General features: G+C 39.0%; 6 protein-coding genes, 1 long non-coding RNA gene and 2 pseudogenes across 9 annotated transcripts in view; 4 read left to right on the top strand and 5 right to left on the bottom strand.

Moving 5' to 3' along the window:
• LOC146472335 (uncharacterized) overlaps positions 1–1,226 on the top strand; it is a 15,498-nt pseudogene extending 14,272 nt beyond the window's left edge. Inside the window, exon 7 of the transcript XR_014866616.1 lies at positions 1–1,226. This exon is cut by the window's left edge and continues 1,120 nt beyond it. The product of XR_014866616.1 is annotated as an uncharacterized LOC146472335 (transcript).
• A 1,290-nt stretch (positions 1,227–2,516) lies between these two features.
• Positions 2,517–18,878, bottom strand: LOC146472334 (uncharacterized). Its single transcript, XM_085119829.1, has 7 exons — positions 18,688–18,878; positions 12,156–12,240; positions 9,805–9,889; positions 8,504–9,084; positions 7,686–7,881; positions 6,478–7,247; positions 2,517–4,120 (listed from the first exon to the last, which is right to left on the bottom strand). Exons 1-7 carry the CDS (start codon positions 18,709–18,711, stop codon positions 3,420–3,422), a joined length of 2,442 nt encoding a protein of 813 aa, XP_084975955.1. The 5' UTR covers positions 18,712–18,878; the 3' UTR covers positions 2,517–3,419.
• Positions 18,879–21,513: 2,635 nt separating this feature from the next.
• Positions 21,514–23,441, bottom strand: LOC146472333 (trace amine-associated receptor 8a-like; annotated as a pseudogene).
• A 4,246-nt stretch (positions 23,442–27,687) lies between these two features.
• On the top strand, positions 27,688–29,407 carry LOC146472332 (trace amine-associated receptor 9-like). Its single transcript, XM_085119828.1, has one exon. It carries the CDS (start codon positions 28,015–28,017, stop codon positions 28,942–28,944), a length of 930 nt encoding a protein of 309 aa, XP_084975954.1. The 5' UTR covers positions 27,688–28,014; the 3' UTR covers positions 28,945–29,407.
• Positions 29,408–30,272: 865 nt separating this feature from the next.
• On the top strand, positions 30,273–30,820 carry LOC146472331 (uncharacterized). Its single transcript, XR_014866614.1, has 2 exons — positions 30,273–30,485; positions 30,517–30,820. It is a non-coding gene; the product is annotated as an uncharacterized LOC146472331 (long non-coding RNA).
• On the bottom strand, positions 30,379–36,389 carry LOC146472330 (cyclic GMP-AMP synthase-like). Its single transcript, XM_085119682.1, has 3 exons — positions 36,316–36,389; positions 33,451–33,529; positions 30,379–32,478 (listed from the first exon to the last, which is right to left on the bottom strand). The coding sequence occupies exons 2-3, from the start codon at positions 33,480–33,482 to the stop codon at positions 31,323–31,325; spliced, it is 1,188 nt and encodes a 395-aa protein (XP_084975808.1). The 5' UTR covers positions 33,483–33,529; positions 36,316–36,389; the 3' UTR covers positions 30,379–31,322.
• Positions 36,390–38,825: 2,436 nt separating this feature from the next.
• On the bottom strand, positions 38,826–48,260 carry LOC146472329 (large ribosomal subunit protein uL10m-like). Its single transcript, XM_085119683.1, has 2 exons — positions 48,087–48,260; positions 38,826–39,928 (listed from the first exon to the last, which is right to left on the bottom strand). The coding sequence occupies exons 1-2, from the start codon at positions 48,228–48,230 to the stop codon at positions 39,416–39,418; spliced, it is 657 nt and encodes a 218-aa protein (XP_084975809.1). The 5' UTR covers positions 48,231–48,260; the 3' UTR covers positions 38,826–39,415.
• Positions 48,261–48,315: 55 nt separating this feature from the next.
• Positions 48,316–63,409, top strand: LOC146472328 (hyccin-like). The gene is made up of 11 exons (XM_085119681.1): positions 48,316–48,623; positions 49,599–49,703; positions 50,522–50,656; positions 51,917–51,961; positions 52,085–52,159; positions 52,852–52,985; positions 54,254–54,349; positions 55,184–55,342; positions 56,645–56,732; positions 57,365–57,476; positions 61,937–63,409. The coding sequence occupies exons 1-11, from the start codon at positions 48,591–48,593 to the stop codon at positions 62,308–62,310; spliced, it is 1,356 nt and encodes a 451-aa protein (XP_084975807.1). The 5' UTR covers positions 48,316–48,590; the 3' UTR covers positions 62,311–63,409.
• Positions 63,410–65,871: 2,462 nt separating this feature from the next.
• Positions 65,872–70,723, bottom strand: part of LOC146472327 (uncharacterized) — a 31,292-nt gene continuing 26,440 nt past the window's right edge. For both annotated transcript variants that reach the window (XM_085119680.1, XM_085119679.1), the window contains 6 exons: positions 70,526–70,613; positions 70,062–70,161; positions 69,058–69,151; positions 68,204–68,270; positions 67,910–67,976; positions 65,872–66,889 (listed from right to left, as the gene is read on the bottom strand). In XM_085119680.1, coding sequence (XP_084975806.1) covers positions 65,997–66,889; positions 67,910–67,976; positions 68,204–68,270; positions 69,058–69,151; positions 70,062–70,161; positions 70,526–70,613 — 1,309 coding nt within the window. In that variant the 3' untranslated portion in view covers positions 65,872–65,996. The remainder of the gene's footprint in view (positions 66,890–67,909; positions 67,977–68,203; positions 68,271–69,057; positions 69,152–70,061; positions 70,162–70,525; positions 70,614–70,723) is intronic.

Below are 70,723 nucleotides of genomic sequence, written 5' to 3'. Positions count from 1 at the left end.
GGGACTTGAACCTCGCAGACAGTGGTATCATTTCCAAACTTCCATGTTACTAAATGAAATTTCCTGACCCTCCTCTTAGGCTTCACCTAAAGTACCATGACCCTGCCCCTGCACAAACGATACCTCCAATAATGTTTTTACACTAGTTAGAGCTTTTCATATTGAAGCAAAATTGAAACAAAACCTGTCCTGGAACATATATAATTCACATCATGGTATAGTGCCCACCGGCCCCCTCAGAACTCCATTACGAAGGAAAAAAGGGGTCTGCCAAGGAAACAGATGCCATACATCCGTCTAGCCTTTGACAAGAGACTGTTTACCATGGCAGCGCCGGACAACAAAGTAATATGTCCCCTTTATTATGAATGAGAATGGTGATAATGATGATGAAGACGAAAATGATGCTGATGATGATGCGGCATTAGCAGTGTCGATGTTGATGCTGAGGATAGTGACGAAAATGAGAGTGCATCTGAGTGTTTTAAGGACGGTGCCTACTAATACCGAAATAATTTTTGGGCACTTTATGACTATGCGGGAAAAGCAGATCGTAGCAAGGGCTATTGGAATTCAAAAAGAAAATTGGAGGTAACCACGCATTTTTTAGAGATAATTAAGTAACAATTATTCTAAAAAGCCGTAAAATACAATGCAATGTATGGCGTTTTTCCAAATTGAAGTTTTATGTTCTCTGAAAAATGCATGGTTACCCCCAATTATCATTTTAAATACCAAGAGCACGTGCTGAGTTATACTTTCTCCTCTTAGTTTTAAACCGCGCAATAATATCCCTGCATTAGTAAGCACCACCCATAGGAAACCCGAGTATCTCCAGATACGCACAACGTATACCCAGTAGCAAAAGTAGGCGCCATCCTTAAAAAAGCCATACAGTTTTACGTGCTTTACTGCTTTTTCTAATTATTGTTCCCCAATTATCTCTGATTATAACATAGCGCGCGTTCTTCCCTATCTAATTCCTATTGGAGTCATCATGGTACATTATTTTCTGAACATGCGCACGGCCGTGCGTCCGTGAGATGACGTGACGCAAATCAGACAAGTTCGGGTTTCCGTTGCTTAGTATTTACAAAGTTAAAACTAATTCAAAGAAGCATTTGTGGCTTCTTAATGTAACCAGCCAATACAAACCTTTGTTTTTCTGTACAGCTCAAAGAGGGAATTTCGTAATCAATCACAAATAAAACCTATTTTCCGCGTACTACTTTGTTTAGCTATGTTATAGAAGAATTGGTTCATGCTTCTAGCTGTGCGTATATCGAGTTATAGATGCACTTGGGAAGTTTGGAGAGCACTCAAGAAACTCTTACGCTTCTCACGTGCACTCCAAACTTCCCGCGTACATCCACAACGCGATATACGCACGCTAAGCATTAAACTATTCTCTAATATGTGTGGTTACCCCCAATTTTCTTTTTGACTTCCAATAGCCCTTGCTAAGATCTGCTTTTCCCGCCTATTCAAAGTGCACAAAATTCCTCGCTATTAGGAGCAACGTCCTTAACCCTTTAGCCCCTAATATCAAAGAACAAATTCTCCTATCTTGTCCCCATACTTTTGTTATAAATTTACTCAGGGAGAAGTAATTAAAATATCAAGAAAATTCACCATGGGTGATCATATCATTAATTCTCATGACCTCAGGGTTTGAATAAGCATTGAAATTGCAAGGAGAAATTTTATTCTGATCACTGTTAGGGCTTAAAGTGTTAAAGGTATAACCATGGGCAGGGCAAAACACAAGAGCCGTCTACTCGAACAGAGTTGTCTTGAGTGAAATCCGAATTTTGTGGACACTTTAATAACATTGTCATCTTGCCGTCTGATCTGTACCCTGCAGTCTTTAATTTCCACTTCTTCTCCTTCATACCGTCCTTGCCCCCTTCCGACGCGACGGGTTAAGACCTATTTCCATGTCTCAAACGGCCCTTTCTTCCTTGAAAATTCAAACACGAAGTATAAATCGGCACACTTTGCTATTTTTTTAAATTAGAAAAAGAACTGACGTAAAGAAGAGTCGGACACGGGTCGTCGGATCCTAGAGAACCTCCAGCGAAGAGCAACTGACAAAATTTGTCCTGAACTATTCCCCGAACATGGCTTATAATGAAACTTTATTAAACTTGATTTACTACCTCTAGAACACTGCAGGGAAATTTCAGATCTAGTACTCTTTCTCTTGTCCAGAAACGGCCTTTTATCTACTAACATAAGGAAATTTCTGCGCACCTTTGAGCCACGTCAGTCGAACACGGAATAGGACATTTTCACTACAGCGTCATTTGACTACAACTACCAGAATCCTGCATTTTTTTGTTTTCTCATGCTAATTAGAGCTATTGTTCTTTGCACTCCACTGGGATTACAAAATTTGAATTTGAAAAGGAAAACGAAATGAATTCTGGTAGTTGTAGTCAAATGACGCCATCATGAAAATGGCTTTTTATGACCCCAATAATTATATCTTAATTCATCAGTGGACACAATCAGTATTACAATAGAAAATTATATTTTAGTAGGTCTTCCGAACTATTGAACTCTTTTTCATTGGAGATTAAATCAACCTAAATAATTCGTTAGCTATGTATAAAACTAGACTTCTCCAATTTTACTGTTTAAGCGACAAACTTTCAGTCTTCCGTTTCGATAATAGGACATTTTCACTATGGCGTCATTTGACTACAACTACCAGAATCCTTCAGTTTTTTGTTTTCTCATGCTAATTAGAGCTATTGTTTTTAGCTCTCCTCTGGGATTACAAAATTTGAATTTGAAAAGGAAAACAAAATGAATTCTGGTAGTTGTAGTCAAATGACGCAATCATGAAAATGGCCTATTGTAATTGTTTTTTATTGTCTATTGTAAAGTATGTTCCCGAATACCCATCTACTGTTTGTTATTTTCGATTATCTTGCCTTGAGCGAGTTAGGTTGCAACTGGGACGAAAGTCCTGTTCCTATCTCCTGCCACTCCCCAATTTACGTTTGGTTTATTTGCTGTTATTTGATATGTTGAACTTTGTTATTATCTCTCTCCACTGTATTATTCTAATTGTTATGGCGAATGCATTAAACTACACTTAAACTAAATTGAGGTCGCAATAAACCGCAACTTACTCAGCTCGTTTGACTTCCAATACTACGTTCATTACGATATAAATATGTTCGCAATACTCCTTTATAAAAGCTTGCACTCGCCCAAATTTACAAAATCTACTGAATGGCGGTTCTTCACTTGTATAGAGGATGTTAGAAAGTAAAATGTTTTGGGTAAAAATTCCACACCAATAGGAGGTTTTTTTTAGGAAAAAGCATTTCTTGTTCCCCACCGTCCATTTTAAATTTGCATAGATGCGATTTAAGTAGTTAAAATTCCCTGAAACTCGCAATCCTCCGTCATAAAACATCGCGTTCCCCTAAATTTACAAAATGTAATGAAGTGCCGTTCTTCACTTGAATACTTGCTGTAAAATGTAATTCAGCAGTGGATTCAGGGTCGTGTTTCATAGTAGATGTTAAAAAGTAAAATGTTTTGGGTGATAATTCCACATCAATGGGAAGTTTTTTAGAATATAGTATATCTTTTCCCCCGCCGTCCATTTTAAACTTGTAGGTGCGATTTTCACACACATTTGTCACTTCTACAGCTAACGCAGTTGACCCATAACTCCTTTTCAGAAATAGGAGGCAGCCAGAGTCGAGGTCTTTGGAAACAGTGTCTGCCCCAAACATTTTACGTGGAACACTATTTTGAGCCGTGTCATCTCTCTTTTCAGCTTCAGCAGTTTGTCCTTTTGCGCATGCGCATAGCCTGGCATCAACTGATTTGTCTGCGCATGACTCAAACTTGCTATATCTAGATTGACGTGTATAACTTGTCAACCGAACATTGCCTTCTGGTTTATCATAATGTTGAAGAGAGACTTTAAAAACTTCATCTTCCTTATATCCGCTTGGAGGGACCACGTGTAGGTCCATGGTCGTCTTGATGTAGCCTCCTTGGGAACGCTCCAAGATGTTGGTAAACGACTTCCCGACTAAACGTTGACAGTTTCCATAGCCATATCTTTGAGCTGAGGAGATGTTTTTACCAATACCTTAAAAATGATAAAATAGAACATCTTCAGCAATGGGTGGTAATAAAATAACAAAAAATATGTCACTGGCGGTTTTCACGTACGATTAGCACAGGCACGTACATACCCCCACCCAAACCCCCCTCCTCCCCCCCCCGTCTCCCTCACCAAAATATCCCAGCATACGCATAGAGTTCTAAAGTGTGTCGTCACAAATATTTGCATTTTTGAAATTATGGGATTTGTTAGTATGTTCGGAAAGAGCATGATGAAAAACGCCTACTTGCCAAAAATCAGCATCTTATTGCAATTTGGGAGCGAGATATTAGTAAGGGTTATTGATAACGAGAAAACCACAAAACTGTGTTTCTACACCAACAACAAAGACAAAGTGCCACTTTTAAGCAAATCGCACGTCGTGTACAAATTTAGTTGTCCCGGCTGCCAGTCATCATACATAAGCAAAACTGACAGAACTCTTTTCACCCGAACGCGTGAACACGCTGTAACTGTTGCGAACTAAATAACACCAGAATACAGTTTATGAAGTAGAATCCATATGAAAATTAGCCATGTGGGATTTTTTGTGTTGAGCCAATGACGTCACTTCCTTTAATTTGAGCCTTAATTTCCGGAACAAGGCCAAGTAATGGCGGCCGTGAAATCTCGAATAAAAAGCTAAAAAAAACAAATACTTCCAATCGCCGTAAAGGATTGAAATTTGGCAACATGAGTAAGAAGGTCATATTCTACACGAAAATGCAAAAAGATGGAAAATGAAATTTTCGTCCCAGGGGCACTTTAAATTTTGGAAACAGTGAGCAGTCGGCTATCGTTCTTTGGAAACAACGATGAGCGATCGTGAAGATGAAGTCTTTTTAACCGAAAACTTCTTACTTCTTTCTTCTTTCTTTTTTCTGAAAGGATAAGTGACCGTAAATGTAAAGAAAGCTACCAGTGGGGCAGTACGAGTATAGAATAAGTGGGTAGGATGAAAGAACCTCCCTTCCAACTAGTAGTCGACAAGAAGATCAGTTTGAGTTTGTTGTTGCGCCTTTTATTGAATTAGTAGTAGTAGTAGTAGTAGTAGTAGTAGTAGTAGTAGTAGTAGTAGTAGTAGTAGTAGTAGTAGAAGTAGTAGTAGTAGTAGTAGTAGTAGTAGTAGTAGTAGTAGTAGTAGTAGTAGTAGCAGTAGTAAAATGTTATGTTGTTAATTTTTTCTTTAATAATAAACGATTAAGAACTCGTTGAAATTTTTGAGAATACTAAAGAAGGGGAATAAGTCGAGCGGTATATGACGAGGACGGGGGGGAATATAAATCCCCCCCCCCCCGCCTCGTCATAATCTCCTCGACTTATTTCCCCTCCATATGCTGTAATCCATTATTTTCCGTTGTCATCAGCTATTGTTTTCAGCCCCGATCTCCCCTTTTACAACCAAAGCCGCACCCAGCTTTTCAGACAGTTAGTAACTGACAGAAGCTATTGAATATATTCAACCGAAAAGAACAAAGGAAACCAAGCCAACCGAAAAATAATCTCTGTTATGCCGTGATGACTCCATACAAATCCTTCTAATTTTGTCTCATTTCTTAATGTTTGGAAATGAGACAAAATTGGAAGGATTTGTATGGAATCACCAGGGCATAACAGAGCTAATATCTCGCTCCCAAATTGCAATAAGATGCTGTTTTTTGGCAAGTAGGGCATTTTTCATCATGCTCTTTCTGAATAAGCTAACAAATCCCATAATGTCATAAATTTAGTTTTTGTGACGTCATCACTTTAGAACTCTATTCATTGTGCCACTTTGTGCTACACAGGCACAAAACAGTGGCAACATGAGTGCGCATGCTCGGCTTTTTTTTGTGATAAAACCGACACAGCGGCAAAATGAGTGCGCATGCTCGTCACGCGTGAGCAATCTTACTCGGCAAAATGGCGGCATTTTTAAAATTCCCATTGCTTGTTCTCATTTCGCGTGGATAAGCCCAAATCAAAATAGATAAGGTTGTCGCTTTCAGGAAAGGTTCCTTCGAACTTCCTCCGTCACATACTTTTTCAACAAAAAAAAAAAGATATTCTGGTGACAGGTGTGAATTTGGCGATTAAAGTGGAGCATTCGTAATCGATTCATTTTGCCACTGTGTTGATAAAACCAAATAATTATTCGTTCCACACAAAAACTATTCAGTTGAAAGAGGCCTAACTTTGTGAAAATAGAAAAGAAAAAATTCACAGTGGAAAATGTCGACAAAACTGAACTTTGCTCATAAAATTAGTGCCCTCCAGCTTCTCTTCAATCACTCATAATAAATGTATTTCTTCCATAGAATCAAAAGTGAGAGGTTGGATTAAGACAATTCACGAGATCTTACCTCCCATGTGTTGTGTTTGTATAGCATCGTTTAAGGTTCCAAGCGCAAATTCCGCCAGCCATTTGTGATTCTCCGAGTTATCCTCAGCCTGATTGTAGTCATCAAATCCTTCACATTTACACTTGGTTAGCGGCAACAGTCTCACGTCTTCGCATGTGCGACTTTCTGGTAAAACCGCAAATATACCGGCCTCCGTAAAATTCTGGGGGTTTATCTTTTGAGGGTCATTCAAGGACATGAGCGCTTTATGTACTTCCAATAAGGTAAAAAGACGCTTTTGGTTTTCAACTAGGGCGGCCATTCTCTGCTGGCCAAGTTTTTCAGCCACGCCATCAGGAATTAGCATGAACAATATTGGATCAAACGTCTCTCTTCTCCCTTCTTCAGTGTAACTGTATTTTGTATTTCTGTTACCGTGGTCAGAATATATCAAAGTAAAAGTGTCGGGACTCTGAGCCATTTCCATTACAAACTTCGCCAACATGGCGTCCATGTTGATCATTCGCACACCAGTATATTCATGCCCAGTATTGAAATGCATGTATGAAAGTAACGATTTCGCTGTCTTGTTGGCTCGTAAGGAAGTGTACACTTTACTTAGGTAATCTAAGAAGTATTGACTGTAGAACTCTCCATTTAAGCACACCTGATGTGGGGTCTCGTAGTGATTTGTCATTTTATATTTGCTAGTCAACACCATGCAGCCAAAATGTGACAGACCAAGGTCATCGATGTGTTTCGTGCGTAGTTCGCTCTGAAATTCGGTCCACCTGAAGTAAAATGCAAGAATAAGTGCAAAAAAACTTTTACTATCACCTGTGAAGCCGACTAGGGACAGCCTACGTGATGGGTGACAATCTCCACAAAGATTGACGGGTGTTGGTATAATACTCTCCACCACGTCGAGTATAGTTTGCTTAGATTAAAGGACTACAATCACTAATTGTGTTTTTAACAAAAAGATATCGCTGACACTTGTGTATACCAAGAGGTACAAAACTTACTATTATAAAGTTTCTTCCGTTGGGTTGAGGGCCTCCTTTTCTTTATCTTAGTAATCTCTACAACGAATACTCAAGTTATTCAACCTAAATCCTAACATCTCCAACAACCGATTCAACGTGCTTTTGAACAAACTGAGTGTTTTGGGCACATCTTAATTTATTCAAAAAGTTCAATTAAATAATCAATTAATCTTGCAGATGTACCTTGCTTTAAACTGTTCGTCCTCAACAGGGCTTGCCCTTATGTGAAGGTCCGTTAATCCAATGCCCCAGTTGTCATACCAACATAGGTCTTCTTGGAAGAGGGTCTGGTAGCCCCATTTCTTGAAGGTCCCAAACAACACATCTACTCCTAAAGGAGCCTTTGCGGTCTTTGGTGTGTCACTGATTTCATCATCATCTGAAAAAAAAAAAATCAAAAAGTCATGTCAAACACATGTTTGAGAATATCAAATGATGAGATACCTTGGAAATGGCATTATATCCCTGTGTTATCAATCGCCATGTCCTTCTCATTTCTGTCGCATCCTGCTCCGGGAGCGATTGTTTCTGCAATGCCCTGCCAAAACCATGTCATGTCAAGTACATTACTTGAAATTGTAAGATCGACTCGTGTCATTTCCCTGTTTTTATGAGTTTAGTTACCTGTCGCGCCATTGAAGTTTTAGACCGTTTTTGCATTGTCATGCCAAGAAAGCTCAGGAAATTGTTCAATGTCATACATCATGAAACTAATACTATGGCATATCAGTTGCTTGGTAGCTGCCGTTGATGCTTTATATCATGTCATGTCATGTTTGTGCACGACCGTGTTATGTCCTTTGACGTTACCCACTGGTCTTCTATAGATATAATTTCATTAGTGTTGCCACAAGTGACACCAAATCATGCCACATTGTCAAGTTGCGTTTGATTACATGCCATATTACCTCACTTATTTCTTTATGGATTGTACCAACTCAAGGTATGATATTGTCCCGTTATCGAATTTTAACGTTAGTAGCACCTCCTAGAACGCTCACCTTTGATAACACCAGAGAAGAAAGGCCTGATGTTGTCAAACGTGTGTTCTCCAACACTCTGTAAAAGCTCAAAGTCCAGTGCGGTGACCTTGATTTCCGGGTCTTGAGCTATCTTGCGAAGAGCCGCAACAGATCTTGGAAGAATGCGATAGAAATGTGGTCTTGCGATAGAGTCCAACACAATCACATTTACGTTAATGTTGCTTCTCTCGGTACCATCTTTGACTTTCTTCAAGATTGGTGGGAAGATGAGCGATTGAAGGATGTTTCCACATCTAATGTACAGAAAGCCGAATCCATTATTCCTGGTTTTCTCTACAGCCACTTGCACATTCACAGTGAAATTTTTCTTTAACAAAGGTAACCAATCAGTTACTTTTCCCAGGTCTGGATCAACAGAACCTATTTCAGCCACTGAAGAGCCACAAACCTCAGCATTACAAAATAGTTTATGATATCCCGGTTTTGTTTCCTCGAATGAGCAGATGTCTGGATAGCGAGTTTCTTTACATTTTCGGTCTTCAACACGTCCCGGACGTCCGTAATATCTGTATCCTTGCGCACAACCATATCTGTCTGGCCTGAAAAGAGAAGAAACATATTTAACAGAAGCACGCAACTAAAGCATTTGCGAAGAGGAGGCCTGAAAAAAGTTGAGGCTTGAACGGGTTCGAACCATGACTTTTGCGATACCGGTGTAGTCCTCTATCCCAACTAAACTATCAAGCCGACTGGTAACTTTTAAATCTGTCATAGTTTCCATATATCACTGGCATTCTAGATGTTTCACATTCATTTATTCATCCTCCATAGACTTATTGCTAATTTACAAACCAACCATCTCCCAGTTGGCTTGACAGCTTAGTTGGTAGATTACTGCACCGGTATGGCAGAGGTCCAGTTCGTACGGACCCCGTTGGTTTCTCGTTCGTTCGTTCTCGCCGGCGAGCGGTCGGTGGACTGTCTGATCGTTAACTTGGTCATTCGGCTATCCGTTCGCTCGCTCGGTTGTACATTCACACGTGCTTCCGCTTGATCGTTTGTTTGTGATTCTGGTTTGTTCAGTTGTTCCTCCGTTTGCCCAGTTCTTCTTGCTATTCATGGTCATAAACATATTATAAGCAATAAAATTTAACCAATTAAAAGCTGTATGAAGTTCATGTTTTAATACTTTTGGCTGTCACTCCTACATAGAAAGATTTCTTCTTTCTCCGCTGATCTGACACACAAAGAACTTACTAGCGCTTTTGTTGATAGAATAAAGGACAATACACCCTAGTTAGGTTAACAAAAATTCTTACCTGTGAGGCTTGCATTTTATTGCAGATGACCACGTGTTATCGCCTTCTGAAATATTTTGAAGACCAAGCTTAGGGCACACGTGTTCTGTGAAACAAGTAGAGTTAGATAATTAAGTCTGAAAATTTAGAAACATTCCTAACCTGGAATTTAAAATAGATAACTAAAGGAAACTTTATTCCAAGAGATTCGTCATGTTCATAGAAAGCAAAAACAATACTATATTTACTGGGTCCGGTTGTTCGAAAGCCGATTAGCGCTAATCCCCGATTAAAAGTTAACCGAGGTTTTGATCTCGCGCGTTACAAATGTTTTTATAAGTTAATTTCAAGCTAATGGTAAAGAGAAGCCTAAGTTTAAACTGAGGACCAAAAATATTTTTAAGGAATCTTTATTGATTAGTAATTAAACTCGAATCAAAGTTCACATTAACCCAGGATTACCTTAATCTGACAACTGGGCCCGGATGTTCACACTACTGCTACTTAAATAATCAAGACACACTTACAATAAAGATGATGACGTTGATGATAAGCCTCGGTTAGTGTTTCTAACACAAGATGCCAAGCCATTAAACTTCACAAACAAATTATTCATTGCGATCAAAACACGATTAAAATCCCAACTGGGAGAAGACGGACAAGCCGGCTATTTCAAAACGTAATAGAGTAGTTGAACCAGTGTTGAACTAGGGATTATCGTGGAAAAAATCAAGTTCGTATGCAAAGCGGGCCTAAACCGGGACAAACGGAAGTCCCGCGACCTAACTGCTCGGCTCAGTAAACTTCCTCCTTTTGTTAGTAACAAGAAAATAATCTCAATACAACTGGCCGCTTTGAAAATTGGGCTAATATATATTTCATATATTGCTCAGTGACTTGGCTTATTTCTAGGTGTCAGTTTGTCCAAAGACCGCACCAACATCTCGTTCGGAGAAGTGTAGTAATTATTGATACAAAGAACCGGAACGTAGCGGTTGGAAAATTCGTTGTAGTTTTCCTCCAATGTTTACGGAAGTACAGATAGCTGAGTTCTGGTTTTTGTAACAATTGCGGCAGCACTTGATACAACAAGTTTTCCGGGTCTTACGTTGAGGAACATGCCTCTATACTGAACTTCTCTGGAACGGCCCCAAAGCACGTTTCTTAAACGTTGGGATATAAGTAGCGCAAAACATTTTCTTAGTACTGTGAAACGGCCATTGCAAGACAATGGCCATTTGCCTTGCCGCAATCATCGCCAAAAGTAGAACTGATTTCTACCTTTCTCAACAACCGTGGCAAGGCTGAAACAAGTTTATGGAAGCACAAAACCATTTTTACAATATTCAGAATTGAATCAGAAATAGTATTTTCAATAGTTAAGAAAAGTATTGGGCCGGTTGGAATGTAAAACTATCACCGGCGAAAGTAAACGGATTTGTAAAATACTTATAGGGTCCGACAACTCTTGTCAAGGTTTGAGAAAAGGCCGTGTGCATTTAAGTGTCAGAGAAAACGGGGGAAGGAGGGGGGGGGGGGAGGGTAACTGCATGTCAAATGTACTATCGCAACTAATTCGAGGCCTTCTGATCTACGTCGCCATAGACCTTGCCATGGTAGATGGGCTGGCAAGAAATTGGAGACCGATCCTGGTTACCAATTCCATAAATTTCCTTACAAACTTTTAGTAACGGAAGTCTTTATCTGCATATTTATGTTGATACACTGTCATGCAATACGGGAGCTAAGCGGTGGGGTCGCACACGTTTGCCGAAGATGATACGGCGTAGAACAGATGAACATCACGTGTTTGGCATTTGTTGGCAACAGGGATACTGAGACGGTTTTAATAGAAATTCCGCTAAAAAAATTCCGCTGCTATAGCTGAGAATGTAACAATAAATAAAAGATCATGTTCAGAAAAGGTGAGGTTAAAAAGGCGCCACAAGCCACAAAAATAGTTCAAAAGCAGTAAAACAGCAGACAATTCAGTGCCAACAAACTCCAGTAATAAAAGCTGATTCATATGGCACTAAAGAAACCCCGGCTTGGCTTACTGATTGAACACAAATGTAACAAAGGAAATGAATCCAAGATGGCGGCGTTTACTGTGACAATTGTAAAAAGTCTAGACTGCAAGCAGCCCCTTTCTGGTCAGTCGAGATGGTGCGCTCACAGCGCAGCGAGACTGGAGCGAGGAGAAATAAACAAGAAGAGACTGGGGGAGAGAAGGGAATTTCCTTCCCCCTTTTCCCGCCTCTCCCCAAGCCTCCCGCACCGTTCGTTTGCTCCAGTCTTTTCGCGCTCGGCCATTTCGCACGACCTCTCGACTATCCAGAAAGGGACTGCTTGCAGTCTATAAAAAGTCTTACCTACGTAACCTCTCAAAAACTGTAGATACCGAGTCTGTAAGAGTATCACAGTAATTGACACCAGTGATAGAGCAAGGAGAAGTACCTGCGTAAACAAAGAATTAAAAACAAACATATCGTGAAAACGTAGCAAACACAAAGAGTCCTTTCGACATCTAAGACAATCTCCTACCCAGAGTCCTCAGGCTCTTTGGCCAGCGGTTGGTCGCTTGGAGAGACTCTGGGGAACTGGAATTTTATTACCGCAGGATTTCTGCGGTAAAACAATGGAAGCCATTATGGAGCTAACACAGAGCAGCCAATCAAAAAATTTAAATAAAATTCCAGTTCCCCAGAGTCTCTACTGGCGATCACCCGCTGACCAAAAAGCCAGAGGGCTCTGGATACGAGATTGCTGGGGTAATGGAATTTTATTACCGCAGGATTCCTGCGGTAAAACAATGTAAGCCGTTACGTGGCAGCCAATCAAAGAGTTAATTTTTTCGAATTCTCCAGAGTCTCTCCTGGCGACCAACCGCTGGCCAAACAGTCTGAGGTCTCTGGGTACGAGATTGCATACACCTGTCAAAAGGCTCACTCCGCTTAGTGAGTTTACACGAATCTTGTGCTTGAACTCTACAAACTCAGCGGATTTTCCTCAATGAAACTTGACAGAGAAGACATTCCCGAACCTCACTCCAAGACGCTAGTTAATTCCCTTTGTTATTCAACGCATTGCAACCGTGACACTGTCCATATATGGTCATGGTGCGCTCAATATTTGTCGTCCACAAGATATATTCTACTATAATCACAGAGAGACTGCACAAGCGGCGTGTCTGTTTGTATGTTTGAAATATAAAGAAATGTATCGGAATATTGAAGAGTCTTAATATCGTAAACTTTATATAGAGTAATGTCTATGTCAAAGCTCAAAATAAACGTTAACCTTCCTCATTGTGTGAGAGACTTCCTCAGTGTGTGAGTTGTCGTGTATTGTCGTTTCTGCGGCTTAAAATGGCGAATTTGCCGAGAGATCTAATGGGTTTTGCTTTGACATTTATTTCACGTTATAAGAAGGAGAAAAGGGTAGAAAATTCGTTTTCGACCCTTCCAGCGCCAAGCCGGTTTTCACCCAGAAATAAGAATCGCCCGGCTTCCAAATCGAACACCTTTTTGGTACATTTCTCTGCGAACTACCACGTGAAATTTCCTAATTTCATATCTGAAGGAGAACGTAAGCAAACGACAACAAAGTGTTCGTTCTCTTTTTAAATTTGGAACAGGCAGTAAGAATCCGACAGCAGGAGAAATTCTTTTTCTGTGGCTCTTTAAAGCACATATTTGTGTGGCTTTCGACAACGTGTGAACTCTAAATTGTTATAAACAAAGGACATTTATATTGCTATCAATGAGCGGACATCTTAGAAAACAAGTGGTTTATTTCAACAGCTTTAACGGCTTGAGATTGGTTGATTTCGACCCATTTTGGTTCTTATTTCCGATTCACAAGTTTGTTGCTGTTGTATATAAAAACAAAGTGTTAGCGAAGAAAACTGACTGGTAGTAAACAGATTATTAAAGATTGCGAAAAGGCATTTGCAACGTCAGAATTCATGACTGATAGATGCACATTAATTTATTTTAATTATATATTTTTTGACACATTTTTTTGTTAACTTCCAAAAATTCTGGGGGGTGGGGGCGTTAAAGCCCCCTGTTACGGGCCTGGGCTGAACCGTACAAACTCAGCGGATTTTTCTCAATGAAATTCTACAAAAAAGATAGTTCCAAACCTCACTCCAAGAGGCTGGTTAATTCTCTTTGTTATTCAACGCATTGCAACTCTGTCCATATATGGTCACGGGTTGCGCTCTTGTGACTAACTACATTTGAGATTCTAGCCAACCCACCGTACAAAAAATGATGGCTATTGGTACATTTACCTAATCTCGTACCCAGATCTTAGTCGGTTCGGGAATGTCGAAAATCTGGGTACGAGATTAACATTTACCTATAATTCTAAGCGTACAAAAATCCTAAAAGCGCTCATAAAAACGCACCGAAAAAGTTCTAAAAACTTTAAACCAAACCTAGCATACACAATGGTGTTAGTACACGGACGAATTTTACCAGAAATAAGGCTTTTTATGTGCCTACTGGCTGTGTTAGGTTCGTAAGGTATTGTAGTAAAATGTACAGCCGCCATCTTATTCCGTCACGAAAAAGCGGCCAGGGGCCCGTTTCTCGAAAGACCCGGTAACTTACCTGGACGGATAAGTATATTTTTAAACGTTTTTTCGCCGATTATAAAGTGATTACAGACATGATACTTGGCCAATGTGTTCATAGAATTATAAGATTTTAAAATTTAGTATTCAAAGCTGACAAAAATTGACTTCTGTTAAAGTGCCCCTAACCCTTCAATTTGTTTTCTTTTGGTAGATTTCCATATCTGTAAAGAACTCATTTTCGAAAACATTTTTTTTAGAAATATTGAATCCTTTTTATTTTACGAGCGCTAAAAGTTACTGAAATTTTTAAATTTTTGCGCGCTTTAAGCCCCGCTGGACAAATTTTAGTCTCGTGGGCTCATTAGAAACGAGCCAATGAGAAGCGTCCGATATTTGACTTTTTCTTAGCTGTGACGTAAGAAAAGGACACCAGAAGGATTTAGAAGGAATCTTATGCATGCTGATTCCTTTCTCTACATTTCGAGAGTTGCTGCATCCAAAAACCACACATTTTTCAACCATTTTCTCTGTCTACAATTGAAGCATTACCGCGAATCTTCGGATATTTTTGCACGATGTCCTTTTCTTACGTCACGCTCCATATTTGGCCGAGTGGGGGACTAATGCGAACGATAGGTGAAAATATCGACAAGACTGCCTTCACTTCTAGCGCTCGTAAAAAAAAAGGATTCAGTATTTCTCAAATTTTTTTTCGAAAATGAGTTCTTGAAAGATATGGAAATCTACCAAAAGAAAACAAATTGGAGGGTTAGGGGCACTTTAAGAAACATTTATCACCAAAGACACTTATCGGGCCCGATAAGTTACCGGACTTAATTTGGTCCTTTCTCTTCCTCCCTCGAGAACAAGCTCGAGAAAGGGAGGAAGAGGAACGAGGTTGCCAGGATACTAAGTGTTATTCAAAAATGGCGGTGCTCAATTTGGACTTTGGAGACGAATATTTCTTTCGGATCGGATGAGCTTTATAAGCTGAACTTAAGGTAAGTAACTCAACTCAATGTGTACTTTTTATTGGTAGTTTAAGAAAATACGTGATTTCTACAGTGACCTTAACTTCTCCTTTAAAATTGATAAATCAAATAAACCAGCCTCTTACGGGCAATGAAATTGAGCCAGTTAGTAATCTTGCCAGGCAGGGGTCCAATTAAAATTGTTGTGATCTAAAATAGTTTAGCTTTAATTATTACATTGATGATTCATTAGTATAAAAGCATTGGGAGAAATAAAATAACTTAAAATATTGTTTTGTTTAGATTGCAGTCATTTAGACATGATTATATGCATATTTTTATATTAAAAAAGAATAGATATTACCAACATTCTTCCAGCAACCAAAAGTTTCTTTGCTTAAGAAAAAAAGAAACTGTTTAAGAACCTTAATAGCCTAATTTCCCAGTAAGCACAAATTATACAAGAACCTCCCGAGGCCAACTTGGAATAATGCAGGTTCTTATATGCGGGTTTTTACTGTATTTAATCTTCATTAGAAAAGTGTTTTAATTTGATGTTTTCGCCAACTCGTCAAATATTTGCTTTTCCTAGAAAAAGATCACGTGACTTGTCACGTGATCTATAGGACAGGTTTATATTGTGCTTAAAAATGTCAAGGATGATAACATCATTCAATCTGCCAAATTTTGGTTCATTGTTGTTCGCTTCATTGAAGTTTTCTCGAGTAAGCTGTCGACCCAGGCTTAGAATTCTTGAGTGATTATGATCATAATTTTTATACCGTTCTATTTAACAAAATAGGCTCCCTTATCTATCATTTAGTACTCTTTCCATTGATCAATGCATGCGTGCATTTTGGATGAGGTCGGACGTGTGTTTGTAAGCTCTGCGTTCGTTGTTGGGTTTGTTTGACCTCTAGCCCTTTTCTGGCCCTCAACCGTTCCCTTGTTTGCTCATTTGTTTTTTTGTTGTATGTTAGTTTTCGTGCTTTATTTTTATTTTCAAATTTGTGCCTCCCTGTTACGACTTTTTCTGACATTTATTGTTATGCCTTCTAGCTATATTTATTTAGCTTATTAGTTATTTTCTGGGTTGTATTATTTATTATTTATTTATTTATTTGTTTACCTTATTATAGGAAATTAACAATGCACTTTATTAACGCGATTTTACAAAATTCGCGTTAACTTAATGTATCTAATTGACCTTCGCTGTAAATTTAATGCACGCTATTTTACAACATTGTTATTTTAAAGCACCTTTATTTCATTACAAAACCTTATTAGTTCATGACTCCTCTTGGCTCTTCAGAGTCACTATCTTTTGAATTGATAGGGTCTAGTTAGGCTTCAAAACCAAATTTTTGGCTTTAAAAAAAACTTAGAAACATCCGTGCACTTGTCTTGGAAGGTTTTATTGACGGAAGCCAAAACGCAGTTTGGCATTCAGAAATGTAACGTGCGAGTTTGCAGAATTATGAAAATCGCAGTAAATAAAGCAAGATGCTTATCGAAAAATTCGCGTTAATTTAATTCATGTAAACCTAACTTTTGAGAAATTCGCGGTTAATTTAGTGTAACATAAATTTTCTTCCCGTTGTCAACGTGCATCGTTAATTTCTTATATTAAATAAGGTATTTGTTTTTATGAGGTGGCATTATACCTTACACAAGTAGTGTTTTACATAGACAAGTAAAGATAAACGATAAAAACGAACAACGTTTCGGGGTCGTCATGACGCCATTATCAAGTTCGAAGTGATAGAAATAATTGAAGTCAATGTCAGAAATAGTTCACCAAAAAATTAACATAATGTCTGAATATATAATGTCACGTAAATAGTTTAGCTTGAATTGAGTCCGATTGGACATTGAGAGATGGTGTTAACTCTCTAATTAGCAACATTTTGTAAACTAAGCAATCGAACTTATTCATGCACTTCTTAAGGACAGTGGAAGAAGATTGGTATTTATGCGCGACCATGTTATGTTTATCTTTACTTGTCTATGTATAACCAAACCTTTACTTACAAGAACAAGTAGTGTTCACATTTATTTCCTCTGTATTCCAGTGTGGTATAAAAATAAATTTGTTGTTACGCTCGACGTACAAAATTCCGTTCAATAGAAGCAATGGGGTGAGTTACTCCTCTGTCTGTAAGCATATGATTACACAACAATTATCACGAGTCCGTTAATTCGAACAAGAAAGTTACCTGTAACGGCTGATTCCATTGCCATATAATTCTGATCGACATCTCCAATGTTTGTTCGAACTGAATTTAGCTTGTGAAGCCATGAAAGTTTCATTTCCATTCACGAATAGCAAACTGCATAGTTAATGAGTATATTTATTTAACCGTGAAAGCCGAAGAGTAATTTAGAAGCGATTTGCAATGCAAGAATGGACTCAGGTCTCCACGAATTTTACATTAAAAAAGCAAATTTACTGAGCTCTGAGCTTTATAGGGTCGATGATATATTAATAGTAGGAGTAAGCGTTCCCATGTTAACTCTAGTTTTTATCGGCCTCGCGGTCTCGCTTCAAGTTAAACTGAAATGACTCTCTACCTGACGCTAGGAATTCCAAATTTGCGATGCCTAACTTTGTCTCATCGAAATAACTCCGATCACAGATTTACAAAATTGTAGATTATTTGTTTTCTCACTCATTTGTACCATTTATACGAAGAAGTTCACGTCTTATTTAAGACGCGACCAAGATAAGAACAGCTCAAGCTCCTGTTCCAGAGTTAGACGCGTCTTATTTTAGTCGCGTCTAAAATAAGACACGAACGCTTATTTTGTGCCGTTTATACGATCAGCTCGCGTCTTATTTAAGACGCGATTTTTTCCCGTGTAAATGGCCCTATTGTTGACCGTGTCAAAAAGAGAAGCAAATAATACCGCGAAAACTGCGTATTTAACTATGCCGACAACTATGCATATGTCAAAGGTAGCTGGTAAACCAGTCGCGTGTCGTAGTGCAAATGTTGAAATTTTATCGAGTTCGTGTCACGTATCCGTTTGTGAGGTGAAATTTTGTTTCATCTTGCCCTAAATTGACTGCATCGTACGCCGAGAGGCGATGCAGTATATCTTTAAAAACGACAAAAAGTTAAAAAAACGTAATCGCAACGGTATCGGTGAGAAAGATCTCTTTAAGGCAACAGGTGATCGACCGCAACAGTATCAAATCATTTTCTAGTATATACATACTTTGAACGCAACAGTAGGGAAAGAAAGTATAAATAGTATTAGTCTAAATGCACTTATTCTGTTTAAACTTTCGTTCTATTTCTCCTCAAATCATCAGCCGGTAATGGTTTCTAGTAGGGGCTTACTTACCAAACAATTGCGACGTCCTAACATTTCCACTTGGAATGACGTTGCCTTTGAAGAAGTCAGTTTCCGCGTGTGTCCCTGTAACTTGTTCTCCCATAAATTCTACTGAAAAACCTTTTACGCTATGAATTCATTATACACTTAGTACTTGTGACAGATTAATAAAAGCGATCTAAAGTCTCGATCAACCGCGTGGTTTCTCAGTCTGTTTCGCAGCAAAGCAATGCAACCGGAAAACGAATAAATTCAACGGTCGGTCAAGTTTCATGTTTTATTTATTTTTGGTCTCCTAAAAGCTAAATCAGGCTCGTTCCTAGGCGTCAAGGCACTTATCCAAACCGAGCTTGACATATCGGGCTTTAGACAGTTTAGAGTGCTTTCAAAAACGGTCGGAACTGGCTACCGCTAGACCGGCCAGTCTGTTTAAGCCGAATGCGTCATTTTGAAGTGATGGTGCTTAAAAATATTAAATATTAATCACTTCGAATATACCTTATTGTAGGAAATTAGCAATGAACGTTGACAACGCGAAGAAAATTTACGAGTTACACTAAATTAACGCGAATTTTTCAAAAGTTAGGTTTACATGAATTAAATTAACGCGAATTTTTCGATAAGCATCTTGCTTTATTTACTGCGATTTTCATAATTCTGCAAACTCGCACTTTACATTTCTGAATGCCAAACTGCGCTTTGGCTTCCGTCAATAAAACCTTCCAAGACAAGTGCACGGATGTTTCTAAGGTTTTTTTAAAAGCCGAAAATTTGGTTTTGAAGCCTAACTAGACACTATCAATTCAAAAGATAGTGACTCTGAAGAGCCAATAGAGGAATCATGAACTTATAAGGTTTTGTAATGAAATAAAGGTGCTTTAAAATAACAATGTTGTAAAATAGCGTGCATTAAATTTACATCGACATCAATTGAGATACATTAAATTAACGCGAAGTTTGTAAAATCGCGTTAATAAAGTGAATTTTTAATTTCCTATAATAAGGTATAATACGCGCTATTTTGAAGAAATTCTATAAAGGACTACGATAAAACTGATCCTACTGAAATTGGAACACTTTGTTGACAAACTGAGTGGTATTGGCCGACCAATTCAGACAACAGAAGCCCTTTGTCTATGGATGACGTCACATTTGAGCGTGGCCGAGGAAGACTGGAGACGAGGATGGAACTGAATGTCAATGATTAGAGGAAATTTATTCGACTGCTTGATCTTCGAGATGTTTTTTATTCGCGACCTAAAGCCGACACTGAACAAACAATGCAACTCGATCCCTGCAAAGTTATTTGTTTAATTATTTCACTTTTAAATACCTTTTATTGTTTTTAGCGTTCCTCTTTTATCATTCACGCTATCATTTTCTTGTATTGTTTCGATGTAGATATCTTGGAGCTTTTAGTCAGTATCTCATTAGTCCTTTCACAATTGTATATAAGCACATTTAACTTTTTACCTTGAACTTGAAAATGACCGTTGGACAGTCGAAACGTCGTTCTTTTTAACGTTAACTTTTATAGTTAAATTTGGAAAGAGGAATAAAATTTTGTTCTGTTTATTCTGCGCCAAGAAGCAGAATGATTAGAGCGATATTCTAACTATTCTAGAACGAGAAGATCTGAGAAAAGATAATGATAAAATGTGTCACAATGCCTTTCAAGAATTCTAGTTTCAGAATTGCTCCCCCGCAGTAAACGTGGGACGTAATGGAGTTGGTCAGCGGTGATTTCATAATTATAAAAACGTTGGAGTCGGCACAGTAAAAATTGTGTGGCGTTTCAAAAACAAATAAATTCAACGGTCTGCAATACATGCTTTGCAAAACAAATTTTATGTTACGTTTATTTTTGGTCTCCTTTGGAGTTATATAATGGACTTAATCAGTCTCGTATTCTTGAGTTTATAATTGAACTGAATTGAAGTTACTCGCAAAATTGTCCCCAGAAATGCACCATGGAATCAAGTCACAACTCTCCAGTAAACTGTAGCTGAAAATATTCATCTTTTTCTTTAAACTTTCTGTTGAAACTGAGACAGCAATAAGACATTTCAGAAACGAAAACACCATTAATTGTCACTATGAAAGGCCTGTCACGCAATCAGTCGACTCCATCGCCTGATGAAGCCGAGCAGTGTCGCGATCGAAACGTCACGATCCACATCTATGTGACTCAATCGTGAGACAAACGATTAAACTCAGATATCAAGCATAAGTTATTTTTTACGTACTTCATACGCACTTTAAGTGCACGAACAAATCGTAAGAGTAAGAAATGGTTTATTGCGAAACAAATGATAAATTTTGAGGGAATTCAGACGGTTTTCAATTCTGCAGTTTTGGAGATATTGAAAAATCCAAGATGGCGAGGTACAGTGCCGAACAAATGACGCAATTCTCACGTAAGTAAGTAATCTTTATTTACAACACTCATCAGAACTGAGACACACGTTGTTTACAATTTATTTTGAGCACACAGGTCTGTAAGTGATCCCATCTCCATACACATTGCCGTGGGAGAACTGTTTTGCGGTTCCCAACCAACAGCTACCACCTGCCTACGGTGGAGCTGGCGCTTAAAGGAGTGCTATGCACTCGCCTTGGCAGTAAAGGGTCACTGATACGCGGGTTTACTCCCGCTCCTTGACCCGACGGCTTTGCCATGCTGATGAGCCCCAATAAGGGCGAAACAGCTGTCCATGGCTGCCACTGCCCGGGTGATATGGTTGTGCGCATGCGCACGGTATTGGCAATACCACGGGGATGGTACGTGTGTCTCAGTGCTGATGAGTGTTGTTTTTAACCTTTATTTAGCTCGTTGCATGATGAGCAACCAATAGGCTCGTTACAGAAATGTATGTGCATAATATATAAAAACCAATCTAGAAACTAATTAGGAAGATAGAACAAAATTAAATCAACACAAATTGAGTTAAACAAATATAAGGATATACGATATGGATAATTCGCGTCAGCAACTCAAAATAAGAACGGATTCTGTTTCTTAGTTTAGATTATGTTCAGCTAACATTCATACCTCAATAGTGCACGCTGAGCCCTTTTTCATTCTTAATTTCTGGTTATTACATTTACACTTTATGTTATCAATATTGTGATCTTAGTACTATGATTGTAATTTAGTTAGGATTACTATTATTACAAATTTAGGGAATAAACTAATAAATTGTGTTGTGACATTAATTACCAACCATAGGCATAGCCAATACTCAAAGTTAAACGTTGCCACAAAACAAAGAGGAAAAACATAGGACATTGACGCAAGCGCACAGCCAAATTACCCGTGAAGTGGCAATCATGGACAGCTGTTTCGTCCTTGCTAGGACTCAACAGCAGGGATCTTACATAGCGCTAGGCAATGGACGAAACTCGACAATCAACGTTTATTCTTTCCTGTATTTAATGGCTTGTTACTGAAGATGTTTCTTCCCTCGACTTTTTCCATCTTCCCTCTGTTGAAATGTAACAGTCTTTTGACTTGTTTCTTGATGTCAGGTTTAAACAGAGCATACGCAAGCGGGTTGATGGCGGAGTTCGTGAGAAAAAGGAGGCAAAGAACATAGTCATTGTCAATTGTCTTTCGGAAAGAACTTAAATATGAACGAAGATCTAAGTAAGAATCTGCCGTGTAACAGATTATCATGAATAATACTACAACACCAATGAACCTCGCGGACGAAATATCAGATTCATCTTTTTGTTTCTTGTCAGAAATCGGGTAATTGAACTTAAGCTGTCCCGCAATAGATGCCATTTTTTTGGAGTGCTTGCGAGCGATGACAAATATTTGTATTGTGGCAAGAAGCAGAGATACACACGGAGTTATTTGAAACACGAATACTCGAGTTATTTTAAACGTGTTTACTATGTTTTCGGGAACTGCGTTTGTAAGTATTAATGGCCTCAGCTCCCACGAGTCTCCTGTAGCTCAGTGGTAGAGCATCCGAACTAGTAATCGGAAGGTCTTAGGTTCGACTCCTGATAGGAGCACTCGGATTTCTTTTTTCCGGGTATGCCTGCGTCACTTTCTAGAATAATCATCATTCTCATTCATTCACCAGGCTGGAAATATACCATCACATTTCTTTCATATACCACACGTTCGACATTCAAATCCTAGCAGTATGCAGGATGTTTGTCCCATGAACCTAGTTTAATGGCCTCAGCTCCCACGAGTCTCCTGTAGCTCAGTGGTAGAGCATCCGAACTAGTAATCGGAAGGTCTTAGGTTCGACTCCTGATAGGAGCACTCGGATTTCTTTTTTCCGGGTATGCCTGCGTCACTTTCTAGAATAATCATCATTCTCAAAGTAAAACACTGTTGGAAACAGCCAGCTGAGAATCACCATGGTAACTACGCATCTTGACGTCATGAAAGAGGTATACTTGAAAGGCATCACTATGGCAACGTAACGGTCAGCAGTCATGACGCACACGTTTGTCAACGATGCAAATGCAAAGTAAGGGGCGAAAATTTGTCGGAGTTGTTTATCACACGACAGATGAAATTCGCAGGTAAAATACGTCGGAAAGTAGGTTAAACCAAAGCATAAATCAGCGACAGCCAAAGACACGATAAAAACGTTGACCTGTGTTCGGAGACGCCGAGTCGTTGCAATAAGACAAATCACCGTTGAGTTTCCTGAAATTGCTGCAACGGTTAGAAACCAACCTGGTACCCAGACCTAAGGAAAATTATAGGCAAAAGCTGGTGTATCTATTGAAGGCATTCTTGGTATTTTAGATGCTGTTGTTCCGATATATCGAGGATCGAAGTAATTCCACTCGTAACTTCACTAGCTTTCAGTTTCAGAACTCTTGCAGAAGCATCAAATCCTAGCTCCTTACATATCCTTTTCAGTGCATTGACGTTGGCTTCCGATTAAAGGCCGCCTAAATCAGTCTTTAGGACCTTCATTCGCCTTTACAAATAATATGTTCTTTTTATCAAAGTACGAAGCCGTCTTTTGGTTTGCTAAAACTCTATTTATTTTCAAGGTGGCTCAGATCAAAAATTAAGAGTTGATTGGCTACGAAAATAGACACAAAACAGAAGAAACTTGGATTGATTGACAGATATCAAATTAGGGCTTTCTCTTTTGGTTTAATTATTCGCGCTCTGCTTCCCTTTCCAAAGCTGAACGTGCTCCATCAAGGGATATTACACAATGAATGATTTATGCCAGTTTCAGTTTCAGTTTATTTACACTTGGATATAGTATTTACATTGAATATAGGAACATAGGAAAAAAATAACAAATAAAAGGGGAAAAGAAAGAAGTTAATGGCTTTAGTAGAAGTGTACGGTGGTCAGGGGAGCTTAGCTTTCAAGCTAACCACAGGTATATTATAAATAGAAATGCTAATAATAGTATGTCTTTTAATATCGACATGGAATCGACGTTCTAACAGTGACGTACGTACTTAATCCGTTTCAAATAATATCCTGTCCAGCGTGGTTTTATTTAGCGATTTAATTGCTAAAATCATCTGTCACAGAACAAAAGATGAAAAACAAAAAATAGTTATTTCTTATAAAGACGTCAGTAGCTAGCTGTAACGATAACTCGCCATGAATTTCTTGTAGCCTGTTGTTAGTAGTATTTTCCGAAAGCGACATTGAAGTTTCGCCATGCAACATTGGAGTTTTACAATGGGTAGGACCAAATGCAATGGCCGAGACACTGACAAAAAAAATGGGACACTGACTTGGGTTCCAGCAGGTGCTATTTCATACTAACCAACGTTTTCCATTTTAAGGCAGTCATTTGTCATTAAAGCTGTCACAAAGGGAACAAGCTGTACTTATATGGGCACAAACCAATGTGACGGCGAGTGAGGGGCACGTAACAAGGATGTTTGGGAAAGATAATTCAAATTTCAAGATCGTTTGGGAACTTGTATTTATAAGGGACACACACTCGCCGTGTGCATTGATTTGCGCCCCCATAAGTACAGCGGTTCCCTTTATGATCCAATTTTTGCTGAAGTTTGGCTCCAAGACCCACTTATTGCGTTGACAATGTAGACACTTAAAAACACACAGACGATTGATCAGCTTATTTATTCAATGTTGTCAAAAACGTAGCGTACGAGCAACAGTCAGCCCACACTGCCGAGACCTTTACACGGGATGTCTAGAACTGCTTCTCCTCCCAAATGCAGTGGAAGTCCACTACATGATTAACCCTAGTGGTATGTCGCCGATACCTTTTCATGAACCAATACCTTTTTGTTGAAATTTGGAATTGATCGGTGCATTATTGTAAAAAAAAAAAGGTTATAAAAAGCGAGCGGGAAGAAAAATCACCAAGGTCTACCAAATCACTGATGTGGTTTGGCTCTAGGATAGGAAAGGTTTTTCAAGCTGATGCACCGACCAATACGTAGCACTTACTTTACAGAAGAAAATTGCTAAAATTTAATAATTTGAAATAAAAACTATTGGTGGGCACATTCTTGAGGCGTTGTTTCTTATACTAAGGAAGTTGGTTCAACTTCAGCGGTCCTTTCTTTTGAGTCTGTTGATGAAGTCATAAATTGTGACCATTCAAATAAAAGCTACTGAGCAGTACTTTCCTGTGGTGCTGTTTATTATACTCTACAAGGTGGTTCTAATATGTTTTTGTTGAGACGGTGAATAAAAGCCTAAGGTGTGACCATTCAAATGAAAGCTACTGAGCAGGACTTTCCTGCGCTGTTTATTATACTGTACAAGGTGGTTCGAATAAGTTTTTGAGTCTGTGAATTAAATCCTAAAGTGTGACTATTCAAATGAAAGCTCTTGGGCTGTACTTTCCTGTGGTGCTGTTTGTTATGCTGTACAAGGTGGTACTAACTTTTGAGTCCGTAAATAAAATCCTAAATTGTGACCATTCAAATGAAAGTTACTGAACAATACTTTCCTGTGGTGCTGTCTATTATGCTGTACAAGGTGGTACTAGCTTGTGAGTCTGTGAATGAAATCCTAAAGTGTGACTACGTATTCAAATGAAAGCTATTGGGCTGTACTTTCCTGTGGTGCTGTTTGTTATGCTGTGTAAGGTGTTTCTAACTTTTGAGTCTGTAAATAAAATCCTAAATTTTGACCATTCAAATGAAAGCTACTGAGCAGTACTTTCCTGTGGTTCTGTTTATTATGCTGTACAAGGTGGTTCTAACTTTTGAGTCTGTGGATGTAATCCTAAAGTGTGACTATTCAAGTGAAAGCTACTGAGCAGTACTTTCCTGTGGCGCTGTTTGTTATGCTGTACAAGGCGGTTCTAATTTTTAAGTCTGTGAATGAAATCCTAAAGTGTGACTATTCAAGTGAAAGCTACTGAGCAGTACTTTCCTGTGGTGATGTTTATTATGCTGTACAAGGTGGTTCTAATAAGCTATGAATAAAATCCTAAAGTGTGAATTTTCAAATTAAAGCTACTGAGCAGTGTTTTCCTGTGGTGCTGTTTATGATGCTGTACAAGGCGGTTCTATTAAAAGTTCTTTTTAAGTCTATGAATGAAATCCTAAAGTGTGACCATTCAAATGAAAGATACTGAGCAGTACTTTCCTGTGGTGATGTTTATTATGCTACAGAAGGTGCTTTCTTTTCCTCTGTCAATGAAATGCTAGAGTCTGAGTCAACCTTTCAAATGGAAGCTGTTGGAGAGTATTCAACTTAGGGTGGTTCTTACTGTCGAGTCTGCGGACAATATCCTCGAACAAGTGCGACCATTAAAATGAAAGGTTTTGAAAATTACTTCTCAGTGAGGATTTTTGCCTGTCAGTTTATGAAACCACGTGATCATTTAAATAAAAACTATTTGCCTGTAGTTTGAAGTGATCAGTCTGTTCGACCTTAGCATTTTTTGTTTTGTTTTGTTAATGTTTTTTTTTTTTCAGTTTTTATTGCGGCAGTTATAAAAATAGCAAGATTTTTTCCTTTCTTGCATCGTCACGTACTATATATGCAATTATCCTGGGGTAATTTAGTACTTTTCCTATTTAATCCACAGAGCAGTTTGTTTTTTATATATTTATTTTGCTTTGTGATTTCAGCTGTTTGTTTACTTACCAAAACTGCAAATACAGTGGAACCTAGATTATACGAACGGTTGATATTTCGAAAATCCCGATCAGTTGGAACCAAAAGTTGTTTCCCCTGGATTTGTTTCGGTCAGATTTTTACCCCCGATTTTTGGAGCTCCCGATTTTTCAAAGCAAATTCAGTTTCCCTAGGAGATTCGAAAAGTCGGTATTCCATTTCAGTATATTAAATAAATGCATGTGTTCGAAGTCCATAAGTGCTCTTATCAAACGACGTGGTATGCAAATTCGTACCAGTAACAACCTCGCCCAAATAAATAGACTTTTGAGTATTTCTCCTCAATTTTTTTTTTTGTGATATGTTGGTATCTTCTCTCATAGTTCGTGCACATTAGCACATATTTTTGGTTTCGCCCGGCGCTCGTGGCTAAGCACCGATTGAAAATTGCCATGTGATAAATGCAAGTCTATAGATTGACTCACAAAGTTTATTGAGTGAGAAAAAGAGAGAGAAATGTGCTTTACAAAGCATTTGAGGAAGCATTTTAAAGCTTTTCCTTACCTTAATCTTTTAATTAATTTCACTCCTTCTTTGTCGTGTATTGACCCACTGAGTAAATGTTATTTTTTAGAACTTTCAGTTTGCACAAAGAGAAAGAGTTCTAATTACCAGGTTGCAAGACTGAGTATATAGTAAAATTTATTTTTAAAGTTATTTCACCGTTCAATAGTGCAGATTTCGCTTAGCGAATGCGTGTTCATTTAAAACTAAACTAGACCGAGCAATGCTTAAAAACGCATTTCGACCGAGAATTAAGGTTGAAAGTGAATATTGGCATGTGTCAATCAAAGGAATTTATATGGGCTCCCTTTTCATCTTCTCAGTCAGTCTCGGCAGGTCTGAGGAGTGCAGTATATAATAGAGCCAAGCTGCCAGACGAAAATATTTAAACAAATCAGCCTGTACGTATTGCTAGTAACTGCTGAGTCTTTTATCAAACCACACAAAGCTCAAGTCGCATTTTTAGCCGACGTTCAACAGACTAAAACCCTAAAACTGTGACAGGGGCAAAGAAAAGGATTATCCGACGGTTTCTGAAGATATGTAAAAAAAGGAAAAGAAAACATGGATTGCTCGATTGTAACCCAGTAATATGGTGTCGTCTCTTGCAGTTCCTGTATTTAAAGATTTTACAACGGAAAAGTGAAAAAACAGGTTTCACCGCCTCACTTCCTTTCATACCGGATTTACTGGTTTGGAAAGAGTACCTTTGAAAGATGCCAGCGATAACAGATCAGCCTAAATTTTCTGGTTCTTTTTCTTGGGTCTGGATACCAGGTTGGTGTCTAACCATCATAGCAATTTCAGCAAACTCAACAGTGATTTATCTGATTGCGACAAGCAGGCGTCTCAGAACACAAGTCAACGTTTTTATATTGTCTTTGGCTGTCGCTGATTTATGCTTTGGTTTAAGTTACTTCCCGACGTATTTCACCTGCGAGTTTTATCTGCGTTGCGATCGACAACTCCGACGAATCTTCGCGGCTTACTTCGCATTTGCGTCGTTGACGAACTTGTGCGTCATGACCGCTGATCGTTACGTTGCCATAGTTATGCCTTTCAGGTATGTGTCTCTCATGACGTCAAGATGCGTGGTTACTATGGTGATAGTCAGCTGGTTGTTTCCGGCCATATTTTACTGTGTTATTGTAATTGTACTCAATCAAATGGCCTCTGAAAACATTGTAAATGTTTTTAAAATACTACGGGTGTTTGTGTTCCAGTTAATACCATGTTTATATATGTTTCTTGCCACAATACAAATGTTTTACATCGCTCAGAAGCAATCGAAAAAGACGGCAGCTTTTGCTGCCCAGCTAAAGTTTAACCACCCAATATCTTTCAAGAAACCCAAACATGGATTTGAAATTTCGTCTGCCACATTCATCGCAGCTGTCGTGTCTTTCACCGTTTTGTACTATTTAGTAGACTCGTTTCTAGATCTTCGATATTATTTCAGCAATTTCAGGAAAACGGTCGACACTGAATATGCTCTGTGCCTCTTTTTTATCACCAACTCCGCTGTCAACCCGCTGGCGTATGCTCTCTTTAGACATGACATCAAGAAAGAATTCAAAAGGCTGTTCTCTTTGAAATACAGGAGAACTGGAAAGAGGCGAAGGAAGAAATCTTCGAGTATTTTCTGAGCCCACAGTTTGTTAGTACTGTAACCAAGCAACTTCATATTCAGGTCTGTTATCACGTGTGTAAAACTAGTAAGAAGTTATCACGTGTATGGAACTACTAAGAAAAATTCCGGGAAGAATATCGAACATGTACATCCTACCAAATTCGCAAGCAGAAAAGGGCAAGTAATTCATGGTAATGTACCATATAGTCTCCCACATAACCCTGACTCTGACCCTAACCCTCCATATAGTCACCCTTACTTTACCATGAATTATATGCCCAGAAAAGTGTCGTTACTACTAGGAATGTTTAAAGCAAAGAGATCATATTAAAGGAAAAAGAGTGAATACCACATACCCCCTGTTACTGTAAATGTTGCCTCTAGGTCGCTCCCCCCTCTCATTTCCAAGAATCCAGAAAGGCTTAGGCAATAGCCAATCACATAACCAGAATATCAGAGAGATTTAGAATTACGTTTACGGTAAAAGGCAGAAATGGCCACGTGACCATGTTTACCCTATATTTGCCGCTCGCTGTTTTCAGCCGTTTCTTCGTAAACTTGAGTAATTTTGCGTTAGCATCAAAGGTCAGAATTATTTTGCACTATTCATTCATCTGTGTACGAATTTTAAATAAAACATAAACGCGAATCTCACGTTTGCTGTAAACGAGATTCTAAGTCTCTCTATTATATCCCAGGGCAACTGACATCTTTCTCCCTCTTCAATCAGGCGAATCATCCACGCAAACATCCACGCCACGCGCGTGGTCATACTATCCGCGGCGGACTGGTACGTTTTTTAAAACGTACCAGTGTATAGTATTATAATACTATACACACTTGTTACAGTTAGTATGGTCCCGAGGGAAACAGTTAGTTTTGTTTTCCCGAGAGTCCTGATGTTTCCTGAGACGAAGTCGAGGGAAACATCAGGACTCGAGGGAAAACAAAACTAACTAGTTTCCCGAGGGACCGTACATTAAGTGCTTTGTTATATATTTAGAATTTCCCTTCAACAATCACAGCACAACAAACAAACAAACAAACAAACAAACAACAGAGAGGGCAACAACTGCGGAATTCTATCCCGGTCGGGATACATTTGTATTTGATCAGGGGCACGTGACCAAGAATCAACCAATCACAGTGCTCGTTCGGTTGAGTGAAAGTCTAGGTATATAACAACAGATATTGCAATGTTATGTTTAGTAGAGGGCCACAGGGTTATTGACGTATGCTGTCACGTGTTACCCTCTTGAAATAGTCTCTTACTTAATTACATTAAAGTGAGTCCGCAAGTGTTTTTTCGTGTTTTATCCCGTTTTATTGAATTCTTCGGACGATGCTGATTCTGATGATAATAATTAGTTGTTACTGATTTATAGGAACTATTTAAGTTCAAACTGCTTTGCCACTTGTCTATTTACAGATCAGTGAATACAAGAAGCACCTCAGCTCAATTGACTTTTTTGTTCAATAATTAATTATATAAACATGAGGCAATTGCTTGAGAAGCTCAAATTGACATTCTATATACATATGTACAGACTGTATAGAGTTGTTTGCAATTACAGAACCAAAACCAAAGTAATTACTCTGACCAATCACAACAAACGTAAACCGCGCAATGAACCAATCAGAACTTGAAGCAAATACATGTAACCGGCGTCAAAGGCGGGAAAACGCGTGCGACCAAGGCACGATTGTTTGCGTTTGACTTCCAACTGGTTGCGAAAATGGCGCGAACTTTGCCCATATTTGCTCTTGTGCCAACCAGTCGCAGAGCGAGGTCAAGCCGAAAACCAAAGCAAACGCGAAATTACTTTCGACACTCAATCAAAAACCACTGTATAAAAGTGAAAGAGTAATAACTTCAAGAGATGAAGTACAAACAGTAAAAAAAATCCATGGAACTACAAAAACATATCCTCGACTCCACGCCGGCTCATTCCGGCGCTTTGCGCATGACCCGGCTAATGACGGGAAGGCCGAGTGCTCTTTGCATATGGTGCTATCAGATGGCTCTGGAGTGGTGCAAGATATATAGTACACACCTCGCCTACGGAAGACCTGATACTCAGGTCAACACATATCTGACATTTCAAGTTCGCTCAGACCTGCCGAATGCGCAAACCCAAATAGGCCATTTCCGAGTTGCTGTGAACCTCACTATGAAAGCGAGGCTAAGTGCAAAACTTTTCATATGAAAATTAGTTTGTTTGCATATGAATGAAAACTTATTTTCATCACAAAAACTCATGAAAAGGAGAAAACATTTCGGACCTTTGGTTCTCCTTGACTATTTTAATATTTTAAAGGGGAGGAGAGGGAGAACGACGCAGGTTATTTAGGTCAGAAAAATGTCGTGGCTTAAGTTTCCATAAACATGGAGATTTAAGCATAGATGGCATAAAACAGCTGCTTTTCATCTGTAAGCAGTTGTTCAAGTCTGCTGTCAACGGCGTGAAGAGAGGACCCACCAAGCCCCCTCAACAGGTTAACACTTGGCAGAAAGTAGTGCGGTAGACTTTTTTCCTTCACACATTCCTGAATGTACCTCAGCATTCCAAGGAATCTCTCGCCTAACAGATCCACGCGCCACTCCAAGTCGAGAGCGTGGTAGTGAAGAAAGGCAGTTTTCAGTAAGTAGAATTGGAAAACACGAAGCTTCTTTTCCGATCTAAAAAGGAACTTGAGAATTTTCAGGCATTCCAGTCGGCACGTGCCACTTGCAGATCGGTCTAAGCACGATACAATCCCTCTCTCTTTCAACGCAAATGTTCTGCGCCATAGAATCGAACGCTCCACGTTATTTTCAAGCTCAAATTTCGTGCACTCTTGAAAAGCGCACGGTACGTAGTAATGAGAATTTCCCTTGTCATCATCGATCTTTACGCAGGGAATCATCAACGCAGTAACCGAGCCTCCTCTGTTTGTATCCCGGATGATAATCTCAACCGCTGTCCCTTGCTTATGCGTCCGCACTCTCGCTCCATCGGAAAACCGTTTGGGAGTGGCGTTCCAATCCTGCGCTAACTTGTCAAGCCAGTTTTGCATTTTATCCGGGCGTAAATAATTTTGCTTGTCTGTGAGTTTCGCCAGCCTCGTGTCAGCATGTCCTCTTACAAGCTTCAGCTTCGAGTACAACTTCGGAACAACTTCTTGAACTGCGATATCTTCTGGGCCTGTCTTGATGACCACCATGACATGGAACTCATTGCCTCTCTTGCTTTCCAGTCGCTCGTACGTTGATCCTACGTACTCCACGTGACGAACAATACCCGTCTGTTTCTTGCAGTACTCCAGGAATTTCTGGGTGTTGGCGAACACCAGTTGTTTCGCCCACTGCGTATCGCTAGCGGGCAAACGAACTTTCTCTCGATGAAACCTGCGGAGGTTTTTAAGCAGTTCCTTTGGTCCTATGGGCTTGATCCTCAGCTCTGGCGCTGATGCGGCGCTGTAAAGGTGATCAGTGGAGGTGAAGTTAGGGACACTGGAACTGAATGAACCCAGGGCCAGGTCGTTACGAGAAGACTCATCTTCATCATTTCTGAAAAGGAGGAGAGATTAAAACCAGGATTTTTAAATGCCTTTCTATCTGAAAAGGCTAGAACTGTAAACAAAACGACCAACAAATTATATGGCCACACTGAACGACAAAAACTACAAAAACAACAACAACAACAACGATACCAAAATACCGTCGTCCCTTTATGAAACTACTCGGCTCTTCACAAATGCGCGCAGTGATTGATGTGTAGACAGATCCAAACAGAGACTTTTGAAAAAGCTGACGCCCTTTTTGGGCGTTTGGTGTGAATGGTGGGTAAAAATGCAGCCCTGAGCATGGACTTTAAGGCAAAAACTGTTTAGGTTTATTTTGGACGGGATAAAACGATGCCAAAACGCCTGTGTGAAAAATGAAACTATACTAATTATACCAAGTATCTGAACTATAAGAAACTACTCTGCCATGTTTTGTAAAATGTTTTGAAAATATTATTTAACTAACGTATGTAAGAAAATCGATATCCCCTGTAATGCAGGCTAGCTTTTGCAGCCTTGGTTCTTGGTCTAGGGACGTATAAATGCCAATTCCACACAGAGACAACTCGCCAAGATTGCGCGTTGTGCTAAGTTCTTGAAAGCTTATGTTCCGAGTTCTCAGCATGAACGAGACAAGAAATTCCAGGCTTGTCAACATTGCACAAAACAGTCACGGCACAAATCGTTATGAAGGCTTGACCTATAATTGTAGATAATTGCCAAGTCTATGCTCATAAACTGTCTTAATTATTCGTTTTCAATATGAGACTTGACATCCATGGTTACAAATATTTGGGTGATTTTTTATTTGATATATATCAGTTCTTTAAACAAATGAAAACTAAAACTACTTCTCCTCAGTCCCCTCACGTTCTTGCAAGAGCCCTGGAATATTTTGGAACCCCCTTTGGTTATAACACCCCTCTCATTCCCAAGCTGATAGAGCACACCTGTATTGCATAAGAGCAAAATGTACCTTATGTCCAGTGTGGATCCTCTGGCACCCATCTCAAATCATGTCAAGCAACACACGCAAACTCCATGTTAGGCCTCTACTGCAAGGAACAGAAGAATTTCGATGAGTTTTAAGTGTGAATTTATAGTAACTTAGTAACGCAAAAATTGAAAGTTTACACAAAGGATATTGCGGCCTTTAGATTTCTTCCAAGTGGAAAATAGCCTGTTTCATTTGATGTTTAGACAAGTTTGACGTATGTTACTAAATGATTGAAGAGAGATTTAGCAGGGCAATCCACAGCAAATGGTCCAGTAGAAAGGGTCTGGCGACACTGAAACGTCAATCTGAGTTCTTGCGAAGGTACTCGGCGCAAGGGGTGGGGTTGTAGAATGAGATCATTTTACCCCACCCCTGGACGAATCGTTTGGGACAGTATGGGGTCGTTTTAGACACAGTTTCATTTGTTCTCGGACGATGCCTATTAATACCGAAGTATTTTTGTGCGGTTTATTACTATGCGGGAAAAGCAGATCTTAGCAAGGCCTATTGGAATCCAAAAAGAAAATTGGAGGTAACCACGCATTTTTCAGAGATAATTAAACATTAGTATCTCTAAAAAACGCCAAAATATAAAGCAATGTATGGGATTTTTTCCTAAATTGAAGCCTAATTATCTCTGAAAAATGCATGGTTACCCCCAAATTTCTTTTGAGATACCAAAAGCATTTGGTTAGTTCTCCTTTCTCCGTATAGTTTTAAACTGCGCAAAAATATTCCTGTATTAGTAGGCACCACCTATAGGAAACCCGAGTATCTCGCGATGCGCAGAACGTATGCGCGGTAACAATAGTAGGCACCGTCCTTAAGTCTGGAAGTGAAATATGTGAAAATTGATTCATACGAAGGGCCGAGAGCATAATCGACCTAAATTCACATCGCTTTTTGTTATTTTAGCTCAGTTTGGAATGTGGCCTTGAATTCCTTCAGGAAACATTGCTCCAATGTTTTATCCGTTGCTTTGCGCTTCGCTTTGCGATAAAAACGGAAATCTTGACCATTTACGTAGGTTTTTACTGGAAACGAAGCGCAAAGCAGCGGATAAACATTGGAGCAATGTTTCCTGAAGGAATTCAAGTCCACGTGCAAAAACTCCAGTGAATCTGAGCCAAAACAACAAAAAGCAATCTGAAAAGTCATTTGGTTCGGTTATGTTCTCAGCCCTTCATATATGAGGCCATATGAGAACTATGGATAAAAGTATTTCCAAATGAGAGACCATTAAGGTAATGTACGCTAGTTAAGCAACTGTGAAAAGGAAGAGAGCACAAAAGAATCCAGGCTTGAACTGGATTCGTCAACCCATGACCTTTGAAATACAGGTGTCACGTTAATGTTCAACGTTGAATAGCGGTAAGATTATATTAGGTTATAGAGTGACTTTAGTCTTAACCGAGTATCAGGCCTTCCTAAGGGAGGGGGGGGAAAGGGGGGGGGGTGGGGGTGGAGAGGGAGGGGAGAGGAGGAGAAAAGGAGAGGAAGTCTTTCCTTTTCCCATTCCTCTTGTTAGGGTCGTCACGCAACGCTTTTGAGCAGCGTTGCGTGACGAAGAGACTAGTTGGCGCGCAAAGATTTTTATCTTGTCAGGGTAAAGTGCCTATCCATGCCAGAGTCCCAAACCCAGCTGGCCAGGATTGTAGAAAACGTTACTCTTTTCGCACTGAATGTTCTTCACGGGTTCTCCGACAATCAATCTCTCTTCGTAATCTTAGAACATAGAACGAGGTCGAAAAAGAACTGATATTCCCAACCCCATCATCGAGCGTTGCAATCTACAGAATCTAGGGCCACGGTATTTGTTTTGAACTGCTAAATACACGGCGTGGATACACAAAAGTAGACAATGGTTGCTTTAAATCTATTGTCCAAAATTTGACTCGTCGAGCTTTTGTTACAAAGCACAGTAGCTCGCATGAGAGCCGCAGTAAACAGCCAGGCTGACATTATTTGCAGAATTTTGTTGTCCGAATACTTTGCTGATTGACGCTGCAGCTTGTACGGATAACTCGCTTTGTTTTCGATGACAAACCGCTTTGTCTTCCTTGACAAATTTTATCTCATTTGTCATTAAAATTGGTTTCTAATTTGTGCGAGTTTTTTTGTTTCTTGACGTGCCTTGAGGCTAATCGAAAACTATCAACTTGAGTGATTTTAAGTTAAATTTACATACAAAACCTCTAGTTTTCTATCTTTTTTCTATGAATATACGTTTAAACATCGATAATCCCACGAACAACCGTCAAAAACAAGAACTTCGGTTTTCGACAGTTTGTTTCAATCGTGATTTACCGTAGTAGTTGCCAGTTCGTAGCTGTCTTAGCCGATCTGTAATTTGCATTTTGCTGTTCAAAAACCATTCCGAATCTATTTACCTATAAACATTTTATCGTAAACGGAACGAATTTTCTGATGTAAAGAATCAAATGTTCGAATTATCTCGCTTTTTGCTTCAAGAAGTTGCCTAACTCAGTCGATCGGAAAATTAATACAAAGTGAACTTTGTTATGGGTGCCGGCGACTGAGAATTTCATCTCTTCATTTTACGCAACAACATATTAATTTTGCAAGAAAATGGAAAACACTCTTGAGATTGAGTAACTAAGCATTGTATATGGTGACGCCGGTCGCTTACTTACTTGAGAGAGTAACACCTGTTTCTGCGAAGAAAAATTTGACATTCGGAAGACAACAAACGCGCAGCGAGTTTGGATCTGATCACAAGAACTTGCTCGTATGTTTGAGATAAAACGTAGGTTTGAAATACACTCCACTCGTAAAAAAGATACTATTGACAAGCATAGAATAATGAATGTAAACTTCACCCACCTTGTATCAGTCAAATATTAACTTAGCTTTCGTCAACTTCGAAGCCGCCGAATGTTTACATCTCCATTAGAAATCCCATGACACAATGCGATTCCATAAGCTAAGACAAGCTTGGTTACCAAGCGCAACTTTTGAGAAGAGGAGCTGCTGGACGAGAGGGCAAATATTGAAGGAGAAATTGGCTTGTTTTCACCACCTTCAAAGCAATGAATCGCACTGGAAAAGAAGTTAAAGTCCGGAAAGATCCCTGGGCAAGATTTGAAGCGTGGAGATATCATCCGTCGATCAACAAACATGCAAATATTCGCAATATCATTCCTGGCTTTTGGTGGGGAGTTGGGGCGTTCGTCATCGCAATTGGCATAGAAAAACTGTTGGAAAAACCCGATGATCACGGTGGGCACCATTGAAAGCAATTCAGTACAGCTTAAAGAAACACTTCTACTGACTTTTTGTGCAGAAGTTACAGCCTCGTCTTATGGATCAAATGAAAGAGATTTTGTACAAAGGAAACTGGGGAGTCGCTTCATGTAAGCGTTCATTAATTGTCTTGCAGTATATCCTACTTTTCCTGTGCTGTTTTTGTGAACACTGAGAACTCATTCTTCACTCTACGTGGCAAAATAAGAGTTGGGTTTATTTCGCTGATTATTTTTTATCAAAAGTGCTGTATTGTGTGAAATATTTCTGGTGCTTAGTGAGTGACAATCATTCAAGAGCTTTGTAAATTTGAGGATTGGTTTATCACAAGGATGTGTGCAAAGATGAGTTTAAAAATATTTGTTATGTAAAAATATGATGAAATAGAATTAAGTCCCATGTTTCTTGGCTTTGATTTCTAAAACACGGAAGTGGAGTACATGGCTGGTTGTATTGCAGTTTCAGCATCCCTCGATGCCACCCTCCTTGCGAATTACGGTCGTTTCGCCAACGAAAAGACCGTAAACGGTTGTTAATTTCATTTTAATACACATCTTAATGCTCAGTTTTACAATCACATTTTTTAAATCGTTTTAAGCAAAATATCATTCACACATTCTATTCGTAGATGACCGGGTTCCGCCATAATAAAGTTTTTAAAAACATTCCAACTTAAATGTTTTTGTGCATTGTTTTTCTAGACATCAAGGATAGGATGTATCAACTTTTGTTGTTATGCTTTCTTTTTACGCTACAAGGAACAAGGACTTTTAATAATTCAGATTTAAAGCTTGACCATATAAATCGTAGGCGAACTCACATATAAGACGTAGGCTAATCGACTCTAGTCGTAGGCGAACACCGTAGGCGAAACGACCCGTAGGTGAAATGATCGGATACCCTCCCTGCTATGGCAAATGGTCAGGTTGGGTGTAATACCATATTGACTTCGCTGAGGCCTTTCCAATAAGCATCCTCTTTTACCTTAGCCCATGTGGCACTTGCTAGAAAGGGAGAGAGTAGAGGGAATTGGGCGTGTGTACAAAGCAAGGGAGCATGGAGGGGAGGGAAAGCATCCTTTTCCCTCTTCTTTGCTTTGTGTGCACACCTGATTTCCCTCAATCCCTTTCTAGCACCTGACATGCAGGCTGATATGGTGAACCCAAGTTCTTAAGCAATAATTATTTGAATGCTGTCCACACTTTTTTAGAGTTTGTGGGGGTGCAATGATGTGGACTTTCAATCAGATTTTTCTTTGGAACAAGACCAGGATGATCTCTGCATTGTCGTGCCATTTCCAAAGAAAACAGACTTTACTCCTCTCTGAGGAAACACCTGCTTCATCCCCAGTCGTTTGCTTGAAACTTGGGTACGTGGGGAAAGACAGGAAGGGGAGAAAAGATGAAGACTAAAGGCCATATTTTGAATTTTTGCTGTTTCCGTTTTTTGAGTGAATTTGCAGTTTTTCGAGACATGATTTAGCTGGTTCCTCTCTTATTTTTTCCTTCACATAAGCCTCCACTTCCATAAGGCCCCACTTTGCACTTGTTTCCACGCTCTGGCAGCTTTTATTCACACTCATTCCCGAACTCCCTTACAAAGAAGGGAGAAGGCAGTAGAAAATACAAAACTTGTGAAAAAAAAGGGGTAAATAAAGTGTTGTTGTAGCATTTAATGTACTGCTGGGGGTAACCCTGCAATGGATTGTAGAAGCTTTATGCCATAAAAGCCAGGTTAAGCTCTTGCTGTATGGGCTACTTAGGCTGAAAGTGCAATCCACGGGCTTTCAGTTGGGGGCAGGGGAAATTGTGTGATGAAAACTTTTGTTGCGCCGTTTCCCCTAACCCCTGACTGACTCTCCCTGGGTCTTGGACTCACTGGAAGAAGTGTTGCTCACTGGAATTCAGGCTTAACAAATATGGACCTAGTTTATTGGCCTGGCTCCTAGGAGTCTCCTGTAGCTCAGTGGTATAACATCCGAACTAGCATAAATTGGAAGGTCTTAGGTTCAACTCCTGTTGGGAGAACTTGGGTTTTCTTTTTCTGGGTATACACCGCATGTCACTGACTGACTTATACATCACTCTCACTTATTTAGCTTAAGATACACCACATTTATTCCAAAATATGAAAACATGTTTTCTTCAACAAATACAATCATGCTCTACAAGTAACCAAGATTTTTGCCAGAAGTGTGTCCTGGTGTCCTATAAACACCACTTTTTGAAAACAATCAGAAAATTCACCTCCATACTGTGATCAGCATCAAATTTCTCCTTGTTGTATCAATGCTTATTCAATTCCTGAGGTGAATTTTCTTGATATTTTGATAACTTCTCCACCATATGTTTGTAAGAAAAGGGACAAGATAGGAGAATTTGTTCTGTGATATTAGGCATTAAAGGGTTAAAAATTCTATGGAAGACATGCCTCTTGTGCACACAATAATTCAGCTTCTCGATAACAGCCTAAATATTGGAATGTATAAGGAGGGTAAAACACCAGCTCTCATTATTTTATCTTGGCCAACATATGTAAATAATTTCCAAGATTGGTTCACTGGTTTGGCTCTGTAAAAATAAAGAGGTGCAAGAACCTTGTACAACATCAGTACTTTTTTCTCTTGTTGGGCAACATACTGTATGCAAAAAAAATTCCTGTTACGCTCGTCTGTACAACATCAGCTTTTGTCTTCTTGCTGGCTAACATACTGTGACAAATTTCCAGATAAGTTCATCTGATTCTGTCCAAGAAGAGTTGTAAGTCGTCTGGATGGCTCTGATAGTATTTGTAGTAACTGCCCTTGGAGCTCTGTCAGGGATGGAAGCTTAGAATAATCCACAACAGACCTTCTGGACAGAAGCTGAGTGTCAATTTTTCCACCTAACAATTCTACTTTCGGCTGTTTCTTTATCGCTGACAGGAGGGGCTTCACTTTAGCTTCCTTCGAATAAGTGACAAATGTAGGTGCCAAAAATAATGGAATTACTTCCTTGTATTTGGTTTCTTCTAACGCTTTGCATGTTACTCTGTTGGGGAACATTTTGACGGTGATGTCATCTTTTCTTAGAGTGAAGCGCAAGTCTTCCCAGTCTTCAGTGTTCATGTCACTAAACTGGCAAACAACCACCATGTCATTTGATTCGAACACCTGTCTGACTTGCTCAGCTATCATGAGCTTTCTAGCACTTGGCTGCAAAGAAAAATTTGACAATATTATTTTGAGATACAAGTGTACCAGTAACCAGGTCCAGAAGGGCAATGAAATGGCACTGGTCTATGTACAGCTGGGCTGCAGCTGTATCTGCCAATAAACTTAATGAAAGTGTGATCACCCCCCCCCCCCCCCCACCCCACACCCTCTGAGATGAAGGATTTCGTCTCGCTCTTTGCCACTTCATCCAACATCGTCAACATCGGTACGATGAGATGTTGAATATACACGTAATAAGGTCGGATCCCAATTTTACTGTTCAGGGCACTTTTAAAGGAGGCTGTCAGACTTTCAGCTTTTGCACCCAACACATACATACAAACTTGGGTGGTAGTGTTCATATGGTCTGGGTTATATACTAATGCTCCAGTAGCTTGATCCCTTCTTATTATCCTTTAATGTTTTTACGTTCAGTTATACTGGTATGGACATCAACAACATTACCACAGCAATTTAGAGTTAGTTAGCAGTGCTACAAAATGACTAGATTTCATTAGATCGTTAACATCCCGGTCACGATCGAAAACCGGAAGCGTTTCTTAGACAAGTGTTTGTGTCGTGTGGTAAAGTGACGAACATCAAAACTAGCGTTTTCCTCTCCGTTCTCGTTGTTTAAGGTTTCTCCCACCGTTACGTTGCAGTTATAGTTGAGAGTTACAAACAAGGTTTAGCAACTCTCAGGGAAATTTAACCCTTTAATAGGATGTGTAGACTATCCAGACTACTAACGTTTTTGTTCACGTTATCAAGAGTAAAACATTTCTAAGCATTTTTTAAGTCGTCTAAATGCGTTAAAATGCTTTGAAATTGATAAATCTGTCAAAGTTAATGCATTCTCCATACCCGGCGTAGTCAATCGAACGAAACCGAACCAAAAACCAACCGAGCCCAATCGAACCCAATCGTTCGATTGGAGTTCGATTGGTTCGGCAATCGAACATAATCGAACTGGAACTTTTTGTGAGTTCGATTAAGTTCGATTACCGAACCCAATCGAACTCAATCGAGCGATTGGGTTCGGTAGAAAAACAAAATGGTATACAAAATTGGCATTAACTCTAAGTCGAATTGGAAGGAATTCACTCTTTAACTGAGTTTTAACTAGAGGAGCAAGTGTGAGAGATATTACCACATTTCAATGAACTAAAATCTTTATTGTTTAGCTGATTCGAAATTGATTCATTCACAATATAAATATAACATGAACGGCTCAGTACAACATGTAAACTGTCTTTTTTTGCCGGACCCCGATCTCGTCTTTTCTGCTTGACAACAAATTTATCCCCGACACGGACGGCGAAAGAGCACTCGTGGTAGCCCTTTACCACCGCTTCCAGAACAGTAAGTTTCACCTCTGCCCTGTCCGATATCTTGCCTGTTGCACTCGCGTTTGAAATAGAAGCCGAAACTGGTTCGTGTTTCTGATTGTTGAGGTGTTCGATTATGTTCGATTGTTGAACTGTTCGATTACCGAACGTTCGATTGCGTTCGATTGGCAAATTTTTTTGGTGAGTTCGATTAAGTTCGATTACCGAACCCAATCGAGGGATTGGGAACGATTGGGTTCGATTACCGAACGTTCGATTGACTACGTCGGGTCCGTACTCCCCATATTCTATACACTGTATTTTCCACACTACGCAATCCACGTTTTCCTTTTAATCCTGAAAGTGAGAATATAAATCGAGACGGCATTCCTTTTCAGGAAAGGAAAGGTAAATAAAATATCAATCGATGTAATTTTAGCGTGAGAGTCAATCAACCTTTGGATTTTGTAACAGTCTGTCGGTGGCATCTCCGGGGGTTTTAAAGACCAATCCGCGTATGATTTGACCTGATATTTAGCCTAATTTTTTTTCAACGCTGAAATAGCAAAACCAGGATGCTGCGCCTAAATAAACAATGAAACATGACAATATTTTCGACATTTATCTCATCGAGTCTTCCAAGCATTTCAATTACTTCTCAGTATATTAGCTTTCAAATGACGTATTTAGCTAATAGATTCATTCAAATAAACCGGAGTAAAAACTTTATTAGGCGAGTGTATTTATGCGAGTTTCATATTTATATTTTTAACCTGCAACCTGCAACCCGCAACCTGCAGTTTACACCCTCCGTCCAAAACAGAATAAAAATTTTCTAGTCAACCTTGGCTTTTGGCAACGTTGTGGATTCGCAGGTGTGTAGGAATCTTCTCGTCTCAGAAAGAAGGTCAAAGAAAAGACAAACCGATCCGAAAAAGCTGATTGTACTTATTCAGATTTATTTTAAACGTTCCGCGTTTTTCTGTACTTGCTACTGCTGAGGGAAAATCTAGGTTAACATTCGAAATACTGCACTCCGCGTAGATGTCAAGTCGGATGAGCAAAGGCTGAGAAGAACTCCAACGTGGAGTCCACGCTTCCTCGCTTGATCGTCGAAGACAACATGGATATCAGAACACTGTTTTATAATCTTCGCGAAGAAGTGTCTTGTCCAGTGTGTTCGGGCATATTTACGGATCCCAAACAACTATCCTGTCTGCACAGTTTCTGTTTAGAGTGTTTAAATCATTGGTATGAGACAAGCGGCGGTGGAAACGCAGTCAAATGTCCCAAATGCCAAACCCTTTGCAAACTTCCTGCAAGCGGCGATCTCAAGGATCTTCCGACCAGCTTTTACCTGAACGGCATGATTGATGTGCTGGCCATTAAAGAATGCAACAACACTCAAGTAACTTGTGGAAACTGTGACAAGAAAAGCTCTGAAACTTCCTACTGTTTCCAGTGTTGCATGTTCTATTGCGAACTGTGCCTAATTGGACATAACGTGATACGTACGTTCAAAGACCACCGCGTTCTGGCGGTGAAAGAATTCCAAGACAAGGACTACAAGGATATACTCAAGCGGCCCGCGTTTTGTTCAGAACCACGACACGAGAAAGAAGAAGTGAGGTTCTTCTGCGAAAATTGTAAACTGGCCGTCTGCCAAACGTGTGTAACTCTGAAACATTCTGGTCACGCTTTAAAGCACATAGAAGACGAAGCTGAAAGACGAAAGACTGAAATGAAGAATATTGTGGAAACACAGAGACAGAACTTACTAGCAAAGAAGAACACAGTTAAGCAACTCGATGAAGATTACGCCAAACTAATACAACAAGGAGAAGACCTGAAAAGAAATGCTCAGGAATTTGCAGATGACTTATTCGCGATCATTGAAGCAAGGAAACAACATATTTTTGCAGAGGTAGAAAGACAGACAAAGAAGTTGTTTGAAAGTCTAGCAACACAAAAAAGCAAGATTGAGAATGAAATAAAGCTGATTGAATCATCTCTGGGAAAAGCTGAGAAACTGTTATGGCGGAGTAACAACATTGAGGTTGTGGGACTAAATACCTCACCAGAAACAATCTTTGAGGGAATTCATGTTCAAGGCGAGCCAGTTGTCCATGACCCTGGAAGTCTTCCAGTTTTTGTTTTCGTGCAAAATCAAAAGCTGTTAGACACTGTCAACATCGAAGAAATTGGTATCTTGGAGATACTGCATCAAACGAAAGCAAGCCAATCAATAGCTGAAGGAAAAGGACTGAATGAAACATTTGCTGGTCGTGAAACGCAATTTACTTTGACAACAAAAACCACAGAGGGAAGACAGTGTTACCGCAGCTCCGGAAATCTTTCCAGTCGGGGAAAAAAAGCGTTGGACACTCTCCTTCCCGAGTGCCTGTCGCTATTTTTCACCGGAGCAGGGAGCCTTCTCCCAGGCTATGACAGTAAAACCATTGCAGTTCAAAGCTGTTTTATCTTTTGGGAAGACAGGTTCGTCTGTAGGAATGTTTCACTGTCCTTGGGGGGTGGCAGTGAGTGACATGGATGAGATAGCAGTAACTGATTTAGGGAACCACAGGGTGCAAATCTTTGATAGTGGTGGGAATAACTTAACATCCTTCGGTCGCAAAGGTTCTAATCTAGGAGAATTTAAACTCCCTTTTGGAATATGCTTCGATAATAACGGAAATATTTTCGTAGCAGACAGTGGTAACCATAGAATCCAGATTTTTAGTGGGGAGGGTAGGTACATGGGTATGTTTGGTGGGCAAGGAAGCCTGGATAATCAGCTCTCTGATCCTTGGGGTTTATCATTGGATGCCAATGGTAATATTATTGTTGCTGATTCAGGTAACAAACTGATTAAGATCTTTTCAAACAATGGCAAGTTTGTAAGGAAGATAGGTGGGCCTGGCTCTTTTAGTTTTCCTGTTCACTGTGTTCAGTGTGATGAATATCTCATAGTGTCAGACAAAGATGTTCACTGTATTAAAGTGTTCAGTACCGAGGGTAAATACCAATATAAATTTGGACAGCAGGGGGGATGGGATGGTGAGTTTAATTCTCCCCGTTGTTTAGCAGTGACTAAATCCAAACACCTGATGGTGTGTGATTGGGAAAATAAAAGAATACAAGTTTTTGAATTGAATGGCAAGTTTGTTGGCAAGTTTGGAACAGGAGGCAGTAACTCAGGAAAATTTGATAGTCCAACGAGTGCAGCTGTTTTAAGTAATGGCAGAATTGTTGTGTCAGACTGTTTTAACATCGCATTCAAATGTTTGAATGAAGACTGTCATCTGCAGCCTCTCAAGAAAGTTATTTAATTTTGTCGTGTTGGGAGTGGTTAAAAGTACTGTCGCACTATAATTCAGGGCCCAGTTGTTCAAAGCTCGGTTAAAGGGGAAGTATCACGAAAATTTGATGTCATTTCAAAACCCAAAAATGTTTGTCTGACAACAAAAACAAAAAATAATTGTCCAGTTTTGTTATCAATTATCACCCCAGTGCAATAAAACTGTCAATTACAGTGTAGTGCCTCTGGCCAGAGACAGAGTAGGTCGAAATGGATTGAAACTTGAAAAATATTAGGCTAATGTTTTTCAAGTTTTCGTATTTTTGTTTCCAAAATACGCTAGAACAGAGTACGAGTTGTTCCTGTCAAGAATTGAGTTGATTTCTCTCCTTTGTTGTTCTACTAGAATTATTTTGTGATCATAAGGTCTTATTTCACCATTTTTAACAAAAGAGGTCAAAATCTCTTTGATACTTCCCCTTTAAGCTAATCCTGGGTTAACATAAACTTTGATTCAAGTTTAATTTCTAATCAATGAAGATTCTTCCAAAAGATTTTTATCCTTTAGTTTTGACTTAGGCTTTTCTTTACCATAAGCTTAAAATAAGCTCTTGAAAGCATTTAGAATAAGCGAGATGAAAACCTCGGTTAATTTTTAATTGGGGATTAGCGTTAATCAGCTTTCAAACAACCCTGCCCAAGAGTGTAAATCACTTTAATTAGTGAAAAACATCCACTTGTTATAAAAAAAAAAAATTAAAAAAAAGATACCGTGTGATGAGGGATTCGGTTAAAATTCTACACAGAGAATTTTGCCCACATGTTTCATTTTAGTCTTACATGACGTTCAAAAAGGAGGTTGGAATTGCAATCTTTAAACTTTAATTATATCATTCAGGACACATGCCTATTGTTGTGAAATTTCTGGATGATAGGATTAAAATTATAAGGAATTATGTTGCGATTGAAGTCAGTTTTCATCAGTTTGATATTGTGATAAGTTAAAGTTTAATTTAGTGTTAATTTATGTTTTGAACTTCTTACTAGTAATGTTTTTAAAGACACTTAACTGTGTGTATTTGAATTGCAAGAAAAGTTAATTTTTTTTCAGTAGAAGGCTGGAAAACAATTTTACTCATACTGTAAGTAATAGCCTAGTTTATTTCAATATAGTTAAGATTACCTTTAAAAGAGTAAACTACTGAATGATAAACAAAATTCAAACAAACAAATGACTTTTTTTAAATCTTTTTACTTCTGATAGCCTTAATAAGCTTAAACAAGCTAAATATGCTACATTAATAGTCCATTGCATAGTTGTCCTTAAGTGCCATGATTTTTGAGTAGAAGTGAGGAGTTGACTTTGTTTTGATACAAACCTCAGTGCTTTTCATGTGTATATGGAAATTAGTTAAAATAAGGCAACATGATTTTCATAAAAAAAGCATTGATGTTTGTATTTGACAGATTCAACTACAGCCTCGTTTCTTCTCAAGGGCCAGGTGACCATGCACAAAAATGTTTCAACAGAATTTCATGAATAAGGTTATAAATGGCTCTGGCAATGGAAAGTTTAAATTTATGGCATTTTTTTTTATGCTGACATGCATTACCTCGTAAGTATTGCTTCTTAGCTTTGTCTCTGTAAATTGGACTTATATTATATTCTCAATTATTCATTTAGAGTCCTTTGAGGATCTTTAAAACTCAATACCCTATTTATGACCAAAACGGCTGAAAAACCATACCCTAATGGGGCAGACATAACTATATAGCCCATATAAGGGAGTACCTCCCCCCCCCCCCCCCCGGGATAGGAAGTTGGTCATTGTCGAAAGAATTGTATGCTCTGCATGATGTGATGTCATTACTTCGGCGCACGTGTATCGACACAATCAAAAATTCATGCGGCGTTAACATCCTGTGGTGTTAACTTATATCACTTGGTACTTCATACAAGCCTATCATATTAAATCTCAATGTGTTTGCGAATCTTGATATACATTGTACATAATTTATATGAAGAATCTTGACGCATGTCATTTGTCTGCAATTTTCAGTTTAAAAAATTGGTCCCTTTCTGTGTACATGGGAATGTTGGGGTGTAGGTATGCAAACCTTGATATGAATATGCAAAACTTGATGAATGTTTATTAGACTTGACGTACTCGCGTGCGAATCTTGATATGTGTATTTAACTCTTGTTGCAGACATATGCAAATCTTAATATATACATACTAATCTTAACATTGATATAATGAAACTTGATGTAAACAAATAGATCTTGATATTTTGTCCCTTTTAAACAAGCATAGGATGAACTTCCCCGGGCTTTGTCCAGTACAGAAAGTCAAAATAAAGGACAAGGATGGAAATCACCTCGAAGTCCTTGCTATGTTAGATAGTGGTTCTAACTCGAGTTTTCGAAAAATGTAACAAGGAAACTCAGTTTAAGCGGACCTCAAGAACATCTGGCAATGAATTTGGCTGGAGGTCAGAAGAAGTCTGAAGAATCAGAGCTTGTTAACATAACAGTAGTGTCAACTTCTGAAGAACACATTCAGAAGTCTATGCAAGTTTATGCAGTAAATAAACCGTGCAATCCAGCTAAAACAGTGTCTAGAAAGATTGTAACTCGCTACCATCATTAAGAAGCAATTATATCAGATAAACTGTATTTATCTGGTGGAACTGTGGACTTGTTGATCGGGGCAGATCTTACTGATGCCTTTGTCGATATCCATCTTATCTCCGGTAGCATTGGACAACCAATAGCAAAGAGAAATTGCTTTGGATGTTACGTCAGGAGCCAATTTACTGACCGAGAGGAAAAATCTTCTGCAGTCATTTCAGTTGATGAAAACTGTTACTCACTATCTATCACAGAATAGATAGCAAGTACCGTAGCCAATCAGAGAACAGCATTCGTGATAGAACACTATGAGATTTATACTAATCTACGATAGAAAGTGAGTAGCGGTTTTCAACAAAATGGCGGCCGCTTCCTCACATTTTTGAAGTGTCTGTGATGAGGATATAGATAATCTTGCTTTTTTGGTCTGCGCCCTCATCAGCTATCAAGTGATAGAAATCTCGAGCTCATAATCTAATTGTTTTAAAATAGGTTTCTGCATGGGGGAGGGGGGGAGGGGGTAGTATTTCACACCCGATAGTGTAAGCCAGGCAGTAAATTAATCTCTAGAAACAGAATAAGATATTTAAAAGATGACACCCCCACGCGGTTTACAAAAACACGCGGTCTGCAAAACCAAGTGAAAAATTCAAAAAGTTCATAAACTACGGAAAGGATTAACAGAATTGTAAGTAAGATTACAAAACCAGTAACGGACCTTCGCGCTATTTATTGCATTTTCCTCCAGTCTGACTATTGTAGAACATTTAAAGAAAAGTTGAGTACAAGAATTAAAATCCTCAGATTTCTGTTGAGTTGAGTGCTCTGTGGTGAACCTCGTACAAGTCCACAACACTTTTACAAAACAATCAGCGCATGCTTACGGGTTTTTCAACCAACCTTCACTTGTCTCCTCCTGTTTCTCCCGGCTTTACAGCTACTAGCCATCTTGGAAATGCTTCGAGTGAATTCAAATCTTCCAATGGAAGCTGAAAAGGGTAAAACAAAGACATTCGCTTTGGCCGCAACATTAGCTAGCGCCATTTTGAAAGCCTTCCAACAGCGAACGCGAGAGACTGGAAAAGAAATATCGGCCCGGGCACCAGTCCTTCTCATTCAAATCTCCAAGATGGCTGACTTTGTCAACAGAAGGATTCAGATGTTTTTCGGGGTTATCTGTCACTTTTCTTTTCGAAGACGTCACGCTTTGTAGAAAGTTCAATATTTCTCGATGAGGAAAATACTATTCTTTTTCATAACGTGTTCAATTTCGTGGAATGGAAACTAAACTGTCTACAAAAGGCAAATAGGTAGTTACATCATCTGGATCTTAAGACAAGAGGTCTGCTTTGGGACAAAGTGTGATAACGAAAGTGTTTCAAGGAACCCTTAAAAGTATTTCCTATGGATCTTGGAGCGGTGAAAGAGGTTTTAGAGGTGAGAAACAACCTAAATAACTGAGATACAAGTACCGAAACGGGTTGATTTCATGGAAAATCTAAGAGAAAAATAGCCAAGCTAAGCTTGATCAAGTTTGTACATGTAGCTTTAGGAAGCACGTCCAATTTAGTATTTCTACGAGGGAAAGATTCCGGGCAGCACCATACGTAAATTATACATCCACCACTCTCATACTGTCCTTTATAGGCATAGACAGAGTGCATGAACAAAGTTTGAGTCAGAAAACATATGCATAATTATGTATGGGGCTGTGTGCTAGGCTGTTTCCAAATTGCTCAGCGTACTGGCACACGATTGTGGTCTTTGGCAGAAAGCGGCGTGAGAGGTAGTCAATGCCTGGTTTCAGATTACCTCATAGGCATAACGGCATAACAAATAATTACCTAGTAGGTTTTTGAAACCTTCCACCATTCAGATTTAGATTTCAGATTGCAGATTTTTTTATTATGCACTATTTCAAGAGTTTACTACAAAAGGAAATTACAATACATCACAAAAGTAACATAAAGACAACATTAAATTACATAAATATGAAAAGTAAAATGTGCGCAGTGACCAAAGGAGCTTAGGCTTTCGAGCTGGTCACTGCCACCTGCAGCTAACTGGTGAATTGTTTTTGTCAAAAACTATCCAGGATTTTTAGAGTCTACTGGTGGTCGGCATAACATTTTCCTGGAGTATGCACTTTGGCAGCCACTTGGTGTGGAAGTTCGAAACTCTGAAAGTATCTTTGGCGTCGGATACAGGTGCAGCACACGGAATGTACCCTGGGCTGTGTGGAAATGTTGGCCCTTTTTACCAGTCTTGAATTCATACTGGTATGGTACAATCTGGGGCCAACATATAACTGTTGTTATATTGCTCCTGGACTGCCATCTCTCAAACTTCTCTTGAAATGTTTTTGCAAACCCACTCATTGTAATGTGTGTATATTTTTTGTTCTTTTTTCAGTCGTATTGTAAATCTGAGTCACCATCAAACATACAGAAGTTGAAGAATGATAAAAACCTTGTGAATGGGATAATTCAGAACTTACCCGATCACTATGCAGACCAGGTCAGGAAGGGATTCCTTAGTACTGCATTTACCTACTGTAGGTCTGAGAATTGTAGTCAAATCAAAGGTAACCTGGCAGAACTCCTTGGACATCTAACCCTTTAACCCCTGATATCAAAGAACAAATTCTCCTATCTTGTCCCCATACTTTTCTTATAAATGTACTGATGAGAAGTTATCAAAATATCAGGAAAATCTACTTTGGGTAATCATATCCTTAGTTCTCATGACCTCAGGTGTTGAATAAGCATTGATATTAAAAGGAGAAATTTGATGTTGATCACTGTTAGGACTTAAAAGAATTAATACCCCATAACTTGAAATACAAAAGCTCCCTTGAATAGGTAGTGACAGTACAGTAAACAGACCCCCAGTGTTTGTGGTCTGGCCTTGTTTCCATAATGGGGGCATCTGTCACTTGCTAGTTATGAGTGAGTTGATTGTGAATTGCAGGGTTGTAATTTTTACCCACAAGCAGTCTGGTTCAGTTAAGTCCCCAAACAGTAAGTTTTTGCATCATGGGAAACTCGGAAAAAATCCAAGCTCCAGATGAGATTTGAACCCATGACCCTCCATGATCTAGTTGGATGCTCTAACCACTGAGCTACTGGAGACTCCATGGTGAGCAAGGGTGAATGTGGGTCTTTCACTAGAACTGCATCACACAGTCACATAGTCAAATGAATATAGGCCCTTATGACTCATAGTATATGAGTATATAATTAGATATTAAATAAATAAACAAGTATTACTTGCAAGTAAAAAATGTGGATGGTCTGTGGCTGACATGTGCAGCTTTTATTTGTTTTGATTGACAGTTGAGCAGCCCAGTGTACAACAACCTATTCGAGCTGTTTCATCATGGTGGAAAAGGCGGCCAGCTGTTTGTTCTTCAGTTTGTTCCAGTTTTGATATGGACGTATTTGTCTGCTACAACAAGACGAGATGAGCAGGTTTGGTTGCCAAGAGTCGATACATGTATTCTGAAGAGAAATGATCATTTTGTGTGCACACTGAAAAGATTAAGTTTTTAACCACGTATAGCACTGAGCTATTCTCACCCAAAACTTGTAATCTTATCACTTTGTGAGTAAAATGAACCAGTAGACAACCATCGAGATAACCTGTAACATGAAGGTTCTTTCAAGGTTATTCAGCCACAACAGGTGCTATATAGGGTATGTCCATTACGACAGCTCTGCACTGAGTGGGAGGGTCTGGTGTGCCATGGCAAAAATCCAAAAATACTGTATTTTCCTACTGTGTTTCTCTAAGAGGTTCTAAATCAGTTGAGTGACAAATAGGTACTGCCAAAACTGTATTTGATTTTATTATACAGTAGTGGTAATCATTTTAGATTTTAGCTCCCCAAGCAGTACCTATTGCAACCTCCACTTACCATAAACTTATGACAATTACCCCTGTCTTTTTTATGTGGGAGTCCCCCGCCCCCTATCCTGACAGAAGGGGGGGTGTGGGGGGGGGGGGGGGAGAGAAGAGGCGAGGTAGACTATAGACAAGTAACTTAGACAAGAAGTTTTACTCTTCATTCTCTCTCCACCCCAGTGTATAAATGCGTACTGGGAGTACATGCTGCTGGGGTTATCACTCCAATGAACTGAAACACCCCAAGCAGAGGGAAGTACTTATGAGTTTCTAGTTGTTTTATACTGTGGTCAAACTTTGGTTGTATGGACCACTTAAAGAATGGCAGCTGCTTTTGCTACGCACATAATTATGTTCTGTGCATCTCAGAATGGTCCAAGAACCTGTAAGGAAGATGCCTAACTCAAATCAAAGGTATTTTTGCGAAGTTTTTGGTTGTGTCCAGGGAATAGAAGGTATTAGCAAGGGCTATTGCAATCCAAAAAGCAAACTGGGGTAACCATGCATTTTTCCGAGATAATAATAAATAAATCTTCAAATAAATAAATAAATAAATTTTGGAAAAAATGCTTTACATTGTTATATACATGTATTTTTAATTTAAAAAATAAATGCTTTTGGGATAATCATTCCATTCCATCATTATCCCTGTTTGTATTCCATTGGCCTTTGGTAAGATCTGCTTTTTCTGCACAGTCGTAAACGGTGCAAAAATATGGTCCTGATCTGTATTAGGAGCCACCATCCTTCACCATTCCCCTTTTATGTACATGCCATGCATGTTACACTATAATTATGCTGATTTTTTTCCCCTTACTTTTCCAAAGGCTTATGGCAATCTTGAGGCTCTTTTACTTGCAATCTATAATGCTGTAAGTAGTCATTATACATATCAAGTGATTGCTACTGTGTATTAGTTTGACTTTTTGGTCTCCATCTGGTCTTTATTGTGAGACAAGTGTACTAACAGGTACTCTTTCTTTTTCTAATGGCAGGAAGTAGAAAGTGAAGAACAGAAAATCAAGAAATTTAGACTTCCATCACTCTCAAGAGCATCAATTTACCATGAGGTAGCTAGTCTGTCACATGGGTATGCTCAAACATATTTCACATCGAAACATCCTTTACAAACTAAAAAGTATTGTGATCTTTTCACAAACATAATAATTAAATGATAATAAAAATATATAATGAGATAATGATAATGATGACACATGTATTTGAAATTTCTTGAATCTTGTAGTACTGTTTATAATTTATACTGTACATTGGCATTCTAACTACGTTTAAGTACATGTATGTGGATGAAATCCTCAAATGTGACCGTATTTTCATGTTACACAAGGTGGTTCTAACTTTTGCGCCTATGCATAAAATCCTAAAGTATGACCATTCAAAGGACAACTCTTGAGCAGTATGTTGCATTGATGTTCAGTTTGTCAAGCACTGTCCCTTTAATTGAAAAAAATAATTTGAATGAGTTATTTTTTTCTGATATAGGTTAAAGGTCTATTGAATTATTAAGTACTGTTACATGTTACAGTTCAAATATATGCCAGCATAGACAGATATTGAACATTTGTAGATTTAATCATTGATTGTCTTATTAAGGACAAGACAGGTTTAGTGCTAAGTGCATTTAATTAGTTACTAGTAAAATAATTGTTAATTTGTAATTTTAAAAATCACTTAATGTTGATCTATTAATATAGCAGCAAGCTAATTTAAATGTTAAAAGAGGTTATCTGTTTTATCCATACAGTCACAGCCTTACCAGGGACTGGCAACTTCATCAGTGTTAACTGAGACGGCTCTGAGTCGACATGAACAGAATGAGACATTCACAACTTCACCAGGTCCAGGAAGACAGCTTAATAAAATCACTGCTATACACAGGTGAGAATGGTGATGATGATGATGATAACAATGAATTTTACAACTAATAATAATGGAAGATTAGGGAGTACATTCATTCAATCCTAGGCTCTCTGTCCTTTGCCAAGTGTAGTGGTGATGTCATCCGCCCCTGCAAAATCTGTGCAGGATGCCAGATATGTATCCCAAGATCCATTCATTCAATCAACTTTGTCCCATACAAATTATCTCAACCCCAATCTGATATAGATTGCATTCTTTCTACATCGAACACGACAATAACTATAATATTATACTAATCATCATTATCATAATAATAATTTTTGATATTTAAACAGGGTAAAAATTACAAATTAAAATAATATATCAAATAAACAAATTTAAAATTGAAATAAAATAAAAATGGGAATTTCAGTGGCACATCCATAGAGTGGCTCTGAGTGGCTCTATGTCCACTGTTTCCAGGTTGATTTGGAGTACCCAGAGAAAAACCCTCGGAGCAGGGTGAGAACCAGCAACTAAAAAGTTTTATGACTTAAAATAATAATTATGAATGATGAAGATGGTGAACATCAAATTAAGTTTAAACAGTGCTTTCCAACTTGGTGCTGCATTTTAAGAAATATCAGAAACTTTTGACTGGGAGGTTGCGTGTTAATATTGGATTTTAAAGCCAGGGTTATAATTGCACATATTGTATACTCAGGTGTCAATTGGTATAGTATGCAGTTCTCTAGTACATAAATTATACATAATGTATACATGCACCTTAAGGTGTACTTTTAGTTGAAGTGAGTTAACCTCTAGCCCTTCCTTTCTGAATGTACAGTTCAGCATTAAGCCCACTTGTAAGGGTTTGTCAAGAGCTCCTGCTGCTCCATAAGGAATAATTATATTAGATTCTATCTTTGTAAACATAGGGCAAATAAAGATTCGACTTTGATGTAATAGATCAAACATGAGGAAGAGTGTTTCCTCCGATTTCCAAACACCGAGAAGTAGGTTGGAAAAACGAGGTGCAGCCGAGTTTTTTTTAAACCAACTTTGAGGTGTTTGGAAATAGGAGGAAACACTCTTTCGAGTGTTTGATATAGCTTCTCAAACTATTGATAATTCTTGGAGAAATTCGAAGCAAACACTCACAAAATTTTATGATAATTAAGATCACATTTCCAAACCTCCTTCACGGTAGTGATTTCCTTTGTTTTTTCTTCATAAATTATTAATGAGTTTGAGAATGTACTTTAACACCATGATACTGAAATTTAGTCACTGCCATCTTTTCCCAGGCTCTCAGTACTAAGTGCCATTATATACCTGTATAATGCCAACATTGTGTTCCTGAGTGACGCCTCTCACCGCAGCTTCTGTATCATGGCATTGAGGTATGGAATCTTCTTTTTATTTTGCTGCATATAACGGTAATAAAAAAAATTATGTACCTTTTTCAAACACTTGTGGAAGGATTTCTTTAGGGGATTCCCATGTATAAATTAGTAAGAGATATATTGTAGCCTGCAGAGCTGACAGTTTTGTTGGGGGTTTGGTGGGCGTGGCTCTGCCACGCGCCATCAAACCCACAACAAAACTGCCAGCTTTGCAGGCTAAATATATTGTAGCTCAAAACTTCTTCATTAGAAAATGACAACATGTCAACAACCTTTCCTTACATAAAGGTAGTTTTTTTTGTTATTAATAATAGCATACTTTGCAGGTGTTGTTAGCCAGAGTTAGGGTTTCCAGTCAAGACCAACCTGATATCATAAATTGTCTTGGGTTAAGGTCAATTGCCCTTACTGTGAAATTAAATCCAGGAACCACAAACACAGGCTAATTATTAAAACAGGGTATTTATATTTTTAAAAGGGAAAAAATAAAAAATATTAAAGTGTTTAACTTTGCACATAAAAGCCAAAGACAAAAGTGCTGATATGATCTGTCAAGTGTTCTTTTGTTTACATTATTTTTCTTTGCTTTGTCCTCACACATGATGGCTGAATTTATGAAAATTGATTGAATTATTAAAGTTGAATCAAAGAAATTTGCGTTGGTTCGATCCACCAGTACATAAAAACTGCATATCAATTTATTTGATCAGTGCTTTCTTTGTTTTCTGCTAGCTGAGAATAGGCAGCCGCAACATGTAACACTGAGATTGTCTATTATTTACCCTGTGAGATGGAATCGAAATAAATCTATTATTTCTATTTTCAACCCAGGTTGGCAAAATGCGGTTTTTACAAACTTTGTCAATGGAGTAAAGAGGAATCTGAGTCAGAATTTTCAACTGAAGAGCTTACAAAGCTGGTCAATCACCCAAGAATCACTCTCAGCACAGAGTTAATTCAAGAGATAACACATGGACTCTACTTCCTAATGTAAGAATGAGCTTCTTTAATGCCCTTAGCTCCCACGAGTCTCCTTAGCTCAGTGGTAGAGCATCCGAACTAGTATTCGGAAGGTTCGACTCCTGATAGGAACACTCGGATTTCTTTTTTCTGAGTATGCCTTTGTCATTCACCGAAAAAATACATAATTTTCTATTGAATCATAGTTGAGGAACAGAAAACAGATTTCAGAAAACAATTTCAGGCTTTAGTTTTGATATAAGAGCGGGTCCCTACTTTTGGAATTTATGAGCAAGTGTTGAAACAATTTTGTGGCCTTTTTTTTTTTTGGAAAGGGGCAGGGGGTATTAAGGTGTTGTTACTTTAATGTTATACATGACTGTACAGAAGCTTGAATAGAAGTTGAAGAGAACAAGAAATCATTGTGGAATCCTTCGTGGAAACTCAAGCCATTATAAGCAAGTGTTTTAAATTTCTCCTGAACTTCTAAACTAAGTATGCAATCTTTTTCATAAGGAAAAAAAACATTGGCAATTTTTTATAAACCAATCAGGGGCACCCAACAGTTCATTTAGGTGAATAAAGATCTGTTCAGAAGGTCTTAAATTTGCCTCTGAAATTCAGGTTTAGTTTTAAGGAAAATATCGATGGTAGAGAAAACGTTGCATAGGATTAGTTTTAATTTTTCTGCTGAAGTTTTTCAGTAAACCTCTAATCATATGATGACTAGTTTGTTTACCAAATTAGAGCTAATTTTGAGAATGTTTGGTCTGGGATAACAGGGGATGCTTTTGCAGTGTCACTACTGATTAATGGTGTCCAGTGGTGGCCAATTGCAAATGTCATTCGTTTCCTTAGGTCAGAGAAATAATTTTGAGTTTTTGACGATGAAAAGGCCAAATCATAATTAACACCATTTGAAATCCACCCAGCCCCTCAAATGTTACCATCTTCATATTATTATTATTATTATTATTATTATTATTATTATTTATTATAGTGAGAAATGAAGTAGGAAATAGAGCAGAAGAGGAGAGAAGAAGAATATCGCGTTGTATTTTTACAACTGGATAATAGGCTGGATAGTAGGCTGGATAATGCAATGTAAACTGAGAATGTCATGAGTTGTTATCCATTTCACGATATAAATAGTGTGCAAAAATTGATTTCCAATTATGTTATTGAATTTTATTGCATGCAACCATACTTGTACAGTACGCTTAGAGTCATGTTGATTGTAAATTTTTAATTATTAATTATTATTATTATTATTATTATTATTATTATTATTATTATTGTTATTATTATCATTATTATTTATATACTTACTAGGTACAATGGACAAAGGATCATTGCCACCAAGGCACTGGATGATCTACACTGGCGAGCAGGTCACAGTTTGCTGGCCCCAGCTCACATGGTAACTCTTACATATGTGTAGAAGTTAATAATTAAGGATAACTTTAAAACAATTTAAAAGGGACCCCGAAATGCCAATTTAGATGGTGCAACTGTTGCTTAACACCATCCTACTGTATGCAACATCTCCAGTAAATACTCATCATATGCAAAAACGTGCACAGTAAAATACAATGCTTACAAGTAGATTACAACGATGGCTGATTCTTCAAGTCTGAAGATCATGGAAGAATGTCGTCCCTTTTTACTTAGAAACAGCATTGAGAATAGTTGGAGTCACATTTGATCCATCGTCGTTCTGGAATTATAGTACAGGAAATGAATTCTACTCTCAAGTCAAGAGTTAATGATTTTTGTAAACGTGTATTTTGGTAGTAAACCTTTTCTCCTTATATTGTAATGTGCAGTTCCAGAAAAAATCCATACCCACCCCAAGGAAGGTCATTAGAAATTCCTAGGGGGGGAGGGGGTCTTAAAAGTCAAAATTTTAGAAGCAACGTATTAAGCTAAACGGGAATCTCCTGAGATGGCGGGAGGGAGGGTGCAAAACAAAAAACCTTCACGGGGGGGGGGGGGGGGGAGTATGGATATTTTCTGGAACTGCACAATGTTCATGTGATCATTACTTCTTAGTTGACCAGTGCCATAAAGCATTCACTGAAACAAACAGAAGGTCTCCCCAGTGATGGTCCCCTGGGGCTGGAGATGTACCTGACAGATGCACAGGATACCCAGCCAATTAATGGTAAGACTGTGCCATCAGTAAGTGGCACCATTTTGGAAGCTCCAAGTATGTATTACTCTGACGGGGAATCTTATGCGTCCTGTCAGGAGGCTATTGAGGACGACGAGGGCGATGATGCCGGTGATATTTTTACAGATACTGTTGATACTTTTGATGAGAAATCTGACAAAAATTATCTGAGCACATGGCTATGATTTTAATTTAATTTGACGTTGAAGAGCTCTGTGCGGGTCTTGGAAGCAGAAGTACTCTAAATTTTTTCAGTCCAATTTATATATAAGAAACATATCTAACTTAAAGCACAGTTATGTTGAAAGCGTTAATTTAATTTCCAAAATTGGAGTTCAAAACATTAATCCTTATAGGGGTAATTTAACTTCTGTGTTTAACTCTAAATGGAGTATTAATATTAATCTAATCGCCATTGCATCAAATTAAGATTTTCGTACTCTTTATAGAGTGGTTTTTAGTTGAGTGGCATAAAACTAAAACCAAAGTAATGTTATTACTCTGACCAATCAAGGGAGACGTAAACAGCGCAGTGAACCAATCAGAAGTCGAAGTAAATACCTGTTACCCGCGCCAAGCGCGGGAAAACGCGGGAAGACGCGTGCGAGCAAGTCACGATTGGGTTTGGTTTTTCTTCTCATTGGATAAGATAGTGGTGTAAGCTTTGCCAAAGTAAAACCCAATCCCCCGTGCCCCCCCCCCCCCTCCCACATCGTAGTAAAGTAAAAACAAAGTAAAAGCGAATCGTTTCGATATAGTCAATTGAAAACTGCTCTACAGGGAGTTAGTGAGAAAAAACACAACACCCTGAAGGTGAATAATAATTATGAACCAAGAACTACCGCCTATGCATTAAATATTTCTAACGATTGGTATTAAGTAAAGAAAATACAAGAACAGAAACTCGACAGTAGAAAATACAATAAAGTGGAAACGAAAATATAACAATTTTAAAAGCTAAAACGTAAGACTCGATAATCAAGTTAGGTGAAAACAAAAAATAATATCATTTTAAAAGCTAAAACATAAGACGTGATAACTAGTATACAAAAAATTATTAAACCATTATAAAAAATAGTTGAATACTCCATATAATTATACCATAATAGATTTCAAAGTGTTCTACTGACAGTGTACTTATTGCGTTATAAGAAACTTTTTAGTGCAATTTATATTTCGTTTTTTAAAATTCAGAAATTTTTTTTTTGTTAAATTGGTCCTCACACAGTATATGAATTTTCTCTTCTTGTTACCGTGATAAACGCTTAAAATTGTCTGTAATGTTTTTTCCGTATGCTAACATAAGTAAAACTTGTTTGAATTCATGTATTTTAGTCTTGTTGAAATAATTTATCTACATGTATCTCTTTTAAGTGATAAAAACTTTGTAACTTGTTGATTGTAACTTAATTCTAATATACAATTAAACTATTTATCAAATGTTGTTAACATTAAGTGTATCCAATCTGTGGTAAATACAAGAAAATAAACTCAGTTTAAAAGTGCAAGTGTTAAAAGTTAAGATCAAGTTTTTTGTGTTGTTTTTGTGCTTAAATTGAAAAAACGTATTACACAAACACATCTTTCATGTATCGGGTACATCAGCACTTGCTAAACTGAATGTGCATGCCTTGTTGCTTTTCATCCTGTCTAAAAGTTCCCTTTCTCCACAAAACATTGTTTGCATTGTGAATCATTTCAATCGCTTTTACTGGTAACATTGTCTGGGAAAGCGATGAGGAAAGGATGGGTGTGGTGTGGTTCTATGCGTCATGGACAACAAGACCAAGAAATCTATTATTCACGCTCATATAAACGTGTTCTGTTAATTTGCCAACAAAAAACTCGCCCACAGGATAAAGTCAATGCAAATTGTAACGTAAAGCACGCGTAAGGAAATTAGTATGTTCGGTTTCTTCAGGCAGGCAAGTTTTCAGGGCTCGGTGAGTGGGCGAAATGACTTGCGTATAAAAGAGAATTTGCATGAAATAATTGCCATGTTAAATGGGTTCGTAATCACGTTTCCACTGTCTTCAGAAAAAAATCGCGTTTACGTGCTTTTTTGAAGGAAGTCTTGGTAAACAGCTGGGTTGCGCGTTACCTTAACTAATTGAGTTCGTAAGGTCGAAAGTCGTTTGATAGAATCTGGCAAACGACAATTTTACTGTATTCTTTTTAAACACGTAAAGCGATATAAAAATTTTTGGGGTGCCAATTTGTGTGAGTTCTTGTGATTGTACCTTCAACCCAAAAAAGGAAAATGAAAGATCGAATTCAAAGAAATTCCGCGAAACAAAATCTGCCGCAAAATTGTCCTCCTTTCAGTCAAGCGATACTGAACGACACTTTTGAGGGAAAACTCCTCTCTTGGTACAAATCGACGTTAACTTGTTAAGAATACCGTGTCATTTTAAATGCCTTTGTAACACGTGGAAATCACATAATTGTTAGACAAAACAGAATTATATTATATCACTCATTTTTGTTTTTAATTTCCCCGCGCGCCGCCATTTTGGATTGACAATAGCGACAACCATATGACGTCATAAAATCCAAAATGGCGGCGCGCGTGAAATTCAGTTTAAAAGCGAAAATGGGCGATAACCACAACTCGATAAGCAATAACAGTTGACAGGATTATGTTTTCTCTCCTATAATATTTTGCTGTTTAAAATCGGAAATTGCAAAACTTTGTTCCCAGCTAACAAAAAAGGTGTACTCGCAAAAAACAAAATATCTTTAATATACAGCACAAAATTCCCGTAGAAATTTCATGGTACAGGGCATATTTGTCTAATGAAGCAGCAGTTACTGTGTTTCTGGGATAATAGAAACTCTCTACTTTTTCGGTACTACCTGAGTTTCCTAAGCAATAAAACTCATACAAGAAAAAAAGCACGTTACAATTCATAATACCAAGAAATAACACCATAAAAAATTCGGGTAATCTCTACAAATATCTACTGAAATATTTCCGTTTTATTGTGGAAAAGTGAAGTTTAACTTCACGGCTTGCAACTCGATTCTAGTTACAGCGGAATGTGACGTCACGCGTCGAGCTGATAGAGAAGATGCCCCTTCACCCTTTAAGCGTGTTGAGCCTGGAAAAGAGATTGCACTGGCTGTACGCTTCCCAGCAGGTTCTCAGATTTCCAATTTGATCCAAAACATTATTTTGCCACATCAGTCTTATTTCAGAAATATATTATGTCATAAAGTACAGGGCCCAGTTGTTCAAAGCCCGATTAAGCTAATCCTGGGTTAACGTGAACTTCGATTCGAGTTTATTTACTAACCCATACGAATTCTTCCAAAAGATTTTTGTCCCTCAGTTTTGCCTTAAACTTTTCTTTACAATTAGCTTAAAATTATCCTTTAATAACATTCTTAACGAGCGAGATGAAAACCTCGGTTAACTTTTAATCGTTGGTTAGCGTTAATCGGCTTTCGAACAACCGGGCGCAGGGTTTTAGCTAGGCCAAGTGCAAACTTGGTGGAAATATATCCAAAGTTATGTCATGAATATGCAAATATGGAGTTTCTTGCGTTTTGCGGCGCAGCTAAAACATTGGTCTGAAACAGAAGCTCATTACTCGGCGCGTACAGCTCCCATACTAAGCCTTTACTACGGCGTTTTCATAGATCGGTCTACTTGAAGAAATTCATCAGGCTAGATAAGTGAACAGTCGATTTAAAAGTTCTTACAACATAGCCAGTCTTATATTAATGTCTTATTAATGCTGACAGTTTCGATGACTGTCAGCCATCTTTATCAAAACTTGAAAAGTATGAAAAGTGTCAGAAGCCTTAAATAGGCTTTTGAAGGTGTTGATTATTGCGATAAATGCGCAAAGTCACTCTGTAGAACAGGGACGGGGGAGCCTATCAGCTTTCTCCCATATGGACATAAGTGATCTCCACCCCCAAACCAGGGGGGAGCGGGCGTCTACAGAGTGACTTTGCACATTTATCGCAATAATCAACACCTTCAAAAGCCTATTTAAGGCTTCTGACACTTTTCATGCTTTTCAAGTTTTGATAAAGATGGCTGACAGTCATCGAAACTGTCAGCATTAATAAGACATTAATATAAGACTGGCTATGTTGTAAGAACTTTTAAATCGATAGATCGGTCTATTTTTAGATAGGAAAATTTAAATTCCGGTTCACATGAGAATTATGCAAAGTTTGAGACTGGTTAGTAAGGCTCCTGCGGGAAACTGAATTTGTGGGAACTTCAATCTAAAAATAAATACGTCTGTAAAAACGCCGTTACACGAATATATAGGAGTTGTACGCTCCGGCTAATGGGCTCCTGAATTCATATATTTCACGGGGTTTGCTTCTTTTGAAAATATCAGGAGAAAGCAAACCAACCGGTTTTAAGAGGGGCGCGAAATGGAGCCATCGCTGTAGTTGAACTCTTTCATTTCATGTTTTCTCTGTTATAGGTATTCTGGCTTTGACAACAAGTGGGTTGAAGACATCTCGTCCAACTTACATAGAGCACCCTGCGGTTGACAATGAAGATATAGAAATCGAAGTTGAATCAAAAAAATTGAGTTCCTTGTCAGATCATTCCGCTAAAGAAGCGTCCAAGTCACACAGGAAGGTTCAGAGCCTCGGATACTTCAAGCGTTCGAACTTTCCGAACACGAAGGAGCACCTGGAACTTGCACCAATTCCTGGTACGAGCGCAAGCGGTTTGTCCGTGTTACCTCGGTCTATTGCGTCGGAAAGCGATGTTGCCTCGGATAAAATCGATGGTGTGGAGTTGCTGGCGACAAGTTACAGTGCAGATGAAGTCCTTGATCACAAATTTTAAAGAGTTTCTACGATTCACCCCGGCCGGCTTCGTTCGTCAGAAGTCGGTATTTACGTTGGCTAAATCCGACGGCAATCTATTGGTGATTAGTAAATTTATGATTTTGATGTAATATATGGCGTTGGTTCCATGCTAACTGATTTGGGATAATGTGGTAAAAGGGGGAAGGACCCCCCCCCCCCCCCCAAAAAAAAAAAAAGAAACAAAAAAAAAAACAAAAAAGGAAGAAAGAAAGAAAAGGAAAAAAAAGAAACGGATATTTCGTTCCATTCGGCCATTCCTACTTGGGTCAAGTTTCTCCGACGTAAGTTGGTCGTGTTATTTCGGTTTGCGCAGAAAACTCGTAAATGGAACGGGTTTGTTTTAAAGTCTGTTCAGTTGCTGTTAACCGGAAAATGCTGTTCACTTCAGCAGCAAGACGTTTGGAAACTTGCAAACCGGAACGTTTGGCCGAATGGAAAGCGTGGGTTAACGGTTGTAAACGTGAGTTCATGGTATCGCCTAGCTGACCGTGAATGCTTCTAGCACTGGTGAGTCATAATTTCAGGGCTTGTGATGATCCAGTATTTCTCGTTTGCAGATTATACTTTGCGTGATTTCTAGAAGGGCATATTTGCCGCACAACTTTATAGGTTTTAACGGTAAGTTGCGCTGCTCCAGTGGTGGGTCGAATTTGTCGTGGAACCAACCTCGTTCCCAGGGTCTCTCCTGGTAACGAGGTTGTAGTGGAACCTCTTCGGTTTTGCAGAAAACAACTTCTAGACGGTTGGCAAATGATCATGGCTGAAAAAGCTACTGAAATGTTAAACTTGTCTGTTATACGAACACAGGGTGCCTTGGCAAAATTTTGTGCGTCATGCATTTTTAATTGACTGGGAGATAACACCGTAATGCCACACAACATAAGATGTAAGATAAGATAAGGAAACCAGGGCGAAAATTAAGAAGTTCAATGAAGAAGTTGAGGGAAGGTTTAACAAAAGAGGGGAGTATAGTTACCATAAAAAGCATGGATTATAACGTGCGTGTACAATTTATAACATTCGAGGGTGTATTTAAGTAAAATACTTTGGAATAAAACAGAAAGTTTGAAAGTAAAGTTGAGAGCCGTTTTGCAGAGTATCTTTCGTGGATAGCACAGCGCGCGGGAAGTAAAACGCGCGCGTTGCATGGGCGGGAAAAATTTGTTCGAGTGACGGGAGACTGGGTCCTAGCAAGAGATCGCTTTGTACTGGTCGGTACTAGTAGGGGAAATCCTCTCAAACCCCACGTACCAGCTGATTGGTCCAATCGTAGTTCGAGCGCCTGCCTCATATCCTTTCTCAAACTCATTAATAATTCATCAAGCCAAAACAAAGCAAATCACTACCGTGAAGGAGGTTTAGAAATGTGATCTTAGTTATCATAAAATTTTGTGAACTTTTGCTTCGAATTTCTCCAAGAAATATCAATAGTTTGAGAAGCTATATCAAACACTCGAAAGAGGGTTTCATCCTATTTCCAAACACCTCGAAGTTGGTTAAAAAATCTCGGCTGCGCCTCGTTTTTCCAACTTACTTCTCGGTGTTTGGAAATCGGAGGAAACTCTCTTCCTCGTGTTTGATACAGCTGTTTCGACAAAGGTTGTCCAAAAAAAGCGTAAAAGCGTACGCGACAATGCGGAAAGGTAGTCGGGGAAATACCCAATAAATTTCAATAAAAGCCCAGAATCCATAATGCCTTGACCGTACAGCGAAGACTTGACGAGCATGCTTTCGGGCAATATGGATTCTGAGCTTTCATTTAAATTTATTGGGTATTTCCCAGACTACCTTTCGGCATTGTCGCGTACGCTTTTACGCTTTATTGGACAACCTTTGTCGAAACAGCTGTATATTACGTCGAATCCCGCGCGTCATAAAGTCCGCTGGGTAACAGCAATTTGATCTCAAATCGTTGTTTTGGAGTTTAATTTGATGTCCTACATCAACTATGTTAAACTACAAACTATGATAATTTTTAATATTTTGACGCATTTTCAATGCATGGTTCTACTAGTTGCAAATAATCTCTATTCACAAGTTCTTTGAACTCCTTTGATTATCAATCTCTATAAGAAGTAAAAAACAAAATGTCATTCTCTGTAGCTGCTGTCATAAAAAATCGTACTTTTTCAAAAATAATTACTTTAACTCCCTCTAAAATACAGGTAAAATTTCGGCGTGGGAGCTGGGTTACATACAAATTTGAAAGGCGTGCTTGTCGTACCTATGGGATTGAAAATGCGTTTTTAGTGATTCACTCTTGATGTACCTAATTAGTGTATAAATTACCCAGCAAGCAGAGGTTCCTTAGTTTCCCTGTGTGACGGCGGGCGAAGAAACCTGTGCAAACATCCATCTAATTTCCTATCGCGCATGCGCGACGTTCGTCATAATACGTTATGTGAATCGTCACGTCCGGTCCTGCATTCTAGCAAGTCACGTCAACAACTCCGCCTCGAACATTTCAAAGGAAGTTCTCGCCCAAAACGCGAACAAAAGTCACGCATTCAAGCACAGCAAATTTTCACCATTAATACGAAACCGTTGGATAAAGTGCTTAAAAACTGCTTGCAAACATAAGCAAGCTCTTGGCTCGTGCGAAAACGTTTTACGCAACAAAAGCCCATTGGATCCCAATGTCCAGCCGATTTCTGCGCTGGCTTGTGTAAGCCCGCTAAAATAGTTGACAACCGGTTAGAAACCAGAATATTCAATGTAATCGTCCAGGTTTGTGGACGGCGGCAGATCAAACAATCGAATGGATGTTTGCTGAGGTTTCTTATCCACACCAAGGAAACTTTGCTCGAAAAGTATGTATAAATATGTCGGAGATTAACGGCATTTCCTTTCAAACTTGCGCAATTAAAACATGACCGATATATCTGTTCAAATGTCAGTTGTAAAACTTTTATGTGCTAGCACCACCTCTAATGTACGCCCCAAAACGACCCCCCTCCCCCACCCAAACTTTCCAACCCCATTTCCAGCGGGATAAAATTCGTCTAAAGTTCTAAGAGTTTTTTTCAAACTCACGTAGAAACTGTGTGATAACACGAAACAAAGTAAAAGGAAGGTGCCTCACAACAAGCAATTTGAAGAAAGAATTGCGAAGGAAGGCTCCACTATGATCAGACTACAACGGTGCCTACTATTGTTACTGCGCATACGTTCTGCGCATCGCGATACTCGGGTTTCCTATGGGTGGTGCCTACTAATACAGGAATATTTTTGCGCGGTTTAAAATTATACGGAGAAAGCAGCACTTACCAAATGCTTTTGGTATTTCAAAAAAAAAAAATTGGGGGTATCCATGCATTTTTCAGAGATAATTAAGTTTCAATTTAGAAAAAAATCCCATACATTGCTTTATATTTTGGGTTTTTTGTTTGGAGATATTAATGTTTAATTATCTCTGAAAAATGCGTGGTTAGCCCCAATTTTCTTTTTGGATTTCAAAAGCCCTTGCTAAGGTCTGCTTTTCCCGCATAGTCATAAACCGCACAAAAATACTTTGGTATTAGTAGGCACCGTCCTTAAAGGTAGAGAAATTTCCTTGCAAGCTCAAGGAAAACAATTAAACGAGCGTAGGAAAACGAAACTAAGCAAAAATAGTGCCTAATCGCAGGCAGCTTTTAGAGCTATCCTAGTAAGGCTATACTAGCATCATTTATATGCAGCTCCATTGCCAGATGTCTGTTTTCGTTCTTTAGGAATAAGTGGTCTCTCCGCAGCTGAGTCCATTGCTATCAAGTAAGACTCGGGCCGCGGTGATTGGTAAGCCCTTTGTAAATCTGGCCTCTGTGAAGACTTGGAGTCTAAAATGTTTCCTTTTGACCCGCCTTTCGGTTTGGACGATGTTAAAGGCAAAGTTTTTGCTGATGAGGATTTCTCAATTCGTCGACGAATGTCGGCTATTCCCGGAGAAAGTCGGCTCCCATTTCGAGAATCGGCAATTTCCGAAGGACCCCGAAGAGCACCAGAATAGTTTCTCTCGTCGCTTGGCGAAAGAGAATTTGCCTTTCCATTGTGAGAACTCCAATTGCTCGTCGTCGGAGCATCGCGATCTAAAGTCCTGGGTTCGACCTTGGGGCTTGCCGCGCGTTTTGGTTCAACCGTTCTTATAGCGGGCTCAAAAACACCGGAAGACGAATTATCACTTCCGGTTTCTTCAGAGTTTTGATCAGGCACATCTAAATCCAGATAGGATTTAAAACTTTCCACAGACGGTTTTTTCTTACGGAAACTTTTGATCAGCTTGTCACTCAACGGTTTGCGACGATTAGCACTCAAGTCCGGAGAGGAAAAATTCTGTAGTATTTCAGAACCCGTAGTGGCTGTAATTCGCTGCTTTCCCAGGTTTGCTTCGTCGGGCATAGAACAGGGTCGAGGTCTGGTGTCTTGGACAGGTTGTCGGTACTGTAAAAGACTGTCGTGAACTTCCGGGGACTTCTTAGCAAAAGAGCTTGTTAATTCAGTTGTGTAGAGATAGGAGCCAGTTCGTCCGCGTGTCTTGGCTAATTCTAATGATGATAAATCCACAGATGAACACCCTTTTCCTGACAAGAAAGAAAAAAACTTTCTTTAACACAATGAAATTGTTAGGAAAGAGGCCGAAGGTCATCTAAACTCACTAAGTCGTTGGTTTTTCTCTGCAATATGCAGAACTTGGACGACATGAAAAATATTTGACGAATGGAAAGCTGTCCAGTGCGAAAGGCCAAGTGCGTGGTAATACATAATTCCTTACTCCAGAAACTGTGAAAAGATTGGAACGAGTAAGGGATTGTGGGATCGTTTGGGCAGACGGATGGACATCGCGCCTACGAATATGTTAATTTTTCGGCATTTTTCCCGGGTAGCGTAGCTCTTGTTAAATAAGTTTTCACCTAAAAGAGTATCTCCAATACAATTAACTGCCGAAAAATGCATTTATTCATCGGCGAAATTTCCATCCGTCTATCCAAACGATTAATCCCTCATTCGTACCAGTCTCCTCCCGTGGTTTCTGAAGTCAGCAGATTGCACGAGTCGCCATCTTGGTATTAAAGGTAGGGGTTCACGGTTCTGGTTCTGGGCAATAACATGCCCATAAATCAAAATACTTTTTCGCCTTTGCACGCTATGACCCAAGCCTGGTTAATTTAATTCGTTGTTTATGAACAATTCGGACGGGAATAGGTAACTCGGGTGGTAATTTTTTAATATGATTGCTTTATTTCGCATGCAAATAACTAAACAAATCAACCGTGGAATAAATCCTACGGGTCAACGCTAAATTCAGTATCGACAATATGAGTACAATCCACTAACATTTTCTGTGAATTTTGGTCATCAGTCACATTGCTTGGACTAATTATAGAATGTGATTACTGAAGTACATGTGAGTGGGATTTTTAAAAAGTTGATTAGAAAGAGAAAAAAGCATTTAGATTCTTGCACATGCGCTGAAATGTGAACCCCTCCCTTTAAAGCATGCGCTTGTTTTTCTGAGGACTGAACAGTGGTTCTCCAGAAGAATCTAAACGAGCGCCTACTGGCTCAAACCTCCCTCCACTTGCCCTCCACGGTCCACCAACCTTTAATCAAGTCGTCCTCTTTCTTCGATAGTTCTTCAAACTCGCGTTCTTTGTCCGCAAGTTCAGCCTAAGTAAAAAATAAACAAGTATATGAATAAACGAAGGAAGGTTAAATGGAAACTAGGAACAGAACTATGATAGTGGACTTACACACCATCCGGAGGTGCTATGAGAACGATTATGATGATGATGATGATGATCATAAAGTGCGGAGGTTGTTATTCTTAAACCAGAATGGTCCGAACGGAATGCGCTCAGAGCAACTATTGGAAGAGAAAACAAGCGAGGTTTTACCTGGAGCAGTTTAAGTTTGGTGTTCATCTTCATTTTCCGCAGTGCATCAACAAACACTACAACCAGTCTGCATGTAAAATGAAAGCAAAGAGTCGTTTATTTTCAAAGCGCACAGAGACAAACGCACACATTGACACAGAAAACAGAAGGGCTCGAAGGTACCCACTTGAATGTGTGTAAACTATTTGCAAATTAGTCCCGGCTCGTTGAAACATTTCCTGACACAATTGAACTCGTCATTAGTCAGCTCTATTGTCGATGAAGATATGTTGTGTACACGGTACCTTGTTCGTGTCCGTCCCCTTCACTCCAACCTATTTTGCAATCAGTTTTTAAGACGTTCTATCGTCATCCCATATTTATATTTTAATTTCCTTGAGCAACCGTATCACATGGGGCCAAGACCAGTGTAGCAGGAGTTTTTTGTGTGGTTTTCTGTGCATTCTACTTTTGAGGGCGCGAAAGCTTTTGCGCAGCAAAACCAACAGAAATCAGTGCTTGCTTCCCAGGCCGCATGTGTCATGCATGTGTTATGCATGTGACATGCATGTGGCCGCATGTGTTGTGTCCCACTCGCGACTCTTCGTTTAGACGTTTCGTTTTGTTTTTAGTTTGTTCTTCATCTTTAAATAAGTGCGTACATATATGCGGACCAAACAATCTTCATAAGGCTAGGCCATCTCCGAATGGCTTTGAACGTCATTATGAAATCGAGGATTCGCGCAAAGCTTTTCATATCAAAAATTTTGTTTGCACATGAATGAAAACTGATTTTCACAATAAAAACCATAAACGAAACCTCCCTTTCATGATGAGTATCAAAGCAACTCGGAAATGGCCTTTGTGTTACACACCTGACGGATTCCGAAGCGCTATGAATCATCGTGACTATTGATTTGTGCTCCTCTTCATCAACGCTTTTGCCTTCCACTTCCAAGATAATGTCACCTGTAAACACGAGTGCCTATATTGATTACTTCGATCGACTTGGATTTCGACAGAAAATTAAACCCGCTCTTATAACCAATATAAGAGCTTAAGGACGATGCCTCCAGTCCTTATATCGAGGTATTTTTGTGCAGTTTGTGGCAAAGCAGGAAAAACAGATCTTAGCAAGGGCTATTGGAATCCAAAAAGAAAATTAGGGGTAACCACGCATATTTCAGAGATAATTAAGCATTAATAATTCTAAAAAGCTTTAAAATACATAACAATGTGTGAGAGTTTTCCTTTCACTGTCCCTTGATTGACTTTAAAAAATGCGTGGTTACCCCCAATTTATCCCATGACATAGAGAATGTACCGCCAATCAGAAACCCGTTGCATATTCTGCGGTATGCAACGGGTAGTATTCCACGAAAAAATTCCGGCGTTCCTCGCGGCCTACAAATTTTTCCCGCTATTTAAGATTTAAGAGCTTGCGACAGGTCAAAATTTTCATTCAGAAAAAATTACTGTCAACAACTAAAGAATACCCCAGTTTTGACCTTAATTTTGAATTCCTGGAACCAGACGTCGAACAGGAAAGTTAATTCAAAAAGCCGGGCATGGGATAAATTAGTTATGCAGTGCTTTCTCGTGGTATACCGTATGTATACGAGATACCAAAAAAATCAAGTCATTCGTGGGATATTTCACGGTATACCACTCGAAAGCATTGCATAACTAGTATGTTCTTTATAGATTCCAATTTCCCCTGCTAAGATCTGCTTTTCCCGCAGAGTCATAAGCCGCGCAAAAAAACCTTTGTATTATAACTTAGCACCGCTGACTTTCTCGGACCATCCCGAGATGCGCAGAACGTATTCGCAGTAGCAAAACGAGGCACCGTCGTTTAAGAGCTAAGCGAGTGTCTCACCCGGTCGAAGTCCCGCCATATATGCAGGTCCGTCTTCCTCTACGCTCAGGACGAAGGTCATGTACTCCACCTGTCCTTCTTGCTGAACGATCCCGTAGGTCTGTGATGACAAAAAATAACTAATTTATTCTCGTTTACCACAAACATACGACACCATACCATATTCCCACCAATAGCGTAGCTCCACTGTTCACTATATAAACACATACAACCCACAATTCCTTGATTCGCTCTGACGAAGTGCTAACGCTCGAAGCGTCAGCACTCGAATCTCTTTACGGTGGCCAATTTACCTTTAGTTATCAACTCTGCTGATAAACCAGATATTCGTTTCTACTCCCCACTGACACAGCACCGCAGTTTCTTTAGAAAGTAACCCAGCCCTAAAGCCAAAGTTCTCTCTCTAAAGGCAAATTTAAACGTACTGATTGATCGGATCTATTTGGCAAGATTTCCACAAATACCTGCAGGGTGAAACCGAATCCTCCTGAACTGGGTTTGCTCAGTTGGAGAGTGCGGCGCTGATTTAATGGTGGAGCATTCTCCGTCGAGCTGTAGAGAGAAAAACAAAATAGCTATACGTTTATCGTTTTCTCTCATAGAGTTCGTCTCAAGGACTCCCCCTCTCTGTAGTCGAGGATGGCCGAGTAGCAGAGTTAAAC

This window comes from Pavona decussata, unplaced genomic scaffold (assembly GCF_977016875.1).
Source record: "Pavona decussata unplaced genomic scaffold, jaPavDecu1.1 SCAFFOLD_100, whole genome shotgun sequence".
Taxonomy (NCBI): Eukaryota; Metazoa; Cnidaria; class Anthozoa; order Scleractinia; family Agariciidae; genus Pavona; species Pavona decussata.
Note: the sequence above shows the minus strand (reverse complement) of the source record. Positions and strands in the feature narration are given on the sequence as shown.

Bases quoted from the DNA above. Each gene is read 5' to 3' on its own strand.
- LOC146472334 (XM_085119829.1), bottom strand. From the start codon at position 18,711: ATGTTAGGACGTCGCAATTGTTTG. The intron at 12,241-18,687 runs GTAAGTAAGCCC...TTGTTTACGCAG, and splicing joins TAGGACGTCGCAATTGTTTG to GTACTTCTCCTTGCTCTATC. The intron at 7,882-8,503 runs GTGAGCGTTCTA...TTTTTTTTTCAG, and splicing joins CTTCTCTGGTGTTATCAAAG to ATGATGATGAAATCAGTGAC.
- LOC146472330 (XM_085119682.1), bottom strand. From the start codon at position 33,482: ATGGGTGCCAGAGGATCCACACTGGACATAAG. The intron at 32,479-33,450 runs GTACATTTTGCT...CCTCCTTTTCAG, and splicing joins GGATCCACACTGGACATAAG to AAATGATGAAGATGAGTCTT.
- LOC146472328 (XM_085119681.1), top strand. From the start codon at position 48,591: ATGGATCTTGGAGCGGTGAAAGAGGTTTTAGAG. The intron at 49,704-50,521 runs GTCAGGAAGGGA...TTTGATTGACAG, and splicing joins CCGATCACTATGCAGACCAG to TTGAGCAGCCCAGTGTACAA. The intron at 52,160-52,851 runs GTAGCTAGTCTG...TTATCCATACAG, and splicing joins GAGCATCAATTTACCATGAG to TCACAGCCTTACCAGGGACT.
- LOC146472329 (XM_085119683.1), bottom strand. From the start codon at position 48,230: ATGGCGCTAGCTAATGTTGCGGCCAAAGCGAATGTCTTTGTTTTACCC. The intron at 39,929-48,086 runs GTTGGTTGAAAA...TTTTCTTTGCAG, and splicing joins ACAGGAGGAGACAAGTGAAG to CCAAGTGCTAGAAAGCTCAT.
- LOC146472332 (XM_085119828.1), top strand. From the start codon at position 28,015: ATGCCAGCGATAACAGATCAGCCTAAATTTTCTGGTTCTTTTTCTTGG.